The sequence below is a fragment of the Pavona decussata genome, unplaced genomic scaffold, assembly GCF_977016875.1.
Source record: "Pavona decussata unplaced genomic scaffold, jaPavDecu1.1 SCAFFOLD_175, whole genome shotgun sequence".
NCBI classification, from domain to species: domain Eukaryota; kingdom Metazoa; phylum Cnidaria; class Anthozoa; order Scleractinia; family Agariciidae; genus Pavona; species Pavona decussata.
Window position 1 is genome coordinate 4691584 of NW_028145586.1, and position 72089 is coordinate 4763672.

The window sequence follows — 72089 nt, forward strand, 5'->3', positions numbered from 1 at the left end:
AAATGTTCGGTGTAAAAGCTAATAAAAATTTAGGGGTTACCAGATGCCGTTATCTTTATTTACGTGGGCAAAGACTTGACAGCGCTTCTTTGAATAAATTATCATACTGTCGACCAATTCAAGTTTCCATTTTATCATTTTTGGGAAAAATTTTATCACAAATTTTTCACAAAATGTATAACATGGTCAAAACCTAGTTCCTCTATGTATTTTGAAATCATTACAGAGTCCCCATTATACACAATTAAACTCGTACTTCTTGTAATCGCCAGTAGGTTGCCAAACCTACAGTGAACGTTAGTTAAAAGATCACTTTTTGTCTGGGTATCGCTTGAGGGAATGTTATTTTTCTGCGTCTACCTCAGTTTCATTTCATTACTTTTTTGTTGCTATAATTTTACCATGAGTGTTTCACATACATCGTAAATTGCCAAAAATCGCCTTCTGTTTTTACATTTCACAACTCTTAATTATTTACTTTGTCAATGTATATATCGCCAAATCTTCTTTTAGTAAATGTCTGTTCAAGAAACACCTTAAGTATTGGATTCGGTAGCACGAATCCTAGTTCTCTGCCATTACATCATTTTAGGTGACTTATACACTCTGATTGGCTGTAGCAGTCTTCCAGCTTTTAGTCATCTGGAAGACTCGCATGTCATACGAAATTCTCTACTAAGGCAAATAACTATCTCATGCAATACGAAAAAGCTCACCGACTCTTTTTTTAACATAAAAATGTTTTGTATAAAAAAATAAAACAATTTATTGAAAGCATGATAAATCTGGGATTCATGTCACACGATCAATCAATCATGACATCATTTGTCCAGGTAACACTTCAAGCGCTATAAAGAAAGCAAAATGCATTTGTCCCTTAATTAAAACTCTAAACGTTTCCAAAGTACACATTAACAACAAAACTCTCATCTCGCCGGCTCTTAGATATCAGGATAGGTATCCATGAAAGTCTCGTGAGAAAGCTTCAAAATTGAGATGTAAAAAAAAGTGAAAATACAAATTACCCTCAAATTCTACTACAAGAAAATAGGCAATGAATTAACAAAAGCAATTATAAATTTATTTTAAAATACAAGCGGATCAAGCTTGCATGATCAAACATTTTCTTTTTCTCCAGTAGCCTGTTGTTAATAGCAACACACAGTACCTTTATTTTCCGCCAGAAATTTGAGATTGGTGACTCTCCTAACTATATTTATGTTATAAAATTGCTACCTAATCTTGAAGACTCGCCTTCAGCTCGTTGAGCCGTAATAATTAATGTATTAGATTATTGTTTTTAAAGTTAAATTAAGGTCTCCAGCAGCTCTGATGATAATTGCTATCTGTTATTGTTATTATTATTTTATTTTAATATGTGGCGGCGTAAACAAAAGTTCCATTTTAGCAGTGAGCTTTTGGTTTACTACAGGAAGACGATTGTCTGCATTATGGTATTTTGACCAACACATTGAAAACATTTGCATTTCAACATAATGATTTCCTCATTAATTTTCATGTTAACCCATACAGTGGTCTCTCTGTGTTTAGTAACCTATACAGGCTTCCAAAAGTGTCTTTTTCCATCTATGGACTCAATTTAACTGCCTTAAGTATTTTATGTAGGGGTTTCGTTATAGTTGCAGGTTCCAAGCTTTTACGTTGGTATAATTAATAGTTTTTTAACCCTGTCTAGACCTAGCGGTTCCTGAATCTCCGCGGGACTTTGAACCTGACTAACTTTTTCAATATTTAAGCAAACGGCCTGACATTTCAGGACTCTTTCGGAAATTTATCTGAGAAGAATTTCGTGCCATTGGTTACTGTTCATTGACTTTGATGTTGTCGTGACAACCAATTTTTGACAAGCGTATTTTCAGAAATGGAAAATTACTTTTCTTTCTACTTACAGTAACTTTTATTTTTTTAGCCCATATTAGTGTTCCTTTATTGGTTTTGATTACTTTTCGTTCAATATCGGCGCTTTCCTAAAGTTTTGGGGAAATCCAGCAATCAAATATGGCGGATCCAAGATGGCCTCCATTTGACAATCATGATCTCATGACAACGTCACATGACGTCATAACTTCTCGTTGCGGACCTCAAAGAAAAGATCTTTGGACGTATTATTTATCCTCCAAAGCTCGTCGCCGTAGCTTTCATACTTGTGAAATTGTGGAATCTGAAGCTGAGAAAAGGCAATGTCATTAACACGTGCTATGATGGCAAGTCTTTAGAAATCAAAATCGCTTATTTCGCCAACTCTAAGAAGCAAGAAGGAAGAAAAAGCATCCAAAATACGGATGCCCAGAGAGGAGCCCCATATGAGGAAGAACTGTTCGCCCGACTTCCATCAACAAAAACAGCTTATTCGATTATACTAAGTAATAGCTACTCAATACCAACGGCTGAGAGAAGGATTTTAAATTACGGCACCATCCGAAATGTCTATATGCTTCCATTTCAAATTTTGAAAGAACCAAAATTAATTTTCTTTCAATTTAAAATTACGCATAACATTTTACCTACGCAATCCAACTTGTTCCGTGCTGGGATAAAAGACACTGACATATGCCCCCTATGCAATTCCGAATGCCAGTCTTTAACCGTTTCACTGCCAAATTTCTTGGACTCTCTGGACAATTATCTCGATGTCGATTAGCAAAACGGATTTGGCTGTCCTATAAGAAGATCTCCTTTGAAATTTTCGCTCCCCTGCAATAACAAGGACTCAAGTTTTTTTTGTGACGTCACCTATTTGAACCGTTGTTGTCTTGCTCGCGAGCACAAACACATTCTAATCGGTAAGTTGTCGGTTTATAAGTGTACTTTCGGGCCATTTTCCACTGCAGAAGCTCCCAGGCTGGCATCATAAAGCTGGAATGGAGAGTAGAGGCAATCCTCTGAAAGAATCCAGAGGTGAGAGATGATTTCATAGCGACTGGGACGCCAAAAGTGTTCGTATCGAGTCATGGTGGCTCACGAGTGAAGTTGGCTCTCTGGCCGTTCTGTGGGTGGATTCTCGGACCTACCAAGGCAATTTGGGCGAGATTTGACTTGCAAAGAAAACGATGTGTGCGATATTTTGCCAGTAGGACCGGGTGGCTCGACACTTACAAAAATACTACTGAATTAAGATGGCGGGACCTCCATTTCGTCGTTGTATCGAAATCACCCAGAATGCAACTCGGACGGCAAAGGGGAAATCACGGGCTTTGAAAAGTGGCTCGAATCAAATGGCTGATGTTCGAACAGCTGTACGCGTGAGAGGCAAAATTGGAGATAAATGCTTAGTCATGAGATTAAGGTTCGCTGTCATGAAGGAATTTTGGTTTTTAAAATGAGATTTTGAATTACAAAATTGGAAGCAAAGATGTGTGTTTTTCAGCTTTCCTCGATGCCGCAGAAAACGGGCATTTTTGGTTTTGCTTGAAAATAAATGTTGATATGGAACGGCAAACGGAAGATAAACTCAGTTTATTTGCTCTTAAAGCCTAAAACACTTACTAACTAACACTATTAGTAGACCATAATAACCAGATTTCTGGATTTGAGAACGTGGCCAATGTTGAAAGTGGTAGCCTCTAAAACGGCGAGATTAGTCGCCTTTAGCGGTGAAAGGGTTAGGCCACATGCTGTTTACATGTCATGTGTCCTCGACCTTTTGGAATAAGTTTAGACTCTGGTGGCGAGAAAGCTTTCAAGAAAAAATAACTTTATCCGAGGGCGTGATCCTTTATAGCTGGCATAAAAAATCAAAAACCTGGCTTGTCCTCAACTACTCTCTCATTATTGCTAAATACCACATTTTCACTACAAGTGTATGCAATGGCAACTTAAACTTTGAAGGTTTTCTTTTACGTCTGAAAAACAAACTAACTATTCTGCAAACAATTGCTGCGAAAAATAACAACTTAAAGCAATTTATGGAAACGTGGGCCCCTATGCTATAAGACTACTAGGATATGTGTACTTTTGTCCGTCCTCACGTTTTTAGTTGTGTTTTATTCGTTTGTTTCTTTTTTTTGCTAAAGAAAAGAATTGTATAACACAAGAAAAGGGAAAGGAAAAAATAAACAAATAAATGAATAGGAAAAAAATCTCTAAATAATTTTGTAAGTAGTAGATAGCTTTTGATAACAGATGTTAGCTGTATACAAAGTTCATTGAAAGTCAAGTATTCTTAGCAAAGTATTGTAAGCCGTGTAGTTCTAGTAGTGTAATTTACTTCTTTATAAATGTATTACTGCTTAATAATAATAATAATAATAATAATAATAATAATAAAAACTCCAGGCATCTTGTAAAACGGTGCAACTAAAGTTACTTAATATAACTTACTGGAAAATTACTCAGGTGAATTAGACACAAGATAAGACAGTACTAATTTAGGACATTATTTTCAAATGGTTTGCTTATTTATTTAAACATTTAACTGAGCTACAATGACAGTTTTTCATTATCCTCTCTGCCCGTAGGAAGTAAAGGCTTATAATTGGTGCAACGGTGAGGGCAAAAAATCACCTTTCCAGCATGGAAATGCTTGTCTTACTTTTTGTGCTGTTTTGGAGTGAGAACGGCATCATTGCCAGCCAAGGTGAGTTCATATTGTTTCTCTTTCTGCTGGCAATTTGTCTGTACATGTACACGTCCTTGAGTTACAATCCATATCTTCAAAGCATAAAATATCTATTCCATGCTGTTCATGGACTGGTACAACGAAAATCTACCAGGGATCTAGGAAATATGAATTCTGCAACTACCTAGACACGCTGATCAGAATCTTTTCCGTGATAACTATTGTAGGGAAGATGAGCAACACGTCCTTAACAACGTCAATTCTGGCTTGCGAAGGTTACCACATTTTACATTGCCTTCACTTCTCTCCCCTCCCTCCCCTGTTTCAAAATTGGGTGTCAGTGGTGACGTTTTATACATTTAATTGTCCACAAAGGATCCAACGATGAACCGTAAGTGGGAAAAACGGCAAACAAAGACGGAAATTAAGTCACTTGGGCCATCAATAGAAACTTACCGTTAAGGGAGTTCCGTCAAACCATCCCAACAAAAAATGATAACCATTCCAGTTTCATTTCAAAAATAACAATGTAAGTCACTTAATCTTTCATAACACTGTAATGCCACTTAGGTGAGATATTAATCGGATATTTACAGAAGCCATGACTGGACTATTTGCTCCCGATTTCTTGTGCGTGATCCTTTGTAAATATAGTCAGTGGAATGTTTTCAGCATGTCAACTGCAATTAGTTAAGGACAGTGCCTACTAATACAGAGGTACTTTTGCGTGGTTTATGGCTATGCGGAAAAAGAAGATCTCAGCAAGGGCTCTGTAAAATAAAAAGCACTATATGGCATTTTTTTTTTTTTCAAATTGAAGCTTTATTATCACTGAAAAATGCACGGTAACCCCCAATTTTCTTTTTGGATACCAAGAGCACTTGCTAAGGTCTGCTTTTTCCGCAAAGGTTTAAACCAAGCAAAAATATCCTTGTATTAGTATGCATCACCCATAGGAAACTTGATTATCTCGAAATGCGCAGAACGTATGCGCAGTAACAAAAGTAGTCACCAACACATGATCGTTACAGTCATATGCTCCACAAATGACATACACTGCACGAAAAATTGGATTTGCTCTTTTTTTGATCCGTATCAAAGATGAGGTCAAATATAATAACATTTTTGACAACACCTTTGATGCGCATCAAATATGTGACGCCTTTGCATATACCTTTGACTCGAATCAAAAGTGAGTTCAAATGTATTAACAACTTTGACCCTACCTTTGACGCACGTCAAATTGAAATCAAACAACTTTGACTCCACCTATGACGCGCATCAAAGGTGGATCAAATATATCATATCTTTGATTCGAAACAAATTTGACTCCACCGTGAATCAAATGCGGCCTTTGTCACCTGTGATTCGAATCAAAGGTAATCAAAGACGGCCTTTGACAGTCTTTGACCACACATTTGATGTGCGCAAAGGCGTTTTTTCGTGCAGTGATACGTCCTGCATAATTTGGGATCAGTGAAGTCGAAAGCGTCCAGTGGGCTTCTTGATGAATAAAAACAGATGGTAAATTCTGAGTTTCGTCGTGTGACAAATAACATTACGGACCTTTAGCACCGACACCCAGGACGCGAACGTCACCGACCGGAAGTTGAGAAAATGAACTTTGATGCTACTACGCATGCTCAATCGTGCAGAACTCGTCGTCCACACCTCGTTCAGGACGCCGTTTGCCGCCATTTGGCGTACAGTGTTGAACGAAGGTATGTTTTATATTTTTACTAACTTTTGCTGACTTATTTTGGGGATTTTTTCAATCTAAAGTGTCGGTTAGTGGACAAGATAGATACCGTGAGTTATTTGATCGGACCGTGAAGAAATAATCTTGATTTTTTACTTTCTTTTCACCTGCAGGAAGAGCTTTGAGCTTCACAACTGTGATTGCGGATGATGATACAAAGAGTACAGGGTTCGTACATAAACCTTATAGGTGTTTTTTGACATATACGTCGCCTGCTTTCATCTACATTTCATTATGCCTTTGAAAATTTCAATTTGTCCGTTTAAATTTGCGGTTACGGATCGATTTAAGGTCATTCTGAATCGTTTAATGGCTCACTAAGTTGTTATTGATACTGAAAAAAGCCCCTAAATTGTCGTAGAGGGCAATTTTTATATTCAAAGATTGCCAAAACGTGTAACACGTTTTGCCCTGTTTTAATTTTAGCCGGAGGAAAAAAATTAACAAAACTTTATTTATAAATTACAGCGCTGAAAACTTAGTTTATATACTTCAGGCCTTAAGATTAAATTAATTTTACTTGCAATACAGCTTAAATCATATGAACACTGATTGTAAAAATAATTCGTTACTTAATGAAAATTTGTATTTATTTTCAGAAATTATGCCATGAAATGGTCAGAAGAGCACGATCTTATGCTTTGCAGAGAAGTCCTTGTCTTGGGGGTGTCTGTTTACAAAATATTGTTTATTATTATTTTTATTTTAGCCCCAAGTTTTTTAAGGGGAGCATGTTGGATGTTAGCAAATATGTTAGCTTTGTTATTTTAGCTTAAAATATCAACAATTTTTACACCTTACTCAGTGTCATTGTCCTTATTTTCTATTTTAATGTGTTTATTTTCATTTTTCTGGTTAGTCAAAGGGGGGGGGGGGGGGGGGGTTAGCCACCCAATCCATTCCCCCCTGGGGATCATGATCTGCCCCTAAATGTCCCTTCCCTTCTCCCAAGATTTTTTTTTTTTTTTAAGAGGGGGTGAGGTACTTTCTGCCCACCCTCAGTATAAAAAAAGCATAGGCTAATAAGGGTTAAAGGACCAGTCTTTGTAGAAGAGGGTAGGCTATGGGATTTCTCATTTGTTCCTGCAATGTGTTATGTCCCCTTCCCTAAATTCTACATTTTATGCCCCATTACATTTGTTGTTTTTCCAGAAAAATAAAGCTGTGTCATCAAAATAAATTCAGCTATTTTACTTTATTGAAAGTATTGCTCCAGAGTGGAGGGCTCAATACCAAAGTAATCGCTGGTGCTATTACCATAAAGGCATGTTATGGCATTACGAAGTAGTGCGCACACAGCATACATTTTGCCGACACTGCTTAGGCCGATCTTCAAATTCTTTTTAAAGTCAAGAAATTTAAAAGAATTAATGGCATCACCGAAAAGCCATTCCACTGAAATTCTTGACGCGCTCATGGCTTCGTTGTAATCTTGCATCATGGGTGCAAGTGGGACTTGACGAAACGGGGTTTGAAGATGCACACGGAGAGGGTACGCCTAATCTCCATATATACACATGGGTTGATCGCTGGAGAAAAGGCATACTGTTGAAGGTCACGCAATAGTCCAGAATCTGCCAACATCCCAGCGTCGTGTTTAAGCCCCTCAAAAACGAAGAAAAAAAAGGAGGTGAGAATAGAAATTGTTTGGGAAGTTTGTATAACTTGTTAAGTAATTTGTAACATCTTGTTATCGATTTGTGTTTAATGAAGTTCATTTTTATTACTATTAAAAAGAAAATCAAATTAAAAACTCACCAACCGGTCCATATAAGTTTCCGATGAGTCCATTTGGTAGGGACAGGGATTGGAATTTCAGGGCATGGACCCTTTTATGTCCATTATAAACACTTCTCTGATGTTCACCAGGTCTTGAAATTGGTCGCACTGTCCCATCGACGAAACCAAAACAATTGTCGAGGGGGGCGCCTTTTCCTGATATGGCATCTGCATAACGTTGTAAAGCCCCAGGATTCAGGAGATCTTGATTCCATTGAGTTAGAAGGTGGCCGTGAACTTCAAAGATATAGTCCATGGCATCATTTGTGATCAAACTTATGACAGAAACTGGTCGGCCAAATCGCGGAATCATATCACTGAGTCGGCATGGATAAGCAACTCGTTTGAGAAGCATACATAAGCCTTCTATGTCATCGCAAATACTCCTCTGCTCGCATTTAAACACCAGTGGTAGTTGAAGTGCTGCAACAAGGCGAGGGAGGTCTTGCTTCTCGACACGAAACTATTCTTTGCATTCGGCGGAGTTCATAGAATCCAGATCGAATCGTTCGTAGTTTTCATGAGGGAAGTCTAGATTTTTTGAACTGAAAGTATCGTAAAGCAATAAATATTCTTCATCTGAAACAATGTTGTCGGCGTAGAGAAGTATGAGCAGCTCACGAAATTCCTTAAAGGACATTTTCTCTGTCGACTTCAACTGGAAGAGACTCGTCCTCGTAGCCGTAGCCGGCGCGGTCTGCTAAATGTTTATGTTTCCCGCCGTGAACGACCGTCTCGTTCCAGGACCCACTCGGTTAAACAAGACCTCGTCCACGTTCTCGGCGTCGGTGCTAAAGGTCCCCATTGATTCACCTATTGCTTCTGACAGGTAGACGATGTTTCAATATCATAGAATTTTCTTTCACTTATTATCTCACTATTTGTTTCATCGTGTCCAAGTCGTAAGTAAGGTGTTTATTGAACTACTTTTGCTTGGAATAGAATGTGGTTCAGTGGTAAACAATTCACTTTCAAGCCCTGGATATCCAAACAACTACCCGAAGAATATGAATTGCAGTTATTCGGTTCCAATTCCAGAGGGCATGGCGCTGGTAATTAACTTTGACGACTTTAACCTGGTGTATCACCCGACTTGTAGGTAAGTAAATGCACAGCTTTTTACGTGAGAAGCACTGCTGTACTGCTGCATTTGTCAATTAATATAGGCATGTCATTGGAACTGAAGCTACTGTATCGTATGTATGTATGTATGTATGTATGTATGTATGTATGTATGTATGTATGTATGTATGTATGTATGTATGTATTTACGTATGTGTGTATGTATGTATTATTTGTATGTGTGTGTATGTATGTATGTATGCATGCATGCATGCATGCATGCATGCATGTATGTATGTATGTATGTATGTATGTATGTATGTATGTATGTATGTATGTATGTATGTATGTATGTATGTATGTATGTATGTATGTATGTATGTATGTATGTATGTATGTATGTATGTATGTATGTATGTATGTATGTATGTATGTACGTATGTATGTGTACACAGCTGTTACCGTGATATTAGCTATACAGCTTATTTACCTCTGATACCCGAATCAATCTTAAGGGTATCTACAAACTTCAAATTTATGTATCAATATAAATCTGGCTTACTTCCCTATAGCTTCAATAACATGTTTTGGTGACACGCCAAGTGCATTCCTATGGCACTTCACATTTACCACAATGCAGGACTAATATAAGAAAGTTCTCCATTTGTTTCCAAGGTCCTAATTTTTTTTAACTCTCTTGAAATTCGAAATGCAACAAGTACCGCCTCCTTTTGTAGTAAGCTGAAAGCATTCCTCTCATCATAAATATTCATTTATATATTTATTAATTTATTTATCTCTGCTTTTCACTTTCATTTTTTTTAAAGCCTAACTATGATTAATATGACTATGTAATATATTTTAAGATTTGCTGTAGCTCTGCCATTGAGTTTGGTCCCGTGTGTAACTATGAAAACACTTTGTTCTTATTACTTAACTGAGGAAGCCCATTCCTTATAAGCCCGGTGGCTTCCCTTCGGCTTCCTCGCCGTTAGCTTTTTTGCATTTGTACAACTTATGGCAAAAACAATAAACTGAAACTCAAACTGAATTGCTCAATATTTTTGACCAATAGTGGTAGGTGTATAAAATGTTTGAGATCTTAATGTCATTACCAGGAGTTAAGCGAATTGTCGTTCATCAAGGACCGAAACTTTAAAAGACACAAACCTTAACTGAAACATATGTTTATGTTTCAATTTGAATTTCAACTAAATCGTAGTTTGTTAAACATATAATGAATGAAATAATGAGGCAATCTTTGTGATAAGGTATTTTCTAAAACGTGGTTCGCAGGCAACTTGGCGACCTCGGGACGAAAATTAATCAACAACTACAACCGGTGTTCACGAGCAAGAAGATCGCTGATCATCTTAGAGTCACAGAAGAAAAGCCTCCCCTGATCAACTAGCAGAGTGTAGTATATGAATTCACATGTGATTTAATGACTTGGGGCCACCTCCATCAACGCGTTGAGGAACATAAACATTCTGTGATCGGAAAAGATCTCAGGAACGCGCATGGTTGAACACCTTACAACTTAATTAAGAACTTTAAAGTCATAAAGAAATGCCTTGACAAATTTGAATGTTTGGTCTATGAAATGCTGTGAATCAAGAGCAAAAGACCGAAACTGAACACGCAAGCGGATTCCATTCGCGCGAAACTCTTTACCTGAATGCTTTCATGCTAATTTATTTTCTCATTTTCAATACCTATAAATATGCCTTTCCGTTATTTCCATTTTACTCATTTGACAATGACGATATGAAGTCGTCGAAACGTGATGCTGTTTTTAAATTACTATCGTTAATTTTCTTGATAAAATGATTTAGGAAACTATATTCTAATATTTAAAACTACCTTCTTTATCGCTAGTTTATATTGCTTCCTCACTACAATTTAACAACTGATTAATGAGTCAGCGTGTTTCATCGAGATATGAAGCACGCGGGAAGTTTGGAGAGCTCGAAAGGTGCTCTTGAGCTTCTTGAGTGTTCTCCAAACTTCCAAAGTGCTTCATATCTCGATGAACGCACAGCTGACTCATGAACCAATTGTTTTATAACATTTTCAACACGGTAGTTTAACACGTTGATTCTAGATTGACCAGAGGTTTACCAAGCATTCACCCAATGTGCAAAGTGGTAAAAAGACAACTTACCGGGTAAAAAAAGCAACACCCCTTTGGTCTAAAATAGTTGACGTTTCTAATTATCGAGTAAAATACACTGGTTGCCATTTAAAAACTTTCCAAAAAAAAAAAAAACTTCAAAATTTGACGCTCGCGTTGCAAAGGGAGAATTCAGTTTCCGCTCACGAGGACGTGTTTGTTTACGCAAGATTTTCACAGTTGTCACGTTCTTTCGATGAAAACAGAAAGAAAATAGACAACTGAAGCTTTCCTAAATAAAAAAATTTATTCAGATAAGTCTTTGTTTAAAGATGCAAAGGCGTACAATTCTTAATCCGAGACGATAAACGCGCAAGCAATTTGAAGGAACTGCAAGTCCATTCATAAAGTGAATTTATCGAAGCGTGGGGAGCACGGCTTTTTAAAATTTCGCCAAAAAACTGTTAGTTATACGAAGAATCGGTCAATTAGAAAAGTATATGAGTACAAATTCACAATCAAACCTGTGACTTCTTGTGAACTGGATTCCCACAAGTATTCGAACATTATCAAGAAAGTCCGTGATCTGAGATGTCCGCTTGCTCTCGGCTAGATAAAAGGACAATTTGTTCCTGAAGCACAATTTCTTCGCCGTTAATTATGGTATTTCCGCTGTTGAAACTGTCGAGTATCCCTTAGCAGTTTTTCTTTTAGTTTATCGTTTCGAAACGGTGTGTTTTCCCTCTGAGAAAAGCGAAATTGGCGTCTGAAAATTAATACTTTTGGGAAACACGATGACACGGGCCCGGTTTGTTCTTTTTTTTTCCTTTTTTTTTTTTTTTTTTTTTTGGAAGTCAAAAACTCCAATCCCAAAGAAAAAGGAGGCAGATCTCCCTCATCAGCTGGTTCGCTTGTTGCCATCTGTAGTTAAACTTTTTGCTGAAGTTTTCCCCCATTTTTGAATGCATTTGTTTGCTGACGTCATCAGCGTGCACAATGGGAATATTAAGCACGCGCGCACAATTGAATTTGATTGCACGAATTTACTAGCTATACTATAAACGTCCTCTGGACCATAGACGAACCTGTCTATGGGGTGCAACAATCACCCCTGTGACACCATTTCACTATCGCTACCTCTTTATACAACAATTCTGTTTGCATATCCTATAAGGCTGACTATTTTTCTTTGTAGATGGAGCTATTTGAAGATCACTAATGAGAAGAAACAATCACTTGGTGTGTATTGTGGTGAGAGGACTGGAGAGAAGATTTCTGTGACAGGGGGCAAGGCTGTGCTAACATTCTTCTCAGACCATGCTCTTCAAAAGAAAGGATTTCAATTGTCTTTTACCAGTGGTCCACCAGGTGAAAACGGATAACTGAAAATGTCATCATCCTAAAATTACAAATTAAATATTAAAAAGTAAATAAGTAAAGATCAGTACCCACCCGACCTTATATGTATTTCGAATATTTGTTAGTTTACAACAAGGCAATAATTGCGCAGATAGATGAGTATACTATAGTCCTGTAACACTCGCCTACGGAGTTGTTGTTGTTGTCGTTTTCGTTTAGTCTAACAGTAGTGTAACAAATACAATAGATACCACCTGCAGATGGCACAAGCTAATCACGGAGATAAGTCAATTTGAAATAATTAAAAGCTTGTCGTAATTAATTATAGAAATCAATTAAAGAAAAAAGGAGGATTTATTTTAGAGTCACCCTGCGAGCAGAGACTACCTTGATTCCCGAAGGGAAGAGAAAGAGAGGTTCTTGTAGGAAGCGTGTCAAGTCCTAAAGTCGCCGTAGTCTAGACTGTTGGCCAAGTCACTCTGGTTTTCTGTCGGTAAACCGGTTTCGAAGTGCACGCTTTATTCTATTCTTGAACCGAATTTCAAAATGTGAACCAACTGTACTAACAAAAAATGATTTCGTTGAATCCGTGCTTCACGTAACTCCGCTCCAGCACCCCCCCCCCCCCCCCCCCTGTTTTGAAAGAAGAAGCAACAACTTCTTGCCGGAACAATGGACTCAGTGGAAGATCGAAATACACCAACCACAGCCAACCTCCGTGATACAGTTGTTGCCACGTAATCATTTGACCTCATCGCCTAAAGAAGACTAGCAGTAAGCAGTCGAAAGGTGGCGATCTACATCGCAAGTGACTTCACCGCGAGATAAACGATAATACACTTTATTATTAATTCTCATTTATTTTATCTCGTTTTTTGTAAATGCTCTGTTTCATTTTTTATTTTATTTTTTATTTTTGCTGTTATGGAGTGCCGCTAAATTATACCTGTATTATTTTGTTTTCGTTTTTGTTTTTTAGTTTCACCAAAGGTGTTGTTACCAGCTACTGTTGTGCGAGCGGTACCAGGCCTCACACTACTGTGCTCAGCTTCAGGGTCTCTTCCCATACACATAGCGGTGATAAGGAACTCAACAACTCTGGTAAATACAACTTCCAACACTGCAAGCTTCCAAGTAACTGAAGAAGGAAACTTTACATGCCGAACCACTAGCAAGTATGGAAGTGATGAGAAAAAGTTCGATGTTAATTTCATCGGTGAGTAACCCAAAATGTTTCATTTTGAATGGTTCTGAGCATCTTCCACTCTTAAAATGTTGGCACCATTAATAATGATAATAAAAATAATAATAATTATAATAAAAATAATAATAATAATAATAATAATAATAGTAATAATAATAATAATAATAATAATAATAATAATAATAATAATAATAATAATAACAAAGTACGGGCCATTACGCTGGGAGCTCGAGCAGAGATATCCTGAATATCGAGTGAGACAGTTCAATGATATTGTGGATGTACTCAGAGGTTATTTAAGAGATGTCAGGAAGGCACTTAAAGAGCTAGTGGGAGATAAAAGCGACACAATAGCTCTGCAGATACAGAAATCAGTTATCACAAGCTCACTCAACATTGCCAGGCTCTTTAAGCTTTTGAAATAATGGACATTAGGCGTTTTATTATACTTTTATTTTTATTTTTTTTTTAAGTGTTTTGATCGCGATGAACAGAACCTTTAGTATTTAGATTGAGGATTTTATGGATGATAAATAGTTTTAGAATTTATTTACTAGGATTTTTATGATTAGAAGTTCGGAGTTTAATTGTATGGAACGATGTTTGTCAAATCATTTTGAAAATATATCTATGTGAAAACTCCTTTTCAAAAGTATAGTCAAATACATAACGCTAATTAAATTTAAGCTTTAATTCTAGTCGAATTCGAACAGAGTAGGCCGATTTCAAGTAACTTTTAAGCACAAAAATTTGGGCAAAGTAAAGGCTGGTTTTCACTAGGACATAAGCATAAGCATAAAGAAAAGCAAATGAAAACGCTTCCTACATAAGCATAATGACAGACGCATGCGCTGAAAACCATTTCTTGACAGAATTCTCGACACCAGCTCCCCTCGATGTTTAGCAAGATGCTTGAGTTGCAAGTGTTCTTATGTCCAAGTGAAAACCAGGCTTAAGCCTTGAGACTTGAGGAAAAGTAGGAAAGAGAGGGAGCTGGGTACCAGGAAAAATGATAACGGAGACAACCGAAACCTGCTTGTAGTCCCGGTAGTCAAGTTCCAGAAATTATTTGATTAAATACAAATTACATAAATTCTCCGATTTTCTCAGAAGGAAGCGTTGTGAGTCCAAGCTCGACACTTGGCATCGTAAATGTTTTTAAAATAACTATATATTTTTTGGCCGTTAAAGGGCCACTGTCATGGCGATTGTACTGTGTTTTGGTCAAAACTGCTCAAATATCTGAATTTGGTTTGTAAAATGAAATTGCTGTTACAACACCGGAAAGAAAATATTGAGGTTTTTCTCGTAGGAAGAACAGCATATAATTAGTTTTTAGTACCTCGTCCAAAATACACAGGAAGAACTTGAGAAAGTTGGCCAAGTTTTTCAACTTGCAATCCTAGCTATCCACAGCTAAGTATAATTAATAGTAGTTTCTGAACACTTCTTGTTTTAACGATTCCATTAAAACACATATGTTTTGTGGCTTTTCATAATGACACTAAAATTAGGTGAAGAGTGCCTCTTTTAATATTACCTGTATTTCGGCGGTATTTTGAGCGCTCTTCAAAGGTGGTTTTAACAGGATGCCTGCCAGAATCACAAAATTAATATATTTGGAAGTGTTTAGAAGTGGACAATAAACAAGAATAGTTGTTCGGAGTGTTCGAAAAGTTTGACTTCAAATGAAGTTTGTCGGTGCTTCGTTCCCTCACCTTATTTTGAACTCTTTTAGTTGACCAGAAAACTGCACTTTCACCACATTTTGAAATTTTCACAAATGTCTCAACATAAAAAGGTCTCTGGAACTCGAAAGCATGATTTTGAGAAGAGTTCACCAAAATATTTGTTTACCAGTATCTACCTCGTTCCCAAGGGCCTCTCTTTTCCCTTCAAGAAAGGGTCCTGGTTTGGGCTGGTCACGTGACTGCACACGACAAACCACTTCCCAGAAGGGGTACCCTCGATCTACTGTCTTGTTGGCAAGAGCCTAACAGAGATTTTCAAGCGGACGCGAAAGCAAGAGAAAGGCGAGAGATTTGGCGCAGCTTCATGTGGTCTGGAATATTCGTATATTAAGAACTCAAAAATTTGTTGAATTTCAAATGGTCAAAGAATCAGAGGTTGATAACTATTTTCACATCATGAATCGGAGTATTTATCCACAGTAGAACTGTTTTCAGGAAGTCCAGCAGAAATACCACTTAGTCAAACTTAACAGTGGGAATAGGTACGTCTTTTGCTCTGTAAAATGAAATTTAGTTCACACATTATTCTTAGTAACAGCATTACAATCTATCACCAAAATACATTGATCTTGTTAATTTAATTCGTAAAGCGCAATAATGAATACGCATTTGGTCACCGATTTCCTATGACAAAGGAAATTGCTTTACGATGACAATAAAAAAAATCGGCTGAGCTCAATTTCTTACACTTAATTACTACTTAAAGTTAGGAACGTAGGCAATAAAATAACATAAGAATTAGCTTTCAATTATATTCACGTGCGGCTTGTCTCAATTCAGTCCGTCGGTATTTTTGAACAATCATAATTTAGTCCAATACCTCGCCTGCTTACATTCTAGTGCCAAAAGATTCCTGGTGTTTCATTCAGGAATACTAAAACGATCTTCTTTCTCACTTCACTACATTTCTAGCTAGCTAGCCAGCCAGCGATACTTCCTCTCTAATCGTCTTGCATGTTTGGGTTTTGATTCAAGCGTCTGCCATCGTCTGTCGGCCTCGCTCTGCAGTCCCAAAATGACAGTTTTTAAGAAAATTCTTATCGATTAAAAACACTCTACCTGGAACATCTTCCAGGTCTCAAGTGCGTGATGGGTGTAAAAATGCTTGGTTTTAAAACCGGTTGTTGTCACAAACTTCGCAGCTGGCTTCTCAGGCCTTTTTGACAAAGTGACAACTGTATACTTTACTACACCCCCCTAACGACAGATAATTTTGTCAAGTACTACGTGACCAGCCGCAACCAGGGTCCTTTCTCGGTTAAGGAAGAGAGAGAACCCTGGGAACGAGGTTGTACCAATATCGCCATGTACATTAGGTTTTCCTTTATCGACTAAGTATTTGGTAGGGAAAAATAATAAACTCGTTCCTTTTTTGACTTATCTCCGCCATTAAACCAGTGGATGAAAATAAATAATTCAAAGTTCATAAAACGTTGACAAACCCGCTTATAGGAAAATTAAAAAAATATATACAATTTTCCTGCACCTTTTAGGGTCTTTTAAATGTTTTACTTTCCGTTGGAAAATTTATCATTTGTTAAATATCGCCAACAGTCAGAATTTTTAATAATACCAACAACAACAACAGCAACAACAAAACAAACACCTTGCGTGTGTGTTTACTTGTTTGATAGCCACATGAAAGAACAAATAAGAATATTTGTCGAATAATCTTCATTTAGTTTTTAAGTACTTTCTCTCTTTCGTCAGCATGCCCCAAGCCTTGGGTTTGTTTTCCCTGGCGGCACGATCGTACCTTGATAGAGGTCTCGTGTGCAGAGAAGCAACTAACGTCAGTCCCAGGATCATTGCCGGCCGATGCTAACGTGCTGTAAGCACCATCTTTCTAGTAATAAAACAAAGAGCGCACAATCATGGTGAAAAGCAAAAACGAATAAGGGATATGTTCAAACCGTATACGTTTCTATCTCTGCGCCCATTGGCTAAGAATGATATTCCATAAAACTGTTTCAAAAAAGTCCACTTTTTCACGGATTAGTAGGCCGGTAATTACGGAGTTTATGATTACAGAGTGCAGACCACATTAATTTTTTTTCATGACTATTACTACTTATAACATTCCCACAAATTAAAAATTAATAAATACATGACCAGCCATTTAAGCCGATTACATTTACCGCTCACCTCCGGAACAAAAAAAAGTTTATATTTTGTTAAAAATATCTATCTTTGGCACCCTACTTCATGTCTATATCGTAATGGATATGGTCCGTACCGCGTTGGCCCCTGGGCCTTACCTTATTCTTATGTTATTCAAATCTTTGTTATTTTCTCCTTTTCCATCCCTTTCTTTTTTTTATAATTATGTGTCTCTACTTTTTCGCACTAAATAGAAAGACATGCATAATTTTGCTAGGTCGTCTTGAGCTGTCGCTCCCTGAGGTTGTCAGTTTACTGGGGGTATGCTTCAAAACGAAAAAAAAAAAATTGAATTTCTCCTTTTTTTTACTTACAGAAGCAATTGGAAGATTTTTGGTTAGATCAGATGCAGAATAGCCACGTTACCAAAATTACAGAGAAATTACGATCAAAAGAAAATATTTCCCTTATCGGCAGGATATTCCTTAGAAATATTTTTGGCAACCTTTTATTTTTCAAGAAAAGGGATGAACATATCCTTTTATGCCGATACAATGTACTGAAGGGAATTCGGGAGCTCTGTGCGGGGACGCACTAGTTTGATGAAGATGATATGATGTACAACAAATGAACAAGTCTAGATTTGGCATTTCTTGGCCACATAAATACTGTGGCGGTTTTAATTGAAACTCAAATAAAAGTGAATTGTTTACAATGCCAATGGTGATTAAAATATCATTTTCAGCAAAGGTGGGGCGAAAAGGCGCCCCGCAGCTGGTAGGCGAAAGTACAAAGCATAAATGATAATCCGAAAGATGGCGATAGGGGAGCGGAGGGCGGGAAAATTGTTTTCGCCAGGAGATACACTCGCTGTGATGGTGAAAGCAAGAGGGAATTCTTGCCAATGCGACCAGTCCTTTATACTAGCGGACAAATTAGGCTCTCCCACATGATTGCGATCTTAAGAAACTGTGGGCTCAGGCTAAATTGTCACGTGATGCAAGTGACAGTCAGCTGGCTGGGTTTGATGATGGCAATATACATCAGCTGGTGCCATTCACACATTATCATGACGTTGTAGCCTAAGTTACACAAGAAGCAATTCATAGAAGCAAGAACGGTGTTTCTACGCATGTATGCGTTGTTGGTATGCAAAGGGTTTTCCATTGTAGTTCACATTTCGATATCGTAGACTCCGAAAACTGGTGTAAGCTGCTAGTATTAGTGACACTAGAAAGTTTTGTGTTAGTCTAAGCAAAGAAAGACTTTCTTTTATATACCACACGTTCGACATTCAAATCCTAGCAGTATGCAGGATGTTTGTCCCATGAACCTAGTTTAATGGCCTTAGCTCCCACGAGTCTCCTGTAGCTCAGTGGTAGAGCATCCGAACTAGTAATCGGAAGGTCTTAGTTTCGACTCCTGATAGGAGCACTCGGATCTCTTTTTTCCGAGTATGCCTGCGTCACTTTCTAGAATAATCATCATTCTCATTCATTCACCAGGCTGGAAATATACCATCACATTTCTTTCATAATAAGGACTTAGTTTGAGACTGAGTAGTTGGTACAAGCCTTCAAGAGCTCTATTTCAAAACAAAGCCCACAGTGCAAGTCAGGGGGGTGGTCAGTTTTGAAATTAACCTTTCAGGGCAAACTCTTTTTCGCCAGTAACAAACATACCACCGTATGCCTAGTTACTCTAAAGTGTTGCAGTGTGATGAGAAGGCTTGTCACGTTACTAGTCGACGCCCAAACCCGAATCTAACCCAAAACTAACCCTAACTCAAAGAACTGACCCAAAGGCCAAATCAATGACACTAATTCTGCGATCCCAAATATAACCCTGGGTTGGAGTGAAGGTTAGCAATTTCTGTTTCTTGAAGGTGCGAAATGTCCAGGTCACGTCATTTTAATTGTTTCCTTATAAATAATTTTTTTCTGATAACCTTCGATAAGTTATAGTATTCAATACACAAAATATTAGATATATCTCACATAATAGTTACCATTAGGGTATGATTATCTGTTGATAGGAACTTCACTAACAACCAGCTGAAGGAACTTCCTAAAGGAGTTTTTGATATTAATACCCAGCTGTGGGGGCTGTAAGTATTACTTTTCTTCTTGGTCTCAGAGGAGGGATGCATGCTTTCCCATGATGCATTGCGTTTAAAACTAATATATCGAAATTTTCGTGACGTCATCATTCTGTTCGGATGCTCGCTCAACAAACATCAACATGGCGTCATTTGTGACGGTGAGAGCGAAAACTGCAAATGTGCTGCGGAATTATCGCTTGTTTACGTCTACTGTGTTTCAAAAGAAGACTTTCCAGTTTTTCCCGTCGGATTGGGCTGTGTTGGTCTTATTTGTCGCCAAGTTCATGTCAGTTTCGTGGACAAAATGGAAGAAAGAAGGATATCCCTTATACCATTGTCAAATGGTCGTCGTCGCGTGGAAGAAATGTTTGCTAACGTAAACAAGCCAGTGTTAATTCCAGTGCGCAGTAGCTGTGACTTAAAGGTAAGCATAAGAAAGCTGTCATTTCCTTGATATTTTGTTCTTCGTATCTGCGTTTCACAAAAATATCACGAGTGGAACGATGAAATTGTGACTTTCGTATATGTGCAGTTCACAGATCCAAGAGAACAAGATGGCCCCTTCTATGAATGTGTGCTTCTGTGGGAATTTGACATTATTCCAGCTCCAGCAGCAGCAGTCGTCCGTCCCAAACGCATCACAAGTAATGAAGCTATTTTGGAGACTCTCCCACCAGTGGACCCCGATGCATCGAGCACGTGTAATTGTTTTGATTTCGAACATCGACTTTGTTTGGTAGGTTTTCACCGTCGTGAAGACCAACCAGACGAAAGTGGAGGAGTCGACCCGTTGGGAGATTTGTTGGCTTGTGTTAGTGACAGCGAAAGTAACCCTGAAAGTTATGATGAGGAAGACGAACAATACAAAGAGGAGGAAGTTCCGCAATCGGTGGAATGTTTTCCAGTGGTGGGATCTGATTGGGAAAAGCGTTACCAGGATGGACTGAAGAAATGTTACGACTTCCAGGTCAGAAAACAGAAAGTGCAATTGAGAGTGGAACACGAACCTGACAACATTTCTGATTGCAATGCACTTAAATTTGAGGTACTTTCCGACGGCCAGTGGTTCATCATTGGATACTGCAGAGTTAAAAAAATTCCAAAGTTGAAGAGGGCACTTCATCATTGTGAAGTTGTTTCATTGGAACTTTGTAATTTACGTAGAATTTGGTATCCACCCATATCCGAGTTCAGATTTGCTGCGAGAATTAATATTGTAAAAATAGGTCGGTGGGAAAGAGATGACCCCAACGACCAGCACAATTCCAATAATAGCATATAAAAGTGTGCATGGACTGTTCATGAAGATGATGGCATGACGAAAGATTACTTTTCATCAAAAGTACATTTTCGAGCCACAAATTTTTTGCCAAAGTTTGTCATGGTTTTCTTTTCTTTTTCTTTAATAAGTTGCCAATAGGCCATTTTCATGATGGCGTCATTTTACTACAACTACCAGAATTCACTTCATTTTCCTTTTCAAATTCAAAATTTGTAATCCCAGTGGACAGCAAAGAACAAAAGCTCTAATTAGCTTGAGAGAATAAAAACCATTAGGATTCTGGTAGTTGTAGTGAAATGACGCCATAGTGAAAATGCGCTATTTTTTTTTTTCTGGTGGTGGTGGTGCTGTTGTTAAAAAGTTGTAAAATGAGTTGCACCGGACAGTAAAAGAGAAAAACTCCCTGAAAAGTTGAAGAAAGTAGAACTGAATTTTACTGCATGTGGTGTTAGTATTTTGACTATATGAAGGTACATGGAAAAACTGATGTCACTTCACAAAGATTGAGAAACATTGTGCTATGCAACTTCTCTAGCAACTTGCTGAGTTTGTACCAAGACCAAAAATGATTTTCATTGAAAGTTTAAGGACACTAAATTGTGTAAGGCCATTGTAAATGTTAATAAACCCTAAATTGAGCATATTTGTGCCTTGTGTCATGAGCATACCAGTGCCTATTTGATCCAGGCGAATTCAATAAAAAAATCAATGCAATCAACATAATCAATATTATCAGTTGCTATTAATTCAGTCCTCATCATTGCTTGCTGTTATCGATGTGCCAAATGAATCCTGCCAGCAACGCTCAATTGAACCAGTTGAAATTTATCTTTTGTTTTGGTTGTGTTGATTTCATGATTGACTTTACCTGGTTGTAAAAATGTTGCCAGGGGATTTATTTCTTTACCTTCCTTTTGTAAGAATTACAAGAAACAAATTAATGTATACTTATAGTTTAATTATTTTTACCTTCCACAACAATCTTCTCAAGATGGATCTTTATAACTTGATAAGCTTGAGAATTCTTTGAAAACTTAGTGTAAAGCAATATTACCAGAATAATTGCCTATGCACCCCTTCCCCCTTCCCCCTTTATCTCTACTAGTGGATGCTCCTATGAACCTTAACTTCTCCCTTAGCAAATTAACAGTTCCCCTCCCCAAAAAATGCATAGATATATGAAGCAAATAAATCTCCTCAGTATTTGTTAATAAGGGGAGGCATTGTAATAAAAAATGTGGATACACTGTAAAAGTACTTGAAAAAATATTGTCATTATATTGCTTTGAAGAGAGCCAATGAATGGTAAAAACGACATCTGTACGGTAATCATACAAGATTGTCATACACAAAAACTATAATACTTAACTATATCCCTCAGTTGTTTTCTTTAGCGTGAGCGTGTGGAGCGGAATAATTGTGTGGACGAAAATTGGAATGGGATTAATGAATACTCACAAAGAAACAACTGGGGGATACAAAAACCACGAGTATTGACGACACAGCCCTACTATCCCCATTCTCCCATCTTGCATGGTATTGATCCCAGACCACGTACAAACCACTAATAAAAGCCGACCAATTTGCACATGGCAATGGAAATTTAAAAACGAAGTCAAGAACACACATGCAATGTTAATGCACGGTCACTTCAATTAAATAGAAAAATACTATGGCTTGTTATGAAAATATTTGCACTATGCATGTCATTTGACTTTGAAGTATGTTTTAAGAGGATCTGTTGACAGGGTCTGGAAGGTCAGCTAGTGGGCAATGGATACGCTGGCGGATGCTAGTTTAGTTGCGAGCAGGAAGAAAAGTGCGACCAGCACAGAGGATTGAGGCATCTTCCCTACGATTTATACGCAGACGTAGTGGATGAAATGAGGGCTCTTGGTCATCTGGGATGTCTGGCCTGTCATCAGAGGAGTCATACTCATCACCTTCTTCCCCAAACCTCTCATTAAGGGTCCAATAATAGAATGGCAGGTCCCCTGTCATGCGTTTGCAGAACTCCCTGAAATAGTAATAGAAAAAACGAACACCATATTGTTTAGAAAAACAAGAATCGTGAAATAGTTAAAGAAAATTGATTATGTTAAATACATGATTATATGGACATTAATTTATTGAAAACATTAATTTTTGATTTGTTATGTAAAACGTAGTTATTTCAGGCTGTCCATGAATAGGAAGTAATAAGTTTGTTCTACTTAATTTCACTGACGGGGATAAGAGAACTATACAACATAACGATTTCTCCTTTTTTTCAAAGTTGGACAGTTTTGTACATGTAGAATAACTAAAACTAAGTTTTACATAAAAAATCAAAACTTAACGTTTTCAATAAATTAATGCCCAAATAATGATTATATGGACATTAATATATTGAAAACATTAATTTTTGATTTTTGAGACTTAAAGGTAAAAGTGTGACAATGCAGAATTAACTTTTGTAATTTTTTATGCACTAGTTAATCTGAATTCCCTAAATGTGGGATCAGATTGTATCTCTCTGTGAAATTAGTGAAATCTGTGAAATTGTTATATTATATTTCAAGATGTGGTGTTTCCCACAACATCCATAGCTGCAATAAAACTTCAAGTACACATCTAAATGAAACCCTTGAAAAGCCAACAACTGTAGTTAACTGTTCAACAGAATAACATTTCATTACTCCTTTACAGCATCACCATTTAGTAAAGTATGCATACAGGTCATGAGAACAACTGAAATAATCACTGCAGACAAAATTTCTTGATTTTTAAGCAAAATCTCCCAAGCAAATGTAAGAAGAGAATATATGATAATGAAAATTGGGAAAAAATCCATGTTAATTATAAAATGGTTTCAAATTTTATTTAGTAACTTTTTATTTATTTATTTATTTATTTATTTTTTTGGGAGTGGGGGAGGGGGCGGTCACTGGTCAGTTGCTATGTACTTAACAACTCTAAGACATAAATACCTGTTGATGTCAATAGTTCAGAAGTCGTAAAGATCTAGATGCCATGGCATCCACTCGTCCAGAATCATATTCAACATGGCATAATTCTTCCTGCAACGCTCAAACTGAGAGATACCTCGGCCATGTGCTGCCTCATGCCAACCTGCAACAATTTTAACATATCTGGCTTCCATTGCATAACCATGCTCTCTCAGAAACTTGGCCACTAAAAATGACAGCATCCTCTCTGCATCTTGCACTGACTGCTTCCGTTCTCCTCTCAATGCTGCTAGTGTTAAGCCAGTGGAGGGATCATCAAACCCCTGCAGGTTGGAACCTTCAGGTCCTCTTTCTCTTGTGTGCTTCCATATCGTCTTAAGGATATGGCAGTGAACCTCGCGTTCATGAAAATGGTCACCAGTTATTGGGTCCATTTCTGGGATGTACAAGTATCCACTGAAATCCACACCTTGAGTTTTAAGCTCTAGAATACGGTGGCGAAACCTGTATGTTGCTACCACTGATCTTAACTTGTCAAGCAGGGTTTCTGGCACTTTAGGTCGGAAGGGGTAGGGCTCATAGCCAGGTGGTACAAGGGCTCGTCTCACCACTGTGAGGGCATCTTCAAATGCCATGCCATGTGTCGTCTGCAGCAGATGAAGTTCTTCAACAACCTCAGGAGGAATGGCCTTGCCTTCCTTTGAAACAACTGAAGACCCATCAGGTCTTTCTGTGGACCAAGTCATATGCAACAACAGACTCCTTTTTGCTGTCATAACACATGATATACCAAAGGTTGACATAGGCTAGTACGATAATCTATAATCTGCTTTTCCACAAAAATTTGGCTTTGCTTACGAAGGGATTCTTTTTTTTTTTCACATTGAATTAACTAACCCTTGTGATCTAGAAGGTAACATCACAGGGCCATTTTGGTGGAAATAATTCCTGAACTCAGGCAAAACAAATAAGAGTGAAAGGATCTTTCTCACCTCTAGTCTTTTTCAACATAGCCATTAGAGTCTATTCACTTTGCCGACTGACACTCTCCTCGGCATCATGAGTAAGTTGCCAGATATGGAGGGGCCGAGTAGCACCTTGTGTTCTCAGGCTGTTGAATTCACCATCAGTAACAACACCTAGCACAGAGAACAAAGTGTTTTCATTGCTGCAGCATGTGGACACTACAGTATCTAAATCATCCTGTAACTTCCTTGCAATTTAATGCCTCCATTTAATGCAATCAGTAACCCATACAGCTTTTCAAGGATAAAAACACAAAAAAAAACATCAAAATATGTCAATACAAGATGCAGCTGCTAAGAAGCAGACTAGCTTGCTATTAAAAAGTCTGGCCCAGGGCCCAGTTGCTCGTAGCATGGTTAGCGCTAACCCGGGTTAAATGACATGACAACCTATAGGTTTTAATATCTCTTAACCAATGGTTAGCGCTAACCATGCTTCGAGCAACTCAGACCAGAAGTTTAAAGGTGTGACTCCCTTGAATGAAGGAAAACAACATATCAGGAAGGTTTTGATTCGTGTGTTCTAAATTTGTGCAACAGCAGATAGCCAATTTAACAAAAAATGGACAGTCCCTAATACACTGTATCTGGCAGCTTTGGCTTACCGACAGGCTTCAAGTGCATTCGCATCATCTCTGTTTTGATGGCATCTGTAAGGTCACGGACAAACTGATCTTTAATGCTCTTGAATGGAACGTACTGAACTGGCAGAGCATATGGCTTTTGGTTTCTGCGTTCATCACTTAGAAGAAATAGAGGAACATGTGTTGCTCACGGCTGTCTCTTTTTCATAAACAGGTTTCTAAGATAGCAGAGGGCATCACTTTTTATCTTTTGTAGAGCTGAAACAACCTCTTTCACCCATGGAAGCTGCTGGTGCAGACACAACATCATTCCATGATACTTCTCTAAAAGAGCTGGGACTGCTGCAGGAAGGGTATTAAATTCGACACGTTCCCAACACAAGGTCTTCAACACGTGTAGAAAAGTGTTGGGTGCGTCGAAATTTTTCTCATATTCTTGCTCTGCAGCAACGAGGCCATCTGATAGGAAGGTGACATCTTCACCAAGGGCAGTAATAAGTTCTTGGAGTCTTGCTCCAAAAAACATTGTATCATCCTTAAGGTCACTTTCCTGACAGAGTGACCTTTTTCTGTCATAATCTTGACGAAGGGCTGCAACTCTGCCATCCCCCAAATCAACATCACCATTCCAAACACCCTTTACAGATTCCTGTAAAGCAACTTTAACGTCAAAGGCATCAGCTTTTATCCAAAAGCGCCCATCAGGGTTGGATTCTCTCAGTTGTTTTAATGCTTCAACCTGTGGTAGGTAGAAAATTCACATGCAGTCAGTTTTGTCGAATGCCACCACCACAGACAAAAAAGCTGAATTTGGCTTGATAAGGACTATTTGTCTTTGTTGTTTTTCATTTACATTTACTGAAAATTAAAGAATTGCTAAATCAGATGATATGTTTCCTTTTTGTTACTTCACCTGTATTTCTGGTCTGTCAGTGAAGTCACATGAAGCTGTGTTCTTCTGCACTGTTCTTGTACTTGGTGCAGCAACATTTAGTTTTGCCTTTGAGTAAAATCAAATCATATGAAATTAAATCAAATTATATTTTCAGTGTTTAATCCATTAATACAGGCAAATGATAATGTCAGTAGAGAGAGGGAGGGGTACAATGAAATGTGAAAAAAATACTACATGTATACCAAAACTCTTTAAATGTTCTGATTTAAATCATCTTTACTCACAGTCAATGGAGAGCCTTGTTGTTGCTTTGGCAAGCCAGTCCACATAGGGCCTCTGAATAATCGGCTAGACCGAGTGGGAAATTCCGCACACAATGTTTCATGCCAAGTGGCAAAATCTTTGGGTACCTTAAACTAAAAATAAATCAAAAGAAGAGTACAGAAAATAAATTGAGGAAGCACATTAAACTCCCTTAGGCTGAGTGATTGCCTTTACTAAGAAAAACAGTACTAACAAGCTAAAATTGCATTTCTTGGGCCTTGTGTGTTGTGTGATTAAAAGAGCACCTGTCTGTGATTTGTCTTAAATGATAACACTGTAATAGATAATTATTATTTTACTTTTGGAGCTCTTTTTGATCCATCCATTCCATGAACTGCTTTCAGTTGAAATTCTCAACACCCTGGCTGTACAATAAAGTACACAATTAAGCACCAACCATTACCCTCACGAAAGATACAAAATGGGACGTCTAACTCCTTAAAGCCTTGACTTGTGCCAGTGGATACAAAAGTGTGTTTTGCTAATGCTGTTATGATAACTGAATCCACACATATCACGTAAGATTGTAGTTTTATCAGCAAAGAATTACCAATTTTTTGCAAGCTTTCTGGCTCTTGAAAGATTATTGTCATACCACTACCCTATAAGGAAAAGTAGTAGAACTTGGACAACAAAGGAATATATATTTAACAAAATGTATGCAAAATAACCAACCTGCGAGACATTTTTTGAGGAAAAGAACTCAATTTAGTATTCAACCAGTCCAAATGGCATGCGATGTATAGGGAATAACAGTTCCTTGGATCCAGGGCGTGAAGTAGTGATGCAATATGCAAATTTGTACAACAGGTTGCTTTTGCCATTATCTTGTAAGACTTTCATTGCTTTCACAGACAAGGTTGCAAAATTTGCAGGGCTAGCGTCAATGCCAACTCTTAATGCTACCTTCAGAAAAGAAGCATCTGCCACAAATTTCAAATTCTCATCATCGAGTGACGACAAAGCTTCAAGTATTTCAGTTGGTTTTAGAGATGTCAATCTACATCTATCAGTATCAGGCAGGTTTTCTTTTCTTAAAGGAGCATTGTTCTCTGTAGAGGTAGAGGTATTTTTTTTCTGGGTCTACATGTAGGAACTTGAAAGGTAAGTTCTCCCAAACAGTCACTTAGGGTGAGGTTGTACGCCTCCTCTGCTGCCTCAACAGTCTGGTAACGTCCCTTCAGTAAAGTGCAAACTCGCCCTCTGACTGTGCTGTCTGAGTAAAAAATCAGAAGAATCTATCATTCATTTGTTTTTCATGCCTTGTAAATAACTAAATGAAATCAGGATCTTTCAAAGCCACGAAACATGCATAAATATTTCAATTATATCATTGAAATGTACATCATGCATTAATTTTATACATAAAGGTCACACTATAGGTATGTAAGACATATTACTGGTGTTTAAAAATAATCTGCAATAGGGTTCACCACAATCAGTTTATGTAATACTTTTTAGATGCTACCTTTCCTTTGATAACTTATTTCCCTGCTAAGTTTGTCAATTCATAAAATTGATAGATCTTTTTTCAACATTGTTAAGCCTCTTTAAATTCAAATAAACCTAAAAATTTAGTTTTGAAACATTTCAAGTGCTAAAAATAATATATTATTTCTTGGAGTTTTGGCTATTTAAATTCTCAGTTTTTGTTGGGCTGTCATAGTAATCAACAGTTGTCATGAAATTGTTCTCAAGTAATTTTTCTATTTGAGATAATGTAACTTTAGGAGACAGGTTGTTAACTGCACAATACTCAGCTACATATTGACATGTCATTGAAAGAAAATAGGATAAATCACTTTGTTGCCCACATTCTGCAAAGGATGCTGACAAAGTTTGTCAAAAGAGGTGGGTATTCTGTAGTTCTGAATTATTCTGAAGTCTTGTCCTCTTGATCCTATTCCAACCAAGCTTCTTACTGAGTGCGTCGATGTGCTACTGCCTCCGATCACGAAAATGATCAATCTTTCGCTTGATTCTGGTACCTGGAATTGTTCTCTAGTTCGGCCGCTGCTGAAAAAGGATGGTTTACCCCCTGTCTTTAAGAACTTCAGACCAGTGAGTAATTTGGCATTAGTCTCAAAGCTAGTTGAGGCTGTTGTTGCCAAGCAACTACAACATTATTTAAATTGTAACAATCTGTTCCTAATGTTCCAATCAGCCTATCGACAGAACCACAGCACAGAAACTGCACTGTTTAGAGTTATGAATGACATTCTCCTTAACATGAACGACCAACGTGTTACTTTGCTAATTCTGCTCGACTTGAGTGCTGCCTTTGATACAGTTAATCATGACACCATTCTACGTCGACTTGAGCACTCATTTGGTATACAGGGAAAAGCTCTTTCGTGGTTTGCGTCCTATTTGTCTGGAAGAACTCAACGGATAATGATTAACGAGTCACTATCTGAACCTTTTAAATTAGAATGCGGCGTGCCTCAAGGTTCCTGCCTGGGTCCGCTATTGTTCACGTTGTACACGAGTAAGCTTTTTGAGATCATTAAATATCATCTGCCCGTGATTCACTGTTATGCTGATGACTCACAAGTTTACATCTCCTTTAGTCCGAAAGACAGAGCTGAACAACTTGCTGTGGTGAAGAATATGGACGACTGCATCACAGACATCCGGTCTTGGATGTTGAATAACGATCTTAAATTAAATGACGAGAAGACTGAATTCCTCATCATTGGCACATCACAACAGCTGGATAAGCTAGACAATATCAGTATACGTGTGGGTGACTCAGATATTCAGCCCGTGCCAATAGCAAGAAATCTTGGTTCTTGGTTTGATTCTAGGCTGTCCATGGCAACACATATCACAAAAATCTGCGCCTCTTCATTTTGCTATATCTATAATATCCGTCGGATCAGAAAGTATCTTTCACAGCAGTCAACTGAGACTCTTGTCCATGCATTCATAACAAGTCGCCTTGACTATTGCAATAGTCTTTTATATGGACTACCAGACTGCTTGTTTTAAAGTATCTGTGTAAAGCTTGAAACACGTGACATAAAGAAAAAAATATCGATTGTTGCCTGGAAGAAAGCATTTTCGTTGACAAATTATTTGTAAACCGCCGTCGAATTATACGTCATGATAATATTTTTGGCGTAAGAGCAACTGAGCGACCCGGGGAAAATGTTTGGAAATTCAAAACTGTGTCAATTCTGCTCCTATAGTAACAATTCCAGTCTCTATATAAACGTTAACAAATTGGAAATATTGGAAAATAGTCTTTGGTGTTTGGTAGAATTATTTTAGAGCTTTTGAACTTGTGTGTGTTTACAAAAACATGAGAGCCGTGTGGTCCGAATGAAAAAAGCACGGCCACGAAAAAATATTTTTCAAAAATTAATTTCTACAACAATATCGATGGTATCGAGAATTCAATAAACGATTGAAGCATGTCGGTAAGGCTTTAAACACGTTATATAAAGAAAAGTATCGATTGTTGCCTGAGAGAAAGCATTTTCATTTACAAATGATTTGTAAACGGCCGTCGAATCACGTACTGCATGATATTTTCTGCGAGAGCAAGATAGCTCCCGGGGAAAATGTTTGGAAATTCAAAACAGTGTCAATTCTGCTCCTACAGTAATAGTTCTAGTCCCTAAATAAACGTTAACAATTGGAGAATATTGGAAAATAGTCTTTGGTGTTTGGTAGAATTATTTCAGAGCTTTTAAACTTGTGTGTGTGTTTACAAACACATGAGAGCCGCGTGGTGCGATTTAAAAAGGCACTGCCACGAAAAATATTTTTCAAAAATTAATTTCTACAACAATATCGATGGTATCGATAAGTTAATAAACGATTGAAGCATCTGTCGGTAAGGCTTTAAACACGTAACATAAAGTAAAATTATCGATTGTTGCCTGGAAGAAAGCATTTTCGTTTACAAATGACCTATAAACGGGCGTCGAATCACGTATACATAATATTTTCTGCGAGAGTAAGATAGCTCCCGGGAAAAAATGTTTGGAAATTCAAAACTGTGTCAATTCTGCTCCTATAATAACAGTTCTAGTCTCTACATAAACGTTAACAAATGGAGAATACGGGAAATAGTCTTTGGCTTTTGGTACAATTATTTAAGAACTTTTTTAAAAGCTTGTGTGTGTTTACAAACACATACGATCAGTATGAGAGCCGTGCGGTGCGAATGAAAAAAAACGGCCACAAAACAAAATGTTAAAAAATTAATTTCTACACGACTGTCGATGGTATCGAGAATTTAATAAACGATTAAAGTATCTGTGTAAAGCTTGAAACACGTGGCATAAGAAATTATCGATTTTTGCCTTGAAGGAAATATTTTCGTTTACAAATGATCTGTTTAAACGGCCGTCGGAATCACGTAAACATGGTATTTTTTTCGAGAGCAAGTTTAGTTAATAGCTCCCGGGGAAAAATGTTTGGAAATTCAAAACTGTGTCAGTTCTGCTCCTAATTATTAATAATTCTAGTCTCTAAATAAACGTTAAGAAAAGGAGAATACAGAAAAATACTGTTTGGTGTTTGGTAGAAGTATTTCAGAGCTTTGAAACTTGTGGGAACTTATGTGTGTTTGCAATCACATGAGAGCCGTGCCGTACGAATGAAAAAACACGGCCACGAAACATATTTTTCAAAAATTAACTTCTCCTCAAATATCATTGATATCGAAAGGGATTAAAGTGTCTATGTATAGCTATTTTAAACTTCTGAAAGTTGCCATAACTGATCACGAACGGGTGATATAGACAAAGGTGAGGCTTCTTTAAAATTACTTTTCCGGCCGGTCTGCTTTAACTTGCTTTATATCGCTCTCTTTCACGTTGAACTTTGCTTTATCGTCCCCGATTTTCTGTTTTCTTTTTCTCTCGCTTACTCTTCCTTCCACGTTTGTCAACATATCCAACGAATACGTATAAATTGTCTTTGTATTTTGTGTTCTTTAGCATTTCTGTTGTAAACGCATCTCGCCACGCAACTTCCCACCAAACAAATAAGAGCGCATTAGCATTGTGGGATTGCTTACGGACGGTCGGACGGTTGGATGGAGAGAAGTGACGTCATAACCAAACCAAAATTTTTCGCTTTCATGGGTTTCCCAAATTCTCTTAGCTATGGGGCTCCGCGCGCGCGCCGCCGGCGCGCGGAGCTCCGCTATTAAATTCGGCACATGTAAAATGCGACATTTAAACCGGGCGTAATTCTCATAGTCGTAGATGACATTTTTTTTTTGCTTTAGGAAGTGGAAATTTCGTGTACAGAATCTTGTGTCGGCTGAAAATAAAAGTACAGTGGAACCTCTCCTAACGGACATCTCTGAATACGGACACCTCTCTATTAAAGTGCTACTATGACGAAATTCGCATCTTCCTAATCTTAGCCTTTCTAAAACATAAACAAGTAGCCTGTACGTGAAAAAGAATGCTGTTTACTATTTTCAAATATCTCTTTTTGTTCCAGAGATTTTCAAGTTTTTAAAACATGCAAATTAGCCAAGTCATGACGTCATAAACTCAACCGAATTTTGATCAAATATTATGAAAAAAGATATCTCAGCCAATTTGTATCAGAAATGCTTGATTCTTTGCAGTGACATTGTTCTAGGTGCGCTCCATAATATGAGCTTATCAGATTTGTTACCATGGCAACATACTGGGTTCCAGTCCTCCCTGATACTTAAGGCTTTGCTGGCAACCTTTGGCGTTGAATTTTGATATTTGCCAATGGTGCTTCATCCGCATGATCCAGCAAGCGTATAAATATGTTAGGTCGAGTTTGTGGACTTGTTAAATGTTTTTCAAGCTGAAAATCACTAAAATATTGAAATCAGGTTGGAGGGGAGTGCAAAAGAGTGAGTTACCATGGGAACCGAATTTTTATAGTATAGCCGTAGGTGTATTGTCTTTAGAACTATTAGCCTGCCAGGTTTCAATGGTCTCTGCTGTAAATTGACTGAGATAGTTCTATTTATATACTTGATGTTATATTGAGTTGAGAATGTGACGTCATCAGTCCTCTCATTTACATATTTTACACATTTTTCAAACTTAAATATATCCGGAACCAATGCAGATATTTAGAAACGGTCAACGGCGTTTTTAATCTTTCCTAGAATTCTATGTGATAAACCTTAAAATTAAAGAGGTAAAAATTTGATCATAGTAGCACTTTAAGGACAGTTCACTTGGTCTCTGAGAGACCGAAATCCATATAAAGCCTTAAACGGACAACTCTATAATACTGAAACTTATTCCTGTCCCCTTGGTGTCCGTAATAAAGAGGTTTGACTGTATTAACACGAGATTGTTGTTCAAACGATATTTAAGAGCGGCTTTCCACAAATATCAACCGAAATCAACTTTTGGTGGCACAAGTCAAAAAATCGATTTAGCTCATATTTTGCTCATAGGTAGGCCTTAGTAAGAAACAAAACGGGCTGTAGTTAGTTTTACCAAATACGGCTTCCTTAAGCTTGGTTCACACTTGTGACATAGGCATAAGCATAAGCATAAACATAAGCATAAGCATAAGAATGTTCACACTTGTGACATAAGCACAAGAAAGGCGACATACGCAGGCGCATTGGGCTTCAGGCTTTGATCCTGGACAAGCAGGAAATTCGAAAAACTCTTCATACAGGCTGAGTACTCAGACAAACCATGTCAACTTACCATTCTCTATGCCGATGGCTTCGGCGACATCTTGCCAGGCTAGTGTTTTTTCCTTGTTGTCTTTAAAATCAGGTGATGCCTTGTCGTATAAACAAGGATAAATGCCAAGAGCTTCGGCTAATTTTTCTGAAAAATCTGTAGAAGACGCCATCTTAGAACTGCAGATCAGCCGGCAGAGATTGGGCACTATTTTCAATTATCTTTCCGCTGATATCAAACACTGCTGCCTCGTTATGCTTATGCTTATGCTTATGTCGCACCGGTTCACACTTGTGATAACGTGACATAAGCAAAAGCATAAGTATAAGAAAAAGAAAAAGCTTCCTTTTTCTTGTGCTTATGCTTATGTCACACCGGTTCACACTACACATTCGTATGCTTATGCTTATGTTTATGCTTATGCTTATGCTTATGTCACAAGTGTGAACCAAGTTTTACGCGTAAACAAGCGAAAAACGATTTTCAGTTCAGTTGAATTCAAAATTCGCTTCCCGGTGGTCGGGCGGAATTTTCCTTAACTTTGGCCGGCCGCGTATCAATCCACACCCAGTCAGGGATCATGAAATAACATATATTGCTTTTCTAGATCTTCATCTTCTATTTTACAGAAAAACATTCAAAACTTAGGTTACTTTAAATACACACCAACTCAATTGGGGTTAACTGCTTCTTTATTGCCAAAGATACCGCGATGCTCCCCCTAATGGAGAGGGAGATAGCAGAAAAAAAAAAATTACAGATTGCTAAAACACTAGCTATAACACAAATCGCTCGCTGATCGCAAAGGGGAATGATTACAATTATGGCGGCGGTTCACTTATACATTCCGGGCGTGGCGTGGAATTTCCTCCGCGGCATTTAAGAGTTATTGTCTGAGAAAACCAGGCAGGAGGTCAAAGATCGGGGTCGGCCAAATCATTCCATACTAACATCATAGATAGGTTAGATGGACTTATGGATAAATATACTAAAGTTTGCTCTTCAAGTGTTTTGGTATGGGAGATATGAGATCCACTCTCCATCACCCCATCAGGTCCTAGTTTTTCTGGTAAATTTGACCCAAATTTGACAGCCAGCAAAAATTGTACAATTTAGCGAACGAAGTTCATGTTTTGTACCTGATATAAATGGACATTGAACTTCTTGTAAAAAGCCAGAGATATGCGAAATAAGCAAAAGTCACTCTACAACATTTACTTTTGGAATACCTATATTTCGTATCTGCAAATGAGCAAGAAATTAGCCATTTTCGACTTCACGCAGAACACACAACTAAAATTTCAGCAAAAACTGGATGCCAAAACCAAACACTCTTACCTTCCATTTATTAAAATCAGCAATAATCTTTTTGGGCCATTCAAACAGCAAGATGCTACATCACCTCCATTTCTCCTACTACTCGATGTCATGTACAGCACGACACGACGCAATCAATGTGCTGTTTAAGCCGCTCCTGGATTTCGCATTGGGTTTGTCTTAAGTTAAAAATATTCAGTTGATCAAATTAGTTCCACAAAAAATTCAAATCTCCTCTCTTGCGAATTTAACGGAAAGAAAATCAAGAAAACGCGAAAATAAACAAAACGACGCCATGTTGAATTTGTTCACTCGTTATAGACTGGGAACTAGTTGATTGGTTGTAAGGGAGCCAAGGGCTAGCCAAGGCTGGCCATGAATGATTGTTCCACGCTGCTTTTCACAAGTAAGCTTTTTGATTTAAGGAAGGCTGGTTTAGGCTCATGCCGTAAGTTGCAAGGAATAACAAACTATAGGGAAATGAAGATACCAACGAGAGTTACAACCATCTTCCTTGCTTATTAAATGATAAAAGAAGCAGAGACCGATACAACGTAGAATTACGGTTTAAAGGTTTATATTTCGGCTGGCCAAACCAGCCTTCTTCAGGTATAACAAGAAGGCCGGTTTGGCCAGCCGAAATATAAACCTTTAAACCGTAATTCTACGTTGTATCGGTCTCTGCCTCTTTTATCATTTGTATTTTTTAAAGCCGATCAGATCTACAATTGATCCAACGTATACCAGCAGGATTATCGTCCACGGTTGTTGCTTGGATTTGACTTATTAAATGGCCTACATGTTGTTATGCTTGCTGGGCAGGGAATATCGGTTTGAAATTTAATCTGCATTTTGTGGGCTTTGATTAGGCGAAGTTTCTGGGTCAAGCTGTCTTGAATTGTCAAAGACGTGATTACAACGAATCAAATAAGAGCCAAAAACACAAGAGTAATCTTGAGAAACAATACCGTAGCCCAGTTGGAAGTCTTGTTTGCAGATTCACTTGCAGAAACTCTATTTTGTTTCAATACAAAGGGAAAAAAATCCGAAAAAATAACGTCATATTATTTTATATCGTAAGAGACTATACACGTACGAAAGTATTTTATGACAATTTTGTTCTTACCATATTTACATTTATTACGTGACATATGGTCTTCGCTCCAGTCTTTTGCGACAGTATTTACATTGCAGTCAGAAGTGTAATGTACAACGCAAAATGAGCTGCTCATTTTCAACTGTTGACCGTGTATGCGGTCCAACACCATCAGCGCCAAATGAGCTTTATGTTATTCCTCAAAAATCATGCAGAAAGGATTTAACAGATTATCTAACTAATCTGGGTGTCAGTGGATCGAAGTCGAGGCTTAGGGACACGGATTAACGAAGCTGATATTATTCTCAATCGCGCCGGATTGCATTCTCTATCAGAGGAAGACAGGGAAATGTCCAAAGCACAAATACGAATTAACAACACACTGCCAGAAGTTAAAATCCAGTTGTTCTCACCCATCTCACAGAGGTGAAGCGAAAAAATTAAAAAATCCTCGTCGGGTAAACAAACAGGTGTCGGAAGAAATATACCAGGAGTTTCAAGTTTCACTTCCAATAGGATCCGGTATGTACAATAAGCCAATATTTAAATTATTTTCTCGCAATTCACCTATTTTTGGTAATTAATGTACTCTTTATATGTTACCTAAAGATATTTTCACCTTACGTGTAGTTTCATATCAGTTCGGAAATCTCTGCTAATTAATCAGATGCGTTGCTTAGTTACAATGTAACAAACATCTCATTCTATTAAATCAACATTTCAAATATTGTTTCAGCCCTGTGTAACACTTGTCGAAAAGGCCATTCAAGCAGATTTAAAGTGGAGGATGCTACCTCCTTGCTACCTTTGATTACTGTTCCCTTGGACCGATATATAACTTCTTTATTTTTTTCGACCCGGAGACAATTTTGTGATGATCCCAGTAGAGTTAAAGAGTTGGGCGTTGCAGATTCTACGTTACCGTGATGTTATTTGTTTATTCTCTGATTAGCGTGCTTGACGGTCCGGCAGCTCCTCCTTCCCGTCTCCTATCATATTTATCAAGTTATCAAAGCGGAGATAATACAGCCAAAACTAATTTTTTGTTAATTTGTTGTGTAAGTTTTCAACAGCAGCTTTTATAACCAAAAAGCGCATACTCTTAAGGGCCTTCTGGTGTACATGACAAGCCGGAATGGTAAGTCCAACGCTTTTATTAAAAGCAAATGACGTATTCAGTGAGGGCTCCTAGGTAAATACTTCGCTTTACGACACGTGTTCATTGACAGACCAACGGAACTAGCAAAGTTCAAAATAAGTACAGGTAAACAAAAGATCGGAAGCAAAAGCAAACATACCTTGGAAAAGGCAGTTATCTATAGGAAAAAGGAAATTCCAACCCAAAGGGGATCTGAAAGGAAAATCCTTTTTCTAAATATCAAGCGCACATTTTCCGTCAGTTATCTTTAGTTTTACGCAGTTTATTTTAAAGGTAGAACAATTCCATGACACTGTTTCTACTTATTTCACACATCCAATCTGATTGCTTTGCAGTAAAGGTAGAGATCACATTTCAGCTTTCCTCAGTGATTCAGAGGGGAGCGTGTCGAGTAGAGCACAATCACAATCACAATCACAATCAATGTAAACCACAATCAAAGCGCACATGGGGTCGGCATCGCTTTATTTGTCATGCGGTAGATAACTGGAACGCTCTCCCAGACCGGTGAGGGTAAAAGGCGGAAAGAGTTTGCGGAATGGTATGTGGAATGGCGTGCGGAATGGCATAATTATGCGAAATACGATTTAACGGAAGAGCGCATTCTGTTTTCGCGCCAATTTTATAAGAGCAGCAGTTTTTTCGATGTTGCAGACTATTAAACAACCAAACAACAGATCGAGGATTAGAAAATACACGCCTGGGATAGAACATGTCTGATCGCTGGTTAGGAAGTGACAGTGAAGAAATCGATGAAGTTTCGCATTCAAGGAACTAAGAATAAATTAAATTTCTAGTTGACAAAAAGAACGTGGCAGCGAGTAGCCTAGACAAAAAGCAACACCAGACTGGAGAAATAACATCAGTCCAAGGCCAAAACTATTATGCGAGAAATTTTAAATTTGAACTCGGTCATTTTATCAGACTCTTTGACGGTTGCAATTTGTACAACTCATGGAAAAAATATGTTCTACTTTTTCTCACCTTACATTTTCGTCGAGCGACGAGTACACAAGTCACTGTTGAGCTGCTGAGCTAGCTACCTAGCTATTTAATACGGCGAATCAGGTAGCTATAGTTCAGTTACGCGTTATCGAACTAAACATATCCGTCTTTAATTAAGATCTTTCAGTGCCAGACGTCCCAACCTAAAATGAGATTTAAAAGCGAAAAAGCCCTAGAGCAAAAATACAGATGACAAGTATGGTGTCTAATTATCGACACTGGTTGTTTGAAACGGTTGGAAACTATTCTTATCACAAATGCATTTTGGTCAAATTGTTGTTCATTTTCCCGCTCAAGATAAATGAATCATCGAGCATACAGGGTATGAGAATTGATCTTTTACCGAGGGTTTAAAAAAAAAAGAAAAAATGTTTATTATTTGCCTTCGGTAAAGGATCAATCTTTGTCCTGAGAAGACTTCACGCTGCCACGTTATTTTTGTCAGCCGAAGTCGCATGGAGTAAAGTGAACATGAAATTTAATTTACTACGGATTTACTCATAGTTCCTTGAATGCGAAAACTATAAACAGTTTTCATCGCTTTCTTTACCCTCACTTCTTCCAAATCAACAATCAGACGATCAAATCCTCGAATTGTTGTTAATATTTAGCAAGAGTCCGCAGCATCAAAAAAGCTGCTGCTCTTATAAAACTTGGCGCGAAAACATGACGCGCTCTTCAGTTAATTTATTTCCCGCGTAAATCGTATTTCGCATAATTATGCCATTCCGCATGCCATTCCACATACCATTCCTCAAACTCTTTCCCTCTTTTACCCTCACCGCTCCCAGACGGCATTAGGAACATTTCCAATTTTTTAGTTTTTAGACGTCTTATTAGAAACATGTAGACTCTTTTATCGATCTTATCCTTTTTACTTTTTATTTTTAGATAGCTATATTTGTATTTTTTTTTTGTATTCTTACGTTAGATTTGTGCAGGGCCTCACTGAAAACCACATTTTGTGACGTGGGCTCTCTTTTGAAATATCGTATTTTATGAGAGATTAACCTAGGAGAGTCAATTTATTGAGTAATAACTGTGATCAGTTTGCTTATACATTGTACAGAGATTTGTTTTACTAGTGTTATGTAGTACAAGTGTCAAATAACGGTACTTCTTTCGAAGTTACTAAACGGAAACTTTCTTATAAAGGCATTGCAATTTTTGTTATTAAATTCAAATATTCCAGTTGTTCATGCTTTAGTGTGCTTTATCGAGTTGTGAAGAACGCGGGAACGGTGGAAATATACATCAAAAGCCGCGGGCTCAGAAAAAATCCAATGAAGTTATTTTTTCACGCTGTTGCACGCTTCTGCTGGCTCTATTTTGAGCATGATTCGTTCATGTCATTATTTGTTCAGATCTTGAGCTGTTTATCGCGACAAACAGACGTTTCTAGCAACAATGCGCTGGCGATAGGTCTTTCCCTGTTCCCTCCCTACCCAAACTAAAAATAAGTATGTCCCAGTCCCTTGAGAGCAATCCAACTCAAGATGGCGTCGTTCTGTTTAGTTCGTATTTCTTTTTAAATTTTCCTTCAGTTAAATTAGCCAGAGAGGGGTTCTGATTTTTTGGGGACCACTTTCGTCAACTGCATATATTTAACCGTGGAGAAATCCAATGTGGAATCTAAGAGCGGCTTAATCGGCACATTGCTTGCGTCGTGTCGTGCTGTACATGACAACGAGTGGTAGGAGTAATGGAGGTGGTAAAGCATCTTGCTGTTTGAATAGCCCAAAAAGATTATTGGTGATTCTGATAGAGAGAAGGTAAGAGTGTTTGGTTTTAGCATCCGATTGTTGCTGAAGATTTAGTTGTGTGTTCTGCGCGAGTTCGAAAATGGCTAATTTCTTGCTCATTCGCAGATACGAAATATAGGTATTCCAAAAGTAAATGTTGTAGAGTGACTTTTGCTTATTTCGCATATCTCTGTCTTTTTACAAGACGTTCTATGGCCATTTATATCAGGTACAAAACATGAACTCCGTTCGCTAAATTTTACAATTTTTGCTGGCTGTCAAATTTGGGTCAAATTTACCAGAAAAACTAGGACCTGAGGGGGTGATGCAGAGTGGATCTCATTTCTCCTATACCAAAATACTTGAAGAGTAAACTTTAAGTGCCCCTAACCCTTCAATTTGTTTTCTTGTGGTAGATTTCCATATCTTTCAAGAACTCATTTTCGAAACAAATTTTGAGAAATATTGAATCCTTTTTATTTTACGAGCGCTAAAAGTTACTGAAATTTTTAAATTTTTGCGCCCTTTAAGCCCCGCTGGACAAACTTTTCTCTCGTGGGCTCATTAGGAACGAGCCAATGAGAGGCGTCCGATATTTGACACTGTGACGTAAGAAAAGGACACCAGAAGGATTCAGAAGGAATCTTATGAGGGGTATCGAATGGTCTTTGCGAGCATTTGCGAGCATGCCAGCACTGTGTTTATTTTTGCGAGCAGGAGCAGTTGTCAAATTTTTCTTGCGAGCAGCGAGCACTTTAGAAAATACAGATGGCGAGCAGCGAGCACTTTAGAAAAATAGAGATAGCGAGCAGCGAGCACTTCGAGTACTTCGTAAATTTTCCGCAAGCTGGAATCTCTCTTTTATTAATAGGATTAACGAAATCTCGAGCAATCGAGTACATGTTAACGAGAGTGCGAGCATGCGAGCAGTTGCAAAAATTTTGCGAGCACGAGCAAGCGAGCACCCGTTTAATTTTTGCGAGCAATTCGAGCAAAGGCCAATTTTTGCGAGCACTTTTAAATTGAATGGGACCATTCGACACCCCTCTTATCCATGCTGATTCCTTTCTCTACATTTCGAGAGTTGCTGCATCCAAAAACCACACATTTTCCAACCATTTTCTCTGTTTACAATTGAAGCATTACCGCGAATCTTCGGATATTTTTGCACGATGTCCTTTTCTTACGTCACGCTCCATATTTGGCCGAGTGGGGGACTAATGCGAACGATAGGTGAAAATATCGACAAGACTGCCTTCACTTTTAGCGCTCGTAAAAAAAAAAGGATTCAATATTTCTCAAAATTTTTTTCGAAAATGAGTTCTTGAAAGATATGGAAATCTACCAAAAGAAAACAAATTGAAGGGTTAGGGGCACTTTTAGTAAATTTATCAATAAGTCCACCTAACCTATCTATGATGTTAGTATGGAATAATTTGGCCGACCCCCATCTTTCAGCTTTTTCAGATTTTGCCCGGTTTTCTCAGACATTGACTCTTAATTGCGATAAACAAGTCTATCACTCACTAAATACACACAAACTCGATTGGGGTGAACTGGGTCTTTATTGCCAAAGACACCGCGATGCTCCCCAAAAACCCCCCAAAAGAGTCGGTGTGAAAAGTCAGTGAGTAATAGACTTGCTCATCATGTTAACAGCTTTCATTTTATAATGCAGAGAAGTGTCAAGATATCGTTCATAGGCATTAGAAAGCCAATCGCCTTGAAGCTTAATATAGTGGCCGGGAACACCACAGTTCAGCGTAAAAGTCGCTCCTCCGCGTCGAAAGGAGTGTCCAGAGTACTGAGAGCTGTCAACTCCGCATTGTTCCAGCGCCTTGTGGAGTTTAGTAGCAAATGCACTATATGTTAATGGTTTCACTTGGTCCCCGTATGTGTACATGAAGGCAGGACCACTCAGGAGCTTGGCAAGGTCATGTACTTTTAACATTTTAAGCGCGTTTAAGATTGCTGCATGCGGGCAGAGTTGGGAGTGTCCTATCCTTGGGACAGGCACCAGCAGTGTGCGATTACGATACTGGATTGTCTTAGACCAGCGCGCTATGAGTAGCAGGCCCCACGTACATACGCGAATATCACACATGCGCCGGTGTGTCTGAGGGTCAAATGAGCTCGCAGACGCGATAAGTAGATTAGACTTGCGAAAGAACGAGAAGAAGGCGAGGACGCAGGAAGCCCAAAATGTAGCATCCAGGGATTAAGTTATCAGTTCGCACAGTGAGCCACTTATCGCGCAGGCGATCCTTCCAGCGTTCAAGGGCTGAACGAACCGTAAACGTTTCCTGTAGATTATATGCGCGTTGGCCAGACCAGGGTGGTTTAAGGCCCAGTTTACATAGAACCAATCACCTTGAAAGAACCCCCCTCCGCCAATCGGACAGGCGTCTGTAGAGAACTCCTCCATTGGAACCGGCTCTGAGTCTACGAAAAAAGTTTTGCCATTAAGGACGCCTAAAAATCTGTCCACCAGTCCAGATCTGCTCTCAACTGAGCATTAATACGGACATGATGATGGGGGCGCCGCATGTGGTTAACAGTGTCGATCATACGCCGTAAGAATGTCCTTCCGCCGAATACAACACGTGCGGCAAAATTGAGCTTGCCAACGAGAGACTGTAAGTCCCGTTTTGTGATAGATCGCTTCACAGTTGTTTCGCTAAGTAACAATCGCAATTCGCAGAGTTTGCGTTCGGGCAATGTAAGTTGCCTACGCACGGTATCAATCTCGATGGCTAGAAATGTCAATCGCTGACAAGGCCCAACAGCCTTGTCCCAGTTAATTTGAAACCCCAGTTCGCTTAACAGTTTAATGAGTTCTTGATACGCTTGTTGACACTCTAACGCCGTGTCAGATATAATTAGAAAGTCATCAAGGTAGGCGAGAACCGTAAACCCTCGCCGATCCATCATTCGCGTGATTGCTTGAGTTAATCTATGAAATATTTCCGGGATTTGTGCGGCCCCAAACGGAAGCTTACAGTCATGCAGATATGTTAGAGTGTTATCACCACGGAACCGCCATGCGAGTCCTGTTGCGGTGTAATTTGACAGATGAATAGGTACGTGTCGATACGCACTTTTGAGGTCGATTTTTGCGAGATATGCGTTATTATTGATAACTGATACCGCGTTGTCGACCGTAACGTATGAATAGTGATGTCGCGTGCCAGTGTATAAATTGAGATTGCTGTGTTGCGGTCTGCTGCAGTCATGGATAAGACGGATATTGTCACTGTCCTGTTTCGGTATTGCCCCTAGCGCACTTACTATAGTAGGTTTTTCAGAAGTAATGATGTAGTTGCCGCGTTGTATTTCTTCACGTATCGCCTTCTCAACTTTGTCGCGAACAACATTACTAGTTGCCGATTTGTAGTTCGGAGTCACGCGATACAAAAAGAAAGCCTTCCGTTTGGCCTGTCAACAGATAGTCACGGTCAGTATCATTTGTCAAATTTTCTGTCCAGGCGTTAATGTTAGTGGTTAGTGGAGATGGGTGTAGAAATGTAGTGTTTCCAAGTCATGCGCGTTGAGTTGACATCGTTGCAGAGTGCTTGCGTTGAGGGCGGGGCTGAGAACAATTGGCCACGAGGCATACATGTTGAAAGCGGCATTGAGGCCAATTGCAGCCAGAGAATGAGTTCAATTGGCGGCAAATAGGCCTGACAGGTCGTGGTTGGCGGTCGAAATTTGATCGTAGGTTGGCAGAAGGCCTAGCCAGGTTGTGGTTAAACTGATTAATTGCGCAACGTTTAACTAGAAATCGCGTGTGGAGATGCTGCGAATCGCTGCCCCAGCGAAATCCATACTGGTGCTGAAGTTTGCAATATTCGTTGTCATACGTGACAACAGAGACAAGGGTGTGGGATTCTAGCAGTTCCGCTACTTTCACGGTATATGAAAGGTAGTCTGCAATCTGGGACGTGCCTGAAAGTTTCCCTATATTTGACAATTGGTGCATGATTCTCGCGTTTGCGGCAACCCACATAGACAATGAGATATTATCTAATTTTGGCTTTCTTCTGGGAGCACGTAGAACAATGCGTGCATCATTCGACCCAACAATTTCTTGCTCGTCCTCGACGGATCCGTCGTAGGTTGCAGTACTTACAAAATCAAGAATTAGAAAGGGTTTTGTCTCACCTCCCTTCTTGGGCTGAGCTTGCTGGGTTCCCAGGAACACATGTGGGTTGTTGTCAACCCTCTCGAGGGGCACGGAGAGTAGATGCTCTGTGGCTCCGAGCGTGACAAACGGGTCATCCAGTGAAACTCCTCCGATCTTTTTCAGGAGGTCTTCCAAGCCTCCATCGTTTGCCAATGACTTGGTAGTCACTGGAGTGTCCTCGCTCATTTTCTTTTTGGCAGGCTTGCTTTCGTTCGGCGTACCATTCAGCATTTCTACTGCATGTAGCAGGAGTCTCCTCTGCCCGAGGGTTAGTTCCATCGTTGCAATATCGTCCGCATGAACCAACTTCAATGCAGCTTGGCTGTCCAGGTCGTGTTTCACTAGTTCCTCGGTCGTCGCCTGCTTCAGACCATGATCGCTGGACCACTTTTTAAAGTCAAAGCTCGTCATAACAGAAAAAAAAATTACAGATTGCTAAAACACTAGCTATAACACAAATCGCTCGCTGGTCGCAAAGAGGAATGATTACAATTATGGCGGCGGTTCCTCATACATTCCGGGCATGACGTGGAATTTCCTCCGCGGTACTTAATTGCGATAAACAAGTCTATCATTCACTTATGCCCGAAAAAGATCTAGAACAACATGCTATAAATGCAAATTTTTAACAACCCAAATTTTCGAACTGAAATACCGGCCATTTTACCCATGGGCGATAACTTAGATTATCATAAAATGACTTTCTGTGGCTTCAATGTCTACTTATCGATCATAACATCAAAACAAAACTTTGGGTTAATTATTTTAAGTGACCCGCAGGGCCTCGAATTTATCACCTACCCTGTCGAAAATCTGGCATTCGCATTGTAAACAATGGCGTGACATAGCCGGTGACCGCGAACCACAAAAGCCAAAAGAGAATAAAAAACGTGCGTCAATTTGAGACACAAAGGTATGGAAACTAAGCTGATACCTTAATGAAAAATCAAACATAATTTTTGGCCATCTTCTTCATCTATTCCTGCTCGATACAAGCATATTAGTGTCTCGATGACGAGGTTTTTAGTGTTTCATGATCATTTCATGCACGTTTTAACAAGAATTTAGCATCGAATTCTTCATTAACCCGTTCAAGTTATTTCTGTGCTCTTACCTTCTGAGAAACAAAACAATCCAGTTTACGAATTAATAATTTTTTTTAATAAACAACTCGCAAGCACACTGTTGCGTGACAACCATGAACCGGAAGTGTCACCATAAAGATTTATATGTTTCTGCAATGTCTCAATGTATGTTTCAATGGGGTACAGACGATTTTAAGGGACTAGTTTTCGTAACTAATGTCCGTTTGCTTCCATACTTTCGCACGCAGAATAAATACTCAGAAACGGGCACATTATATTCGAAGACCAACAAAGCATAACATCACCATTTGAATGCCGTCAAATTTGGTCGGTACGTTTGTTAATTAAGTCCCACACCTAATAGAGAGGAACTGGGACTTCTTTCTGGAGAGAAACGAAGAAGAACTGAAACAGAACATTGTTTCAACAACATTAAGAGCTACTGACTGTAAATATCAAAAATCCCACGACAAAGAGGAAATTTCAGATTTCATTTTATTTCACCTAAATGTTCCCTTTGGTGAACTATTTTCAAAAATTACAATTAAAAGTTCCACCGCTCTTTCCTTTTTCTAAAAAATATAGAAAAGTTGAATTTACGGATTCACGCCCGATTCAGCCCCCCCGGAAAAACGCGAAAATCGTGCATCTTTAGCAGCCTCGCACACAGCAACGATAACTACTCCCGTTTTTCTATCTCGGCTGCAAGTAAATCTTTCTATTATCTCTCGTTTAGTGTAAAAATGAAGTCGCAAGTCATATTTTTAATGTGCTAATTCGCTAGTTGAAGACAGCGACCTTCGAGGGTTAGATTTCGAATTGAAATTAGGGCCGATTTCAGAGGCCTATATCTGTCCCGGCATATGTTTTCTGGAGCAAATCTATAGGTGAAGTCTAACCTTAATCCTTCCTTTTCACGCTCACGAAGTGCCTTTTTTGGCCCGCTAAAAGCGAAGCATCCAGAAGAAAAAGTGTGCAGGGTATTTTGACTAGTTCGATGGCTCGCTGTCACGATTACCGTCACGCAAATCACATAACTAAAACCATGTACTCATCTAAAGTTTACGTTTTTTTGCTCTCAACGACAAATCTCGAAGGCAGGTATTTAATATTTCAGTTCCTTTACAATACCACGTCATTATTTCAAATTTTGCAAGTAGTAAATATTAGAAACCGATCCACCATGGGACTCGATCTACATGATAAATTTTGCCGACATATTTTAAGCGCCCGTCACAAACGTTGATATCGCACTGTACAAACCTCACCAAATTAACTATTATACTCTTGCTATCTACATCAAAAAAATATTTCAAAAGATAAATGGCTCATCTTCAAGACATCTACTAGCTTTCTGTGTCGATTTATAGAGTTGAAACACAACAACAACGTATTCTCATACCGCACAGGCAATCACGGGTTAATTAAATTTATCCGAAAATACAAAAAGAGCTTTGTACTCTACGTGCTGTAATTAGTATTTGTTTTATCTACTCAATGACAGAGGGCTTACCTCACTTTCTTAACTGTTTGACTGTAAAGTTATATTATAAAGCGACAAGATTATTTGCATTTCTACTAAAGAATATACTATCCATAATCGAATCCTGAAGGAACTAATTATAGAACAGGAATACTCTGACTGATTGTCTCACCACTAAACAGGAACGTATTCGTTTCCTTTGGTCGATTTTATGACTCTTGAACCCCATTCAACACTGCTGAAAATCCGTTAGTTATGCTCATCTGCAGGTTAAATCAGCACGTGGCACGGTCGTTTTCATTTGATGCCGTTAGTGATTACATGTAGCGTGACACAAAGATCACTTCCGGTAGCGCGGGGGAATACAACTAAACTATGCTAAGTTTCCTTCCACCAGTGAACTAAACCCTAAGTGAAAAACAGTTTTTGAGTTTAAAAATCCACGCATGATGTCGTACCTGTTATTTTATCTTTCACTTTGATCTCCTGTTCGCTTTTTTTGTTTCTTTAATTACGGGCTCAGTAAACGGAAGTAATGGGAACTAAGGTGGAGGGGGGAATATGAGCGGGTGTTTCTTCTTATTGACCCTTATTTATGGAAGAATTTTGAGTTTCTTTCCGAGTTTCGTATTGAAGTCTCTAGTTCGAAGTTCTCTGATACGTAACTGAAGATTTCCAAGTCAGTTCCAGGCCTGTGCCGTTCTTCACCATGGCGCAGATACTACCCTGGTCATTTTCTATGGTTGTTCAAGCAAGAGCCGTGAAAGGATCTCTTGCCGGGCCTCGCAGCCGTTCTGTGTCTCGTCGCGTAACGCTCTATTTGCTTCTTCTTGAGATTTCTGGATGTCGTCATCCACGGGATGATATTTATACCCTCGCGGGTTTTTGTCGCAAGCAAGACGCGAAGAGAAGGAACTGGTTTGCTGCGCTGTGAGAAATTCCGAAGTTTTAAAGAGAAGTTTCCCATTCGGAACACCAGACGCCTCATTTCCTTAGCTACGTACCACTTTCGGATATTTGCGGTCTTGAAAGTTATCAATACATAAATACCCACCACCAACACCCCCCATTCCCCGTTCCGACCGCCTCCTAAATATAATTTTTCAGTTCAAATAGAGCCTGAGTTTTAAGGTTTCCATTTAATCAAGAATTGGAGACCATCACAAGAATCGGTCAGTTTAAAACAGATGCTCGAAATTACTAAAAACGTTGTTCGTAAGATGCTCCAAAATCTTGTATGATTTTTTTATTTTTTCTTTAAAACCTTAAAAAGCTCCTACAAACTTTAAGAAGTTGCTAAGTACTCAACTAAACAAAGGTTTATTTTATTTCACTGTTCCTTGGCTCCTGAGCTGTTCATGACTTGCTAAAACAATTCAAGACCAATTGCCAAATATGCCCACAACTATGACCCCCATCCCCTTCCAATCGAATTGTTACTCGATTTTTGGCCCTAAATTCTCCAATAACAAAAGAACAAGCAAAAGCCAATAAAATAACAAATCAAACCCGACAATTTTCGACAAGCAACTGCAAAAAAGCAGTGCTCCACCATACCCTAGCCAACCCCGCCTCGCCCCACCCTCCCCCCCCTCCCACACAACCACCACTTTACTTTACTTAATTAAAGGGAAAAAAAGAGAACAAAAGATCAAAATGAAAGATAAAATAACAGATACGTGGAATTTTAACTCAAAAAATGATTTTTCAGTTAGGGTTTAGTTCACTGGTGGAAGGAAAGTTAGCTACCGGAAGTGATCTTTGTGTCACGCTAATCACAAACGGCATCAGATGAAAACGACCGTGCCATGTGCTGATTTAACCTGCAGATAAGCATAACTAACGGATTTTCAGCAGTGTTGAATGGGGTGCAAGAGTTATAAAATCGACCAAAGGAAACGAATACGTTCCTGTTTAGTGGTGAGACAATCAGTCAGAGTATTCCTGTTCTATAATTAGTTCCTTCAGGATTCGATTATGGATAGTATTTAATATTCCTTAGTAGAAATGCAAATAATCTTGTCGCTTTATAATATAACTTTACAGTCAAACAGTTAAGAAAGTGAGGTAAGCCCTCTGTCATTGAGTAGATAAAACAAATACTAATTACAGCACGTAGAGTACAAAGCTCTTTTTGTATTTTCGGACAAATAACTTAATTAACCCGTGATTGCCTGTGCGGTATGTGAATACGTTGTTGTTGTGTTTCAACTCTATAAGTCGACACAGAAAGCTAGTAGATGTCTTGAAGATGAGCCATTTATCTTTTGAAATATTTTTTTGATGTAGATAGCAAGAGTATAATAGTTAATTTGGTGAGATTTGACAGGAAGTTTGTATAGTGCGATATCAACGTTTGTGACGGGCGCTTAAAATATGTCGGCAAAATTTATCATGTAGATCGAGTCCCACGGTGGATCGGTTTCTAATATTTACTACTTGCAAAATTTGAAATAATGACGTGGTATTGTAAAGGAACTGAAATATTAAATACCTGCCTTCGAGATTTGTCGTTGAGAGCAAAAAAACGTTTACTTTAGATGAGTTGATTGTTTTAGTTATGTGATTTGCGTGACGGTAATCGTGACAGCGAGCCATCGAACTAGTCAAAATACCCTGCACACTTTTTCTTCTGGATGCTTCGCTTTTAGCGGGCCAAAAAAGGCACTTCGAGAGCGTGAAAAGGAAGGATTAAGGTTAGACTTCACCTATAGATTTGCTCCAGAAAACATATGCCGGGACAGATATAGGCCTCTGAAATCGGCCCTAATTTCAATTCGAAATCTAACCCTCGAAGGTCGCTGTCTTCAACTAGTGAATTAGCACATTAAAAATATGACTTGCGACTTCATTTTTACACTAAACGAGAGATAATAGAAAGATTTACTTGCAGCCGAGATAGAAAAACGGGAGTAGTTATCGTTGCTGTGTGCGAGGCTGCTAAAGATGCATGATTTTCCCGTTTTTCCGGGGGGCTGAATCGGGCGTGAATCCGTAAATTCAACTTTTCTAATTTTTAGAAAAAGGAAAGAGCGGTGGAACTTTTAATTGTAATTTTTGAAAATAGTTCACCAAAGGGAACATTTATGTGAAATAAAATGAAATCTGAAATTTCCTCTTTGTCGTGGGATTTTTGATATTTACTGTCAGTAGCTCTTAAGTCCCGAAGTAGCAATAAGGACATGCTACGGCTCCTACATTTGGTATTTCTGTGTCTACCTTCTCTCCCATTTATCCAGGAATACCGTAAACTGCCACGTCTTGTAAGCCCTCAGGGGCCCGTTTCTCCAAAGTCCCGGTAACTTACTGGGCCCGATAAGTGTCTTTGGTGATAAATGTTTCTCAACAGCTAGCCCAAATCGTCATTGTCTTGATGTTTTCTGGCGTTGAAAACATGGCCCTCGTTCCCTACATCTTGAAAACCGTAACATGACTAATGTGCTGGTCAATATTCTTTGTACAGGACACACTCAGGACAGCAGAGGTACTTTCGCTGGACCTTGTTTTGTCTCTGCGAGTAAACGAACATGGCCCACTAACTATCGACTTAAACGAACAGCAAACTTTCATGCTCGCTGTTTTGTTTACTGTTCCTGACTGTTTCTCTGGTTTAATAATAATTCAATTTATTCTAGGTCCAAAACTGCGACGTTCAAAAATCTAATTAGTTAATTACGTTCATCTTCACACAAAAAATATTTCAGGATCAAAAAGCGCAGCAAAATAACATTATTAATAACACGAGTATTGACCACTATGTTGGTTTCATTAAATTTGTTACGGTTTTTATTGTTCTTACTTTTTCCCCTAGAAACGTTCAGAATTCTGTCTTGATTTTTGATGTTGCTGTTGTTGTCTTTGTGTGTGCGTATGCTTTCTCAGTTTGCAAATCTATAATTCACTAATCACGAGCTTTCATTTTTAGATGTATGAAGATTGAAAAACTCTAAAGACAATGTTTTTAAAAACGGAGATGGACCCTTTATGCTATTTTCTCTTCCCTTTCTTTATTTACAGAGATCTCGAAAACTCACTCATGATCAACGGTCGAGTAAAACAAACTGGACTTCGCGCGTATATTTCACTCAAACGATGCAGTTTAACATAACAGTCGAAACTTTTAATCAGGTTAATGTAGTTTAAATCTGCCGTGTTTAACCTATTTCTAGTTTAATTTATTCATGACAGTGATAAAGACAGAGGAAAATAACTTTTCCAATTATTCGTTTTAACACAATAATATTCAGCCACAATAACGAATTGGACTCCGCATCAGAGCGAACGAATACTCTGGAATTTCCATCTATAAAAAGCAGCCGCACTACGTATTGGTCAGTAACGCTACCGAACTTTCGATCTAAAGACTTTTCTACTGCGAATGAAAAATGCTTCCTTGAGTTAAGGAAAATTTCATCCCGCCGAAAGCGGAACTATCCATGAGAAAAATATGAACGAAGTCGATTTTATTGACTTGTGCCACCACTTGGTCGATATTTGTGGAAAGCCGCTCTTAATAACAAATGCCAATTCCCTCGATAAAATGACTGCGAATAATCGACAAGGAATCTAAATGATTGAACGTGCGGTTCCAGCGCGAAATTCACCGCCTTGCAAGGCATAGTCAGAAAATTCGATGAATCTTACGATATAAAATACAGAAAAAGATATGGCTGACAATACAACGTAAATCAATACTGACATGTGAACTACCTCGTTGCCGAGAATAATTTAATGTAAATCTCGCTTAAGCCAAAAGGCGAGAGTAATTACTCACTTTTATGAAACCAGAAGTAATAGTCCCCACCATTTCTTAGTAATTCGCTTAAATAGGGAAGTGAGTGCCCGCAAGATATAACATAACAAAATATGATATTCAGGTAGGATAACTGTAGAAACTCATCGAGGTGCTTTAGAACCAAACAAAAATGGAAAACTATTAACTAACCAAAGCAACTGAAAAATCATGTGCAGAAAACTACATAAGGATTACTATAAACAGAAAATATTCGCATTATCAGCGGGATCTTCCTTAGAAATATCTTTGGCAACCCTTTAATCTTCAAGACAAGATTCGAACATACAATTTAAAAAAGATGATTAGTTTTTTCTGATAACCTTCGATAAGTAATAGTATCCTAAATATTAAACTTAACATGAAATATGTATGTCACGTGATAGTCACCATCCGAGTATGGTTATTTGTTGGTAGGTTGCTGAATAAAAACCAACTGAAAGAACTGCCCAAAGGAGTCTTTGATAACAATATCCAGCTGATTGGACTGTAAGTAAAACTCTTCTCCTTGGTCTCTTTATCTTATGGCAGTCATGGGCGGTATCACCGGTTTGACAGGTTTTTAAAGTTATTTTTGGATATATGATGTCATATAGTGTAATACATACATACTTTATTGTATAGCTCCCCTTGGGGGGCCCTTCCGTCATACATGAAAATATAAATAATAATAACAATAATGAAAACTATTTACATTTGGATGATAATATAGAGAGAAAGAAAAAAATACGATAAAAAATATAGGAATTAAAAAATTCTTAAGAAGTCTCTTTTTTTAAAAACGCTACCTTTTTCCGTGTCTCTGATATGCTTCGATAAATGATTTTAGATTTTTTTTGGTTCCACCGAAGGTTAAAGCCCTTTGGCCTTTCGCAAGCCTACACTTGGGCAGTGTGAGGTCATTATTTTGCTTGGCGTTCCTTTAGTGAATTTTTGAAGGGTGTTGAAATCATTCTCGAAGATAACCGGGAGTTAGGTTGTTCATTCGTTCGTATACAGTAGTCTATTTTCATTGTCCGTAAGCGTATGAAAAAGCGATTACTGCCAAGCACATTATTCACGAATTGTGAGTTTCAGTAATAATCATACATTTTCAGTGATTCTATTTTGGATGAATTTGATGGAGATTGTGATTTCGTTGGTTATCAAAGATGAAATCATACATCAGACATCGGACGCGTGTTTCGATTCACGCACCGTCACTTAAGCTATTATGTTAATTAAGTTGAGCTTTGTCGAGGATTAAACGGTGAAAACAGTCTTTTGTTGTCTTTGTTTATGAATAAGAATATTACAGTTGATCGACTCCCGGCTGCTTAAATTAATTTGCATGTTATGTTTGGCGCGCACTGAAAAAATAAAACACGCTCAGAATTTACTGAAAATTCTTTATTTAAATCGTTCAACAATTCAAGTACAAAGCAAAGTTCTTATTACAGCGTTAATCATCTTTATCCTCTTCATCGCTAGGGGGATAGAATGTCATTTTTGATGTCCTTTCATCCATGTGTGTGATTCCGCCACAATTGTAACATCGACGGAGAGATTCTTTCGCGTGGTTTCGTTCTAGAGGAATCTTGTAATCACATATAGGGCAAACTTTACAGTTATCTTCCCAAAAGCACTTAGGACATTTCATGACTACGGTATCATATCCATGTGAACTGTTGCAGTGTCGGCAAGGATCATGAACTTTTGCCTGAGCTATCGTTGAATTTTCAACTGAGTCGCTACTATTCTCGGCCTCTTCTTCTCAATCACTTTCCATGTCAATGTTATGAGACTCTTTGGGTTGACTATTTTCAGAACTGGTTTCCTCCTCTTCACTGCTGTCCGACAAGTTTTCATCATTAGCCTCATTACCTGATTCGTCCTCTTTATCCTGGTATCCTCTTTCTTTTTCTAACAAATCGCTTAGAAGTTTTTTATTTTTGATCAGTCGCTTATTCACTCCGAGCTCTGCCAGCCCATCTAGGAAAGTATTGAGCGCACAGGGTTTGGCGACATCTTCGTTATGAGGGAGTAACACATACTCGACCAGCTCTGAGATGTTTGTTACTGGTATTGGGCGCTGGTTTCGGAGTAGCAGTCCACTAGGTGTCCCGAACAAGATATTTTTAGAAGTAGCCATACTATGCAATAGTTCAGAAGCGTGCTTTCTGGAAACGGCGTTGGAAAGGTTGTTTAAGACATCTTTTATCCGGGGTTCTTCATCGTCACTTTCCTCATCAGAGGTTGAGTAATCCTCCATTTCACTTTCCTTCTCTTTATCCCAATCCATCTTTCTCTTAATCTCGACCAGCACTCGTTAAAAGAGAGACACAAATGACCAAATTTCAGAATCCACGGTCTCTTTTATAACATAAGATACCCCAAGCTACTAATTGCAGGGGTCAGTTATTCTTGTATGAACCCACTGCCCTCTTGCACAAGGATGCGTTTCTTTCTCTTGTAAGGAACATTTCGCTGAGCAAGATTTAGAAGAGCATCTTTATGCGAACGCAATAAGGCCCTAACTTCTTCAGACACTGGTATGTTTTCTATAAGTACATTATAAATAACTTGCAATAACGCATGCAACTGTTGTGGAGTAGCTGTTCTCAAGAGAAACTGACGCTGCTTGCAATCAGAAAGGAGCTGAAGGAAACCCCGGTTGTTCTTTACAACGCGAGACATGATCATGGAATGAGTTTAAGAAAGTAAGTTCGCCCTTTTATTGTGTAGTGTGTGGGGGAAGCAATAGACTTGAGGAGAAGGAGGAAGCAAAACAACAGAATTGAGGAGGAGGAGGTGGAGGAGGAGGGAAAACAATAGAAATGAGGAGGAGAAGGAGGGAAAACAATAGAAATGGGAAGGAGGAAGTGGAGGAGGAGGGAAAACAATAAAAATGAGGAGAGGAGGAGGAGGGAAAACAATAGAAATGAGGAGGAGGAGGGGGAGTTGGAGGAGAGGGTAGGGAGACAATAGGGGCTAATTTTATTTAAATGTGACACATTCCACGTTTTTTCAGTGCACGTTAAGTCTTCACTGAGTTGACACGAGTTGGTCCTGTCCTGTTTGTAAAAATAATTTTTCCAGGAAAGATAACATGCAAAGACACATGAGCCGGAAACACAGTGAATCGCCGAGTTTCACTCCCTTCAGAGCTATGCCGTTTTCTGTAGAAAAGTGTCAGCGGTTTCAATTTGTACATCCATTTACTTGTATGGTTGCTGGCATGACCGGATCAGGAAAGACCGTCTGGGTAAAATCTTTGTTGCAACAGGCTCAAAGAGCAATCAACCTACCACCAGAGACGATTGTTTGGTGTTATTCGCAATGGCAGCCCGCTTATCTAGAAATGATGGCAAACATGACTCCTATTTTGAGATCGGCCAACGCAACTTAATGGTGATCGATGATCAGATGGCTGATGCCGGTGAAGACAAGCAAATCGTCAACCTGTTTACAAGAGGATCCCACCATCGCAACCTAAGCATAATTTACATCGTGCAGAACTTATTTCATCAAGGAAAAGGCAGTCGAAGTATCAGCTTAAACAGTCACTACTTAGTCCTTTTCAAGAACCCCCGGGATAAACTTCAAGTTCTGACCCTGGCAAAGCAAATGTATCCCAGGCACACCGATTTCTTTATTAATCACTATGAGCAGGCCGTACAGAGGCACTTTGGTTATCTCCTAGTTGATCTTAAAACCACCACTCAAGACAACTGTAGATTGCGAACGAACGTTCTACCTGGCGAAGAACGATTTGCTAACGTAGCGGTACCGGACAATATCTCGCAGCAACTACTACAGTACCTCAAACAACAGAACGTAATGACTCCCCCAGTAGTTCCAGTAATGCAAAAATTACAAGATTCAATGGATGGTCTTCTCTCACGATCAGACCTTGGAGATGACGAAAGAGCAAAGCATTACATGCAGCTGCAAAACAAGTATTTGACGTTTAAACAACAGTTGAATTCCAGACTCAAAGAATCAAATCCACCCTACTCTGAAGAACAGAGACAAATTGCTAGCAATCTTATGCCAGATCAAGAACCAGTGAGTGTGCAGACAGCCGCTGTCCAAACGCCCTCGGTTATACAGGCGACCGCTGCCCAAGAACCAATCGCAACACAAGCGACGCCCGCGGAAGCGTCACTTCCCTCGTCCATCTTAACACCCCCTCCCACAGTACCCTCACCTACACAGAAAAGTAAAAAAACTACCTCGAATTCGGTTTAAAAACTACCTGGATGACGATGATTGTCCCTCAAGAAGATCCCGGCGAACTAACAGAAATCATCCATATAAGGCTTCTCGAGAGGAGAAATTTTAATTAAATTGTGGCGCAATCACACACATGGATAAAAGGACATCAAAAATGACATTCTATCACCCTAGTGATGAAGAGGATAAAGATGATTAACGCTGTAATAAGAACTTTGCTTTGTACTTGAATTGTTGAACGATTTAAATAAAGAATTTTCAGTAAATTCTGAGCGTGTTTTATTTTTTCAGTGCACGCCAAACATAACATGCAAATTAAGTTAAGCAGCCGGGAATCGATCAACCGTAATATTCTTATTCATAAACAAAGACAACAAAAGACTGTTTTTACCGTTTAATCCTCGACAAAGCTCAACTTAATTAACATAATAGCTTAAGTGACGGTGCGTGAATCGAAACACGCGTCCGATGTCTGATGTATGATTTCATCTTTGATAACCAACGAAATCACAATCTCCATCAAATTCATCCAAAATAGAATCACTGAAAATGTATGATTATTACTGAAACTCACAATTCGTGAATAATGTGCTTGGCAGTAATCGCTTTTTCATACGCTTACGGACAATGAAAATAGACTACTGTATACGAATGAATGAACAACCTAACTCCCGGTTATCTTCGAGAATGATTTCAACACCCTTCAAAAATTCACTAAAGGAACGCCAAGCAAAATAATGACCTCACACTGCCCAAGTGTAGGCTTGCGAAAGGCCAAAGGGCTTTAACCTTCGGTGGAACCAAAAAAAATCTAAAATCATTTATCGAAGCATATCAGAGACACGGAAAAAGGTAGCGTTTTTAGAAAAGAGAGTTCTTAAGAATTTTTTAATTCCTATATTTTTTATCGTATTTTTTTCTTTCTCTCTATATTATCATCCAAATGTAAATAGTTTTCATTATTGTTATTATTATTTATATTTTCATGTATGACGGAAGGGCCCCCCAAGGGGAGCTATACAATAAAGTATGTATGTACTATATGATGTCATGTATCCAAAAAATAACTGTAAAAACCTCTCAAACCGGTAATACCACCCATGACTGCCATAAGATAAAAATAGAGCATGACATCATTGATAAACCTGTTAAACCAGTTCATAACCTGTTGGTAAGACTAAGCTTTAATATGACGTCATCCCATAATGAGTGATCAACACAATAGGCACTTTCTTTATTTACAGAGATCTCAAAAACTCACTCATGATTAACAGTCGAGTAAAACAAACTGGACTTCGCGCGTATATTTCACTCAAACGATGCAGTTTAACATAACAGTCGAAACTTTTAATCAGGTTAATGTAGTTCAAATCTGCCGTGTTTAACCTATTTCTAGTTTAATTTATTCATGACAGTGATAAAGAAAGAGGAAAATAACTTTTCCAATTATTCGTTTTAACACAATAATATTCAGCCACAATAACGAATTGGACTCCGCATCAGAGCGAACGAATACTCTGGAATTTCCATCTATAAAAAGCAGCCGCACTACGTATTGGTCAGTAACGCTACCGAACTTTCGATCTAAAGACTTTTCTACTGCGAATGAAAAATGCTTCCTTGAGTTAAGGAAAATTTCATCCCGCCGAAAGCGGAACTATCCATGAGAAAAATATGAACGAAGTCGATTTTATTGACTTGTGCCACCACTTGGTTGATATTTGTGGAAAGCCGCTCTTAATAACAAATGCCAATTCCCTCGATAAAATGACTGCGAATAATCGACATGGAATCTAAATGATTGAACGTGCGGTTCCAGCGCGAAATTCACCGCCTTGCAAGGCATAGTCAGAAAATTCGATGAATCTTACGATATAAAATACAGAAAAAGATATGGCTGACAATACAACGTAAATCTATACTGACATGTGAACTACCTCGTTGCCGAGAATAATTTAATGTAAATCTCGCTTAAGCCAAAAGGCGAGAGTAATTACTCACTTTTATGAAACCAGAAGTAATAGTCCCCACCATTTCTTAGTAATTCGCTTAAATAGGGAAGTGAGTGCCCGCAAGATATAACATAACAAAATATGATATTCAGGTAGGATAACTGTAGAAACTCATCGAGGTGCTTTAGAACCAAACAAAAATGGAAAACTATTAACTAACCAAAGCAACTGAAAAATCATGTGCAGAAAACTACATAAGGATTACTATAAACAGAAAATATTCGCATTATCAGCGGGATCTTCCTTAGAAATATCTTTGGCAACCCTTTAATCTTCAAGACAAGATTCGAACATACAATTTAAAAAAGATGATTAGTTTTTTCTGATAACCTTCGATAAGTAATAGTATCCTAAATATTAAACTTAACATGAAATATGTATGTCACGTGATAGTCACCATCCGAGTATGGTTATTTGTTGGTAGGTGGCTGAATAACAACCAACTGAAAGAACTGCCCAAAGGAGTCTTTGATAACAATATCCAGCTGATTGGACTGTAAGTAAAACTCTTCTCCTTGGTCTCTTTATCTTATGGCAGTCATGGGCGGTATCACCGGTTTGACAGGTTTTTAAAGTTATTTTTGGATATATGATGTCATATAGTGTAATACATACATACTTTATTGTATAGCTCCCCTTGGGGGGCCCTTCCGTCATACATGAAAATATAAATAATAATAACAATAATGAAAACTATTTACATTTGGATGATAATATAGAGAGAAAGAAAAAAATACGATAAAAAATATAGGAATTAAAAAATTCTTAAGAAGTCTCTTTTTTTAAAAACGCTACCTTTTTCCGTGTCTCTGATATGCTTCGATAAATGATTTTAGATTTTTTTTGGTTCCACCGAAGGTTAAAGCCCTTTGGCCTTTCGCAAGCCTACACTTGGGCAGTGTGAGGTTATTATTTTGCTTGGCGTTCCTTTAGTGAATTTTTGAAGGGTGTTGAAATCATTCTCGAAGATAACCGGGAGTTAGGTTGTTCATTCATTCGTATACAGTAGTCTATTTTCATTGTCCGTAAGCGTATGAAAAAGCGATTACTGCCAAGCACATTATTCACGAATTGTGAGTTTCAGTAATAATCATACATTTTCAGTGATTCTATTTTGGATGAATTTGATGGAGATTGTGATTTCGTTGGTTATCAAAGATGAAATCATACATCAGACATCGGACGCGTGTTTCGATTCACGCACCATCATTTAAGCTATTATGTTAATTAAGTTGAGCTTTGTCGAGGATTAAACGGTAAAAACAGTCTTTTGTTGTCTTTGTTTATGAATAAGAATATTACGGTTGATCGATTCTCGGCTGCTTAAATTAATTTGCATGTTATGTTTGGCGCGCACTGAAAAAATAAAACACGCTCAGAATTTACTGAAAATTCTTTATTTAAATCGTTCAACAATTCAAGTACAACTCCCGGTTATCTTCGAGAATGATTTCAACACCCTTCAAAAATTCACTAAAGGAACGCCAAGCAAAATAATGACCTCACACTGCCCAAGTGTAGGCTTGCAAAAGGCCAAAGGGCTTTAACCTTCGGTGGAACCAAAAAAATCTACAATCATTTATCGAAGCATATCAGAGACACAGAAAAAGGTAGCGTTTTTAAAAAAAGAGACTTCTTAAGAATTTTTTAATTCCTATATTTTTTATCGTATTTTTTTCTTTCTCTCTATATTATCATCCAAATGTAAATAGTTTTCATTATTGTTATTGTTTTTTATATTTTCATGTATGACGGAAGGGCCCCCCAAGGGGAGCTATACAATAAAGCATTTATGTACTATATGATGTCTTGTATCCAAAAAATAACTTTAAAAACCTGTCAAACCGGTAATACCACCCATGACTGCCATAAGATAAAAATAGAGCATGACATCATTGATAAACCTGTTAAACCAGTTCATAACCTGTTGGAAAGACTAAGCTTTAATATGACGTCACCCTGTAATGAGTGATCAAGACAATAGACCATGACGTCATCGGCGTTAATTTATGCCCTCGGCAGTAAATGAGATTCCCCCTCGAAAAGGGAGAAACCGTGTCCCTCCCTCACTACTAACTTTAACTCATATAATTGACAGCTATAGAAAAATCCTTTGTATTAAAATAGTACTTCATCTCTTTACCTTTATTCCCTGAATCAAATGACACATGTTACTTATTGTTTTTTTTTAAATACCGGCTAAAAGACTCATTAGTGCACATTTTATTCCAACATCTACTTAAAAAATGTCTCATTGTTTAGCCGCATCTCTAAACTTTGCATTTTAAATGCGTTTGAATGTTTGATCTAGGTGACGCATTTTGATCCAACATTTTGCGTCACGAACAAATGTTCTCTCGTTTACAGCCACCACATTGCTTTTCTGGGCCAGAAAGTCAAAATAGAATTTGCGTTTACTACTCACATCACAATTTCAGCGGCAATGCCTTGTTTGGGCAGCATTACTTCACATAAGTCGAACCTAATCATGGTTTAGCTTGACCAAAATTAATTAAGTTCGTCTGGCTGAGCAAACCGTCGAACTTAATTGAGCCGAGCTTAGCCGCAAGATCAAATTAAAAGCAAAGCGGTCAAGAAATACATTTCAAGGATAATTCTCAGCAAATTACCAAAAGAAAAAAAAAATGCGTTTATAATCCCCAATAAAATAGAATTAAATAATACAAGAATTTCTTCAATAAATTTCGCATGTTTAATTTTAATTTATCCGTTTCGATTAGTTATCCATTGAAAACAACAAAACGAATAAGCGAATTAAAAGATTATTATTAATGTTAAGAATTAATTGATAAGATCTTGAAGGGAAACGTTTTTCGTGTTTGATCTGTGGCCTAGTTCTGTTTTCAATTAAGAGAAATCCGAAATTCGAAGTTGGGTCATATTTCATCCCAACGATAGCCTTGTTTTATTCAGAAAGACATTAACGTAATTCATGCATTAGTTTCGGCTCTTGTGAAGATGGGCGTTTGACCCAGGGTAAATCTTTAACCGTTCTTCACGTCTGGTGCGGTTCAGCCGATCCAAATATAATCAGTCGAATTCAAACATCGTATTTTGCATAATCGAACAAAATTCAACTAATTTTAAAACATGAATTACGTTCATGTGACTTAAGATAGAAAAAAATGTCTGATCGTTTAGCCGAGGCTTTGGAGTTGCCGCTATCTTATTTGATATGTTGACGGAGACTATACTTGTCTCTTTCAACATTGCTGTTTCCAAATACAATGTTTAATCATGTGGTTGGTCAATGATTCCCTTTCCCAAGCCTGACCTATTGCTCGGTAGTCTAGCAGGATAGTAAACCATCTGATGCGTCCAAACTCGAAAGAATTCAATAAACGGCTGTCAGAGTCGTGCATCGCGAGAAAAGTAGTGCCTAAGACAAACTACTTTCCACGACTAGACTTGCGACTCTCTAAACCGAAAACCATAAAACATGTCATTAATGGAGCTAATGTAATAAATGTACCAAGTGGAAAACATTTTATGTTCACGATGTTTAATTTATTTATTTATTTGAATCGAAAGACAGCGGCTTCGACTTAGAAAACTGAAGTTCTTTTCCTTCTCGTTTCAAGAAAGTGACCTACCGAACACATTTAATTAAGAACCCAGGATCAAAGGTATTGCCCAAGATACTCCATCATGTCAACAGTCTTAGCTTCTGCATTTTAGAAGCTATGTTCTAGTTGGCAGGAGTAGACGATAAGTGGTCTTCTATTCCCTCGTTGCTTAGGAATGTGTTAGATGACGCTCGTCTACGCAAGTTTGAATTGCAATTAAACCAGACACGGTATACGAGCTATTCTCACTGCATAATTAATTAGCTGTTAGCATAAATTTTAGTAATCTCAAATTCCCCCGTTGTCGCACATGCTTGTTGTAATGCTTTGCGCTCCTCGTGTATAAATTTGGTCGCTCCACCTGAAACGTGGTCACCTAATCGGTACTCCGGGACGGCAGTCAACCTCACGACACAGTGGCCGTGCATGTCAACCGACACTAGCGTTATGGCTGACCTAGTTCTTCCTCGCCCACCCGCTCTTGACGCTGCTCCTGCTGTAGAACCTGCTGCTGAGAATCCAGAACCTCCACCAGTAATCCACCTCCGACGCCAGCATTGGAACCCGAGCCGGCCAGGTACTCGTTGCTGCGGTGGATGAGGTACTCCACTGGCAATCTCCGTATTTTTTTAATTTAGTCACTTAGGGCTTATTCCAGTTTGTGTTTCTTAGTTACCCGCTAGTTTTTGCTTTCGACCTTAAGTTCGCATATTTCTTAAGTTAGTCTCTTTTCACTCGTAGAGGTTTAGTTTTTTTTTTCTTGCTGCCGCGTAGTTTTGCATAGTCTTGCTTTCATGTCGTCCGGTTCTAGCACCTTCTCTTCTCGGCGTGTTCTTTGCTGGAGCATTCCGCGCTGTCCGTGGCATTTTTTTTTTTTTTTGCAGTTGCGGCTTTCTTGTCAGTGGTTTGTTTTTTGCTTATTTGGCCCTGTTATTTTGGTTTACTCGACATGTTGGGGTTATTTTCGTTCACTTAGCTCTACATATCGGGAGAATTTTCCATTTGGCATTATATCTGTCGACTGCTCACGTTTTTTAGCTTTTGTATTCATAATTTTCCACCACTTTGGCGTGCCGACCGACGGGAAGTTAGAAACCGTTGAGAATACTTTATATTTGACATGTCTTATTTTGGGATACCTCCGGTGAGGGCGTTTAGGTACCACTGGGTAGTTTTTGTGGTATTCCACCAGAGATGACTCTCGATTTCGAAGTATTTAATGGGTTTGTGGGGAAACCATTGATGAAGGCAATTTACCATTGCAATTGTTGGTTTTTTGGTATACCACCAATGAAGGAGGAGCCGAGGGGGAATGTTCTTTCGCGCTTTAGTTGCGTCCCCGGTTCAGACAGCTCTATGCTGAACGTCTTTTTTTAAGTATTATGCCACCTGTAAAGCTGCTTGAAGTGCGAGACAATGTTTACGAGTTATTAGGGAATTCCACTGGTAAAAACAACTCAGGTCGAGAGCTCAGTGCCGCAGGGTAATTTTATCTGGTGTTCCTCCGGAGAAGGCCGCTCGGCTCAGATCACGGTTGACGGATTATGAGGGTATACCTCCGAAGAAGACAACTAAAGTGTTGCAGAGTATTATTTTGTAGCGGGCCGCTAGTTAAGAGCCCGTGAATATTTACTTTCGCTGTTCGGTAGCGAATCGCCTTAGAAGTCAGTTCTATTTGCGGGCTAGTTTTCAGGTGGCGCATCAAATAAATAACGTCAAAACAAATAAACATACAAAAAAAATGCTTTTTACGATCCCGTATTTGCCACTGTCAGCTTTCCTTTATGGGCCTTTGCTCTTATTAAGGTGATTTAAGGTGATTTAAGACAAGATTGAATAAATAAGACAGCAAAATGATTGTCGCCTACTTTCGCGTTTAAGGACGGTGCCTACTAATACAGGAATTTTTGCGCAGTTTATGACCATGCGGGAAAAAGCATATCTTAGCAAGGGCTATTGGAATCCAAAAAGAAAATTACGAGTAACCGTGCATTTTTTTAGAGATAGTTAAGAAACGATAATTCTTAAAAGTGCTAAACTACGAAGCAATGTATGGCGTTTTCTATTAAATTGAACCTTTGTTATCTCTCTTTGTTACTCCCAATTTTCTTTCTAAATACCAAGAGCACTTGCTAAGTTCTGCTTTCTTCGCATAGTTTTAAACCGCACAAAAATATCCCTGTATCAGCACAGGTTACCAAAGCGTATTTGACACAGGTTACCATGCAAGCTTGATTTAATAGTTTGTATAACGTTAAAATTAAATCGAAATTTAGACAACAATATTCCCACAGAACCCACAAAAAATATAATTAAGTCTGGAAAAGCTTACCCGGTGTGTTTTGCTGTGTTTTCAATGCTTCTCGGTGCGGTTTTATTCTCAGCAGCTGGACCACGTGCATCCCTATATTATGTTAATAATAATAATAATAATAATAATAATAATAATAATAATAATAATAATAATAATAACAATAATAACGATAATAATATCACAACGTGATCAATCAGTAAATAACCTTCACATACTATTATACTATTGACATAACATACTATTAACTTACTATTAATTTAATTATTCGATATTACATTGCAAAACATTTCTAACAACAGTTATTTACATGGCAAAACATTTCCGCCCGCAAATAGCAGGTGCTAGTCGAGGCGGGCGGAGAAAAGGGGAACAGCAGTCAGTAATAAATTACCTAAATAATTAACATATACAAACGTAAATACATAACATTTACAAAATCAACCACTTTTAATAAGTAAATTATAAATTATTCTAAACTCATTGTAAAACTGAACTAATTTTTCTTGAAACTATACTAAATGAGATTTTCAGTATCGACTTTATAAATTAAACTGTGTATCCTTCCGATAGTTCGCTATTTTTTTAAGCAGTATAGGCGAATTATCATAATCGTCCTCGGCCTCTAATAACGAGAATAACGTGTCATTGACATGTTTTTTGAAAGCTCTCTTGGGGAGTTGCCGAAGTTTATCGCAAAGGGTTTTCCAAAGCTTAGCACCGAACCTAGCAAAAGAACGTTGGTTTTGATTCAGTCTCGATGGGTTAATATAAAAATTGTCGGAGGAAGAGAACCTGGTCTCATGATTATGCTTTTCATTAGCTTTAATGAAGAGATTACTAATGTTAGTGGGAACAGTTAAACAGAAATAATGTGTTACGCACCGGATAAGATATGGTTCGGACAAGAGTAGAGACCTTAAATTTTATTTCTAGGAATAGACAGTATTTCACGGTCAATATCTATTGGAGAGACTGCATCGAAAAAGAAGGAATCTGGATTATTATTGGGTGACAAATACTCAGTAAAAATGCAAGAAGAAGGTGGTACACGCGACGCTAATTTTTCTCCAACGGAGGAAAATTATTGTTGAAGATTTAGAAATCTCACGGGGATCATTTGTTACGCTGTTGTCATTAAGGCGCTTTAGCGAAGAAACAGCCCGTGATTTTTTCTTTTTGCCATTGATAAGGCTATTTATGCCATTCCAGGTGTTCTTCATGTTATTCAAATTGTCAGCAAAGAATGAGTGATAATAATTCTTTTTACTCAACCTAGTAAGAGCAGAGATTTTATTTCTATAGAGTTTATATTGTGCGAAATCCCCTGATTGAAAAAGAGAATTTTTCACTTTGATAGATTTTTTGAGGCCACTGGTTATCCATGGCTTATGGTTAATGGTTAACGGAGAGGTAGGAAACTACAAGTCTAATTTGAATAAAATTTGGCCCGTTATTTGAGGAGAGCACTTCGACAACCTCGGCTAAGAGCAGTTCTGTACCAGCCAGCCGCGCCGTACCGTGCCGGTAATGAGAACCTCGAAATACAAAAGGTTTAATGAGCAAAACAATGACCCTACACGTGCCTAAAAAATGTTGCCGTTCTCGGCAAAACAACAACTTGACCAAATTGAAGGTTTTTTGGATAACGTGAATACAAAGACAAATTTTCAGTTTCTTTCAGTCAGCTTTTCATTCAATTAAAGGCAACTCGTAAGTTACGCGTTGGAAAATCGGGAAGTCAAATCCTATAAAAAAAAAAATTAATAATACAAAAGTCAAGTCATATTCTCAAGAGACGTTTCTTGCTGTCACGCCAGGCAAGGCTGGCTGGTACAGAACTGCACTTAGCCGGGAGGGGGCGTGTGTTGTTTGTTGGGTGCCAAAGGCTTTCCGTGGATTTCCCCAGTTGCGCACATTTTAGTACTCGTGCCTAGGCTTGACCGTTAGTTTGTACCAACATTCCAGGGACAAGGCTCAGTCAGCGGCAAAAATGGCACCCGATTTTAAAAGGAGCTTTGTTTTTAACGAAGGCTTGTGTCTCAATAAATAAACTTCGCCTAAACTTAGATGCCCAAGAAGAACCGCACATCATTCTTCTTGCCATATGGAGAGACAGGTAAGCAAGTGCTTAAGTTTCAAGCAAATTTTAGCGAGGTTTTCGAAGTGCTCTCCTCAAATGACGGGCCAAATTTAAGGACGGTGTCTACTTTTGTTACTGTGCATACGTTCTGCGCATCTCTAGATACTCGGGTTTCCTATGGGTTGCGCCTACTGATACCACAGGTCACCAAAGCGGCTTTTCTTCATCTGTTACTAACTAAACATAACGACTAAAAGATAAAATATTTACAATGTTCATATGAATAAAACTTAAAATACAATTATTGTATTTTAAGTTTTATTTATGTGAACATTGTAAATATTTTATCTTTTAGTCGTTATGTTTAGTAACAGATGAAGAGCCACCACCTGGAAACCCTGTTAATAAACCGATTACTTACTTCCTTACTTCCTTACTTCCTTACTTACTTACTTACTTACTTACTTACTTACTCACTTACTTACCGATGCTTACTTGCGGGGACCATATATCGCTACCTGCACTCTGGGGACACCGACTTCCAGTATAGGTAATACCAAAAGAGAGAGTGCATTTTAATGTACTCCCAACAAGGGAACGTCCAGAGCCATTATATTATAAAAATTGTAAATCGCTAACTGTGGGGACAAATACTCAATGTAATTATGGGGACTGCTTATAAAGTTCTTCGTTGTGGGGACTCGAAAATGTTCAGTCCACGATGTACTTATGAAAACTTACAAGGAAATCAAACTGATGGGACTGATGGAATACTCTTTTTTAGGATAAGCGAGGGTAGGCTAACCTTTCACCGGAACTTACCGATGCTTACTTGCGGGGACCATATATCGCTACCTGCACTCTGGGGACACCGACTTCCAGTATAGCTAATACCAAAAGAGAGAGTGCATTTTAATGTACTCCCAACAAGGGAACGTCCAGAGCCATTATATTATAAAAATTGTAAATCGCTAACTGTGGGGACAAATACTCAATGTAATTATGGGGACTACTTATGGGGACTACTTGCCGAACTTATGGGGACATGATACTTACACAACTACTTATGGGGACTACTTGCCAAACTTATGGGGACATGATACTTACACGACTACTTACTTACTTACTTACTTACTTACTTACTTACTTACTTACTTAAAGCAAAACAGAACTTTCTAATATCACAAATTTTTAAACCAAAGCGAACCATTTCTGGGTAAATTTTAATTCTAAAGGCCAAATTGTCACTTACGCCCCTTTTCCACCAAGCCCTTATTGTTAACCAATCACAGAACGCAGTAAAGCAAAACCAAAGCCATTACCAAATTACTTTTGACACTCAATTGAAAACCGCTCTATGTGGCTAGATAAATACTTAGATTTTCTTGTCTCAAGAATTTGGATTTGAAAATATTCTTGAATAGTTGGTGGCATTATACTGAAAAATGAGCTTGCTGTATTTCCATTTATAATAAAATTTCGATATAACGCGCACGCTGATTGGTTGAAACAGCGTGCTTTATCAGAGTACATATGCACGGAGCAACAAGGTCACGCCATCAGCCCGTTTGGGAAATTCCTGGACTTCTCTCTCGGTTTTATTTATTTATTATTATTATAATTTTTCGATCCAGACGCCCTAGAAAACGTAAACGAGCTCTTAGCTTCAATGGACATAGGCCATCCTGTGCACATACACGGTAAAAAGCAGTACAAATAACTCGGTGATTGAAAGTGAAGTTTTCGAAGAAGTTAGCGACTAAAACACAGAGCCGAGTAGAAATATAAACAAACAGAGATTTGCAAACATGTCAACCGCCAAAATGGTCGAAATTACATGGAAGGCAGAGACGATAAACACCAAAGATGGCATAAAATGGACAGCTCAAGTTCTAGAACAAAAGATGTAAAAATTTCACAAGCTTAAAAACAGTGTTAAAAGGTCCCGTAAACACTCGTTAGCCATATTCTCATACAAAAAGATCAAACAGAAAATTCGATTATTTGCCATTAACCGAAAATACAACATAAGTACATTATAGACGACACACAATATTCTCAGTAATTACACTATTCCTACTTAACTATTTACAATATTACATGTGTTAAAGGCTAGGATGCCTATATAGAAGTCGGGGGCTTATTTACGATAGGCTTCCTAGAACTATAGGATAAACAATAGAAGTTAAGGGTACTGAATGAAAATTCCAATTAATTTTTTTAAAAGAAGAAAAAGAAAAAAAGAAAGAAAGAAAAAAAGAAAAGGTAAAGAAAAGGTGTGTAGCTCAACAAAGAGTCAATTTAACTTAGAAAGAAGGACTTTTTAAGTCTTTTGCCAAACAAACTGGTACTTTCGCTGTTTTGAATTTCACGACTTAGCGAGTTGAAAAACGTGGGACCTTGAAACCGAATTGAGAATTTTCGAAGATTAGTTCGACAATAAGGTATATAGAAAAGGTTGGAATTTCTTGTTTTCTAACAATGTATTTGGCTTGCAAGAGTAAACATGCATATCACGAAAATAATTTGGAAGTAAGCTTCTTTTAAAACGATACATAAATTTACCTATTTGGTATGAATAATTGTCAGAGAAATTTAAAATCTCCTGTTTTTTTAAAAGAACACCGGTATGAGCATCAAAAGAAACTTTTGATATTATTCTGATAATCTTCTTTTGCAGAACAATAATACGATTTAAATGAGACTGATATATCGATCCCCATACAGAAACACAATAAATTAAGGAAGGGTAAACTAGACTATAGTACAGAAACGTAAGGAGGTTTTGGGGAGGCAAAAACTAGACTTATAAATATAACCTATTGATTTTGATATTTTTCTAGAAACACTAAGAACACAGCAGCCCTTTTCCCGGGCCATTTTCCTAACGGTGTCAACAGTTCGAGCACTCCTCTTGCTCCCGTGAATTCGACTGTTGTTCATTCACAAAAAAAACGGAGCAGCAGTTGGTTTAATATCGGCCACCGGATTTCAATGAACATTTTACTTTTCCATCCTGATTTTTAAGTGGGAAAACTGAAGAAGCGCTGACGCTACTGGCGTTACATTTGAACTGAGCAAAGTTTGTAAACTTTGATGCCTTGTTTTGACATGTCTGACAGCTTTCGTGTTGTTCAACCAATCAAATCATTTGAAACATTCTAACAAGGATTGTGATTGGCTTATTTTAGCACGCTTTATCAGAGTACAGATGCACGCTGGCGTTGGGAAAATGAAGTTGGTTTTGAAAATGAGGGTGAATGCGGGGGGAAATAAAAGAATTCTTTATCATAAAACAAATAAAGAAGCCTCGACTGTGCTCTGTTCTGTTGTAAAGCACTTAGGGAGCGGCTAGAGCACTCAAGAAGTAGGGAGAAGCTCTCGACTACGTCTTGCGTTTCCCCCTACACTTCTTTCGTGCTCTAGCCGCTTCTTGCGTGCTTTACAACAGAACAGAGCACAGTCGGGGCTTCTTTGTTTGTTACATAGAGAAGTTAAGGCATTCGTTAATAAGGCACTGATCATGTACATTTTCCCAACTGGACTTAAACCAATTCTTAAATCTTTCTTATAATCCATTAATGCAAAATATGCTAAGATGTCACCTAAAACCCATTCGACTGCCACCCTCACAGTAGTCATGGATGCATTGTACTGTTGTTGTGCCACTGAGATGAGCATCACGGTAGGGAGTCTTCAGCCAGATTCTTTGAGGATATGCAGGGTCTCCGTAGATGCATAGAGGTTCCCTCGTTGGTGAGTGGGAGTATTGCTCAAGCCCATCCAACAGACCAGTCATACGTAGCATCCCAGCATCGTGTCTTTTTCCCTCTAAGTGGAAACAAAACGATTATGAAAATGTGCTGTCTATTTACAAATTAAATTGTAGACAACAGCTCGCACTTTATTTTCACTACCAATAGAATTAGTTTTATGTGCCATCACAAGATTGTAAAAATTATTTACCGTATTTATTTGATTAAACGCCACCCTCGAATAAACTAACTTATAGACGCCGCATTGTTTATTCGAATAACATGTATACTAAAAAAGTGAGTGCAGTGATTAAGTTAGCTTAATAAATACTGTTATTATTATTATTATTATTATTATTATTATTATTATTATTATTATTATTATTATTATTATTATTTTATTACGAATAAGAATACTATTGTAATGCCATATTTTAATCACAGGTTACGAGAAACTCAACCGAGCACATGGTTCTTACAACTCTGGTCACGTGACTAGTTTACAGTAGTTAATTAGGGGGGATACCCTCCGGGTATAACCTAACGCTACACTACTCCCCCCTTTATAAGCACTGTTCCAGTGCTGGTCCGCTGCGCAATTCACTTTTAAGTGCCAGTAAGAAATCTGAAAAGAACTTGAATTTCATGTAACAGACTGAGAGCCTCTAACGACCTTTCATTAACATAAGTTCTCAGGTAATAACAACATTAAAAAAAAACGTGTAAACTTGTCCAATTGCCTAGACTGTTCCATAATGTCAACAACATTTCAAGTTCACAGTTCCTATGAACAGTTTCTCAGTGTCCACCAGGCCTTGAGCATTTAATGTTAACGTCACTGGAGCAATCCGCTTTACCAGCCACCCAAGTTCCGTACCAACTTGGTGGCTTCCGCTGCCTTGAAGGTCTGCCGTGAGCACTGGAATCTGTCTTGGGTATGACTTGCACAGTCAACTCTTCTGTTTCATGGTCAACATCCTCTGGGTCATTCGCACCAGAAGTAGACAACTCCTCGTGAGGTTCAGGTGTCCTCACATCATCAGGCTGGTCACTGTTATCAACTCCAATGCTATCAGCATTCTGAGTTCTTGGGTTAGCATCATCGTCTTCTCCTCCCGCCGTCGACTCTGTTTCAACAAGCTCAACTCCCTCTCTCTCATTAACTGGAGCTGACTGTTCACCTTCGACAAAAACTGGAGAATTCACATCTGATACCTCTCTCCCCTTCTCTCTCGGATTCGATAACTGTGTCTGCCTTTTTGGAATCCATCTCTCAAGTGGCGGTCCCAGATAAGGCTTTAAAGGGTCTGCATGAATGACCTTTGGCTTGGCCTTCGCGCTCTCCTGTATGCGGTAAACTACATCTGACAGCGCTGATATGACCAGATAAGGGCCATCCTAAGGACAGCCAAGTTTGGCATTTCTCCCTTTCTTTCTCATAACATTGTGCATCCAAACAGAATCAGCAACAGCAAATGGTTTACCAGCAAGCCGTTTGTCCTAGTTCCTCTTCTGGCGTATGGCTGCCTTGTTCAAATGCTGTTTAGACAAATCATGTGCAGTGGCCAATCTCTTTTGAACAGCTTGGGCATAGTCTGTCTGGAGTGTTGGTGCATCAGGGGGTGCCTCGGTAGTGACATCCAAGGGAACTTTCACTTCTCTACCCAGCATTAAGAGATCGGGTGAAGCCCTGTTGACTCATGAACAGCACCTCGGTAGGCCATCATACAGGCTGGAAGAAGGCGGAAGTCCACATTGGTTCTAACTTCACCGTGGCACAGCGATCACCAACAGGACTTTCACAGCTCGCAGGTTGCTCATTGTCCTGATTAGGGACTTGCATTTCAGTGTGGATACCAACATCAACAAAAGACACTTGTTTCTGAGATTTCCAACCCTTGCACCACTTACAACGGTCATCAAATGGTCAACGAGAAAGTGCATCTGCACTCTGGTGTCGTTGTCTTGGACGATACTGGATTTCAAAGTCGAACGTACTTAAGAATTCTATCCAACGCACTAGCTGTCCTTCTGGATCTTTTGCCTTAAGGACGGAGCGCAAAGGCGCATGTTTACTTCGAATGCAGAATCTTGCACCTTGCAGGTCATGCCGGTGTTGCTTAACAAACTCAACAATTGCCAGAAGCTCACGCCGAGCTCACGCAATAGTTCCTTTCCGACTTAGACAATGTTCGACTTGCAAACGCAATAGGTTTCTCCACCCCGCCCTGAAGTTGTGATAAGACAGCACCAACTTCATGGTCTGATGCCTCGGTGTCTAGCACAAACTTCCCCTCTCTGGTCGGATAGGCCAGGACTCTACCGGACGTAAGTAACCCCTTCAGGCTGTCGAAAGCCAGCCGACATTGCCCTGTCCAAACAAATTCTGTCTTTGCCTCTGTTAGCTTGTACAGTGGCTGAGCTATGGTTGGAAAATCAGGGATGAAACGGCGGTAATAAGAGGCAAGTCCAAGGAAGCTTTTGACCTCCGTGCTGTTTTCTGGAATGGGCCATGTGCGAACTTGTTCTACATTTTCAGGATCTGCAGTGATGCCTTCTTCTGTGACAACATGACCAAGATATGAAACCCGCTTCTGGAGGAGAAAACACTTCTTCGGCTTAAGTTTTAGTCCTGCACAGGTAAGTCGCTCAAACACCTGTTTCAGCCGCTCTAACTCTTCCTCATACATGCGTCTTATGACAATCACGTCATCCAGGTAAATCAAGCAGATTTTACAAGGAA

At 38.5% G+C, this 72089-nt stretch overlaps 1 protein-coding gene and 3 pseudogenes across 2 annotated transcripts; 2 read left to right on the forward strand and 2 right to left on the reverse strand.

Annotated features, from left to right (window-relative positions):
* Positions 1–7030: 7030 nt before the first annotated feature.
* Positions 7031–8918, reverse strand: LOC146463792 (uncharacterized; annotated as a pseudogene).
* A 242-nt stretch (positions 8919–9160) lies between these two features.
* On the forward strand, positions 9161–19817 carry LOC146463793 (uncharacterized). The gene is made up of 5 exons (XM_085084033.1): positions 9161–9216; positions 12488–12660; positions 13631–13867; positions 17317–17437; positions 19742–19817. The coding sequence occupies exons 1-5, from the start codon at positions 9161–9163 to the stop codon at positions 19815–19817; spliced, it is 663 nt and encodes a 220-aa protein (XP_084940159.1).
* Positions 19818–19845: 28 nt separating this feature from the next.
* Positions 19846–21319, forward strand: LOC146463794 (uncharacterized; annotated as a pseudogene). Its single transcript, XR_014856860.1, has 2 exons — positions 19846–20231; positions 20340–21319. The product of XR_014856860.1 is annotated as an uncharacterized LOC146463794 (transcript).
* Positions 21320–22886: 1567 nt separating this feature from the next.
* Positions 22887–33693, reverse strand: LOC146463795 (uncharacterized; annotated as a pseudogene).
* Positions 33694–72089: the final 38396 nt, after the last annotated feature.

Excerpts from the sequence above, each read along its gene's own strand:
- LOC146463793 (XM_085084033.1), top strand. The coding sequence starts at position 9,161 with ATGGCGCTGGTAATTAACTTTGACGACTTTAACCTGGTGTATCACCCG. Across the intron at positions 13,868-17,316 it reads GTTCGATGTTAATTTCATCG|CATGCCCCAAGCCTTGGGTT; the intron begins GTGAGTAACCCA and ends CTCTTTCGTCAG. Across the intron at positions 17,438-19,741 it reads CCGGCCGATGCTAACGTGCT|GAACTTCACTAACAACCAGC; the intron begins GTAAGCACCATC and ends ATCTGTTGATAG.